We start from the raw sequence: 72,089 nt of genomic DNA, 5'->3' as shown, positions 1-72,089 counted from the left end.
ATTCAAATTTCATGCAGATGCAGCAAATTATGCCAAACTCATTAGCATACCAACAAATTTATTTTCAACAGAAATGTTGCTAAAATGATAAGAACAGAATTGCTGTTGTCAACTATGTGATGTATACTTTCCAGAAGGTGAGGTGGAAATCAAACAGAAAATGCTTGAAAATTTTGAGAAATGTACTTACAAAAGGAATTAGAAGACACTGGGGGGCACATGCATCAAACATTTTATGGTCGCAAATGGGCCGATTCCCAGAATTGGCCCATTTGCACCAGTAAAATGCAATTTGCGATGCATCAAAAAAAATGCATTGGGGGGCGTGGTTTGGGGGCCGATGGTGGAGGCGGCGTGAGCAGCTAGCTCCGTCCCTGACCCCGCCAATAATCCTGAAAACTGCCTGGGCTACATCTGTGGTGACAGCAAGGAGCGTCGGAACGACTAGGGGCACTCTTCTGTTCAACGGTGTGGACTCCGCTGGCTCCGGGGTGCCCCTGAATCGAAGTTTGTTGTCGGGGGAGCTAACGGAGGAGCAGTAAAATGGCGGCGGCACTCAGCTGGGGAGACTGAGCTGGACCGACCCGCACACCCTGCGGCATTGCTGGTGCCTGGACCGGTAGCGCCGAGGAGTTGCAAGGCACAGCCTACTGTCCCGCTGACTTTAACGAAGCTCCGGATGGTGACAGCGGCTGGCAGACAGACGTGGGTGACGAGCTGGCGCGGTGGGCAGCAACTCTAAAATGGCACCCGGACAAAGTGCTGAATGGGTCGCGCAGCAGTAGTAATGGAGCTGGATGGTGGTGACCTCGGCGGACTGGGAAGGAGGTGACACCCGTGGCATTGACAGCGGCTCTTGCACGCAGAGGCGCCGATGGTGGATCACTGGTTGTGGAGGAGCTGAGACATCGAAGGGCTTGAGGCGGACGGTGCTCGCCCATTGAGGAGCCGGCTGTGAGGCTCTGCGATCCGGCAAATGTGGTACAGCGGAGGGAGTGCTGCGGAGCGGCGGGACAGACAGATAGTCGTGTGGCAGACGGAGGGCTCTTCCAGGGGCCTCTGGTGAGTGGGGCGGTGCGGGCCTGATCTCGCTGCTGCGGAGGTGGGGGCGGGGCAGGCCTGGAGTGCTGCGCAGCCGGGGGTCGTGGGTGTTCGACCGATAGCTTTAAAGGTGGAGAGCGACCACAGCGCAACTTGGTAGTGGAACACACCGGACTATTATTTGGGGAGCGGCACTGGGAGTTCGAAATTACGAGAGTTGCTGAGTGCTTGCCTAATGGTTTGGAGGCATTAAGGGGGATATTATGTGACTTGAACTAGGAGAGGAGTGGCAGCTGGAGGAGAGCAGGCTTGCGAGTGATGGGCTGGGGCCTGCATTGACGCCACGGAAGGGGAGGCTGAACCGGCGGGCCTTGGGGCACCCTACCAGTAGATGAGGATTGCGGCGAGGAAACAGACGGTGTCCATAGCTGTGAATGTGATCTAAGCGGTGCTGAGGACAAATGATGAGATAAGCTGTGGGGTGTGTGGACCCACTTGGTAGCACATGACTCTAAAGTTCACCTGAGCAGACATTGCTGGAGGTGTTGTTGCACAGGAGGGGGTGGATCTGGAGGCGGTGGACCTCCCATTCCCGTACGATGAAACCCAAAAGTAAGAATGCTGAAGCTGTGGAGCCGGGAGACGCCCGTGCAGAGGGGGATGATACCGAGGGCACGCTCTCTGAGCGGAGGCTGAACAAACGACTGGATCAAATCTTGGACGCCATAGAGGCGACGAAGGATTCCCTACATCAGGACATAACGCAAGTCGTGACAGGGCTGGGGCTCCTGAGGGCGGACCACTCAAAGTTGGCTGACAGGGTTAAAGAAACGGAATCGGTCATTCAAGACTTGAAACCAGCGGTGACAACAGTAGAACGCAAGCTGGAGGATGCACTGAGGCGCCTGGAGACGCTGGAGAAAAAGGCCGAGGATGCTGAAAGTCGCAATCGACGAAATAATGTGCGGGTGGTAGGTTTGCCTGAAAAAATAGAGGGAACGGATATGGTAGCCTATCTGGAGAACTGGTTCAAAACTCATGTCGCCCCGGAGGGTCTCTCCTCCTTCTTCACGCTCGAGAGGGCACATAGGGTTCCAGCCAAACCACCTTTACCGGGCCGCCCTGTGGTAAATAAAGTATTACCGTGTCATCATTTCTATACTTGAACAAAAGGTCATTAAATGAGAGGCAGAGTCCGTGGTGTCCGATTCAAAAGGGCTTTATTTCAATAACTCGAGTTAAGGGAGAATCGGTTCCATCACCACTAAGGTTCAGGAAGGGTCTTCTGAACTTTATTCACAGAGTACAATATTTATACATTCGATTGTATAGAGAAGGAGGAGCGCTCCAGGCAGAGCAAGAGAAAGAGAGAGATAAGAGCATGTGGGCGTGAATGAGGGCGTACATGTGGGCGTTCACTTGAGGAGTCATAGGTGAGTCATAGGTGGGTGGATGCATGAAGGGGGTCGCATGGCCAGCTGGAACCTTTACCCTACTTGTGTTCGCAACTTGGTCATGACGTGCAATTTGACGTGTAACTGGGGGAAGCTGACTTTCGGTCTAGTAGAGAGGCCTTCAGTGTCAGGACGACCTGCACGTCTGGTATTATCTGATATCTTAGGTCCGGGGATGTATTATCTTAAGCAAAGGTCGCTCAAGCAAAGGTTGCTCATCACCAAGAGCCGGTGCGGGCATATATTTCATATATTACTTCGTTCATTGCGTGGGGGCCGTGGGCTTTCTATGGATGCGAGCACTGCAAATCACTTAAACGGAGACAGAAAAGCTAGGCCCTATCTCTGCAGACGGGTTCTGTTTACCTTCTTCACCAGGCAGGAATGTGATTCTGTAGAGCAAGCAGATAACTGTTTTGCAAAATATTGTCTTGGCACCCCGGGCTGGGCCCCTCTCGGCTTAGCCAAAAGTATGCGAGAGGTCAGGGATACGGAGCTGCAGCCCTCAGAGTGTCTGGAGGCATGAAACCTTAATTCGGGTCCTGGCTCAGGCTGAGCCACAAAATGGGTTCATCTCGATATATTAAACATGCATAATGCAAACACATGCAAACACATGGGCCTCAGTGCAGAATTAACGTTTCTTTCATGGAAGACTTGGTAACTGACATCCTAATGTGAGACGTAAATGCAGAGGCGTCATTATTCAGACATGAGAGGGAAAATGCATGGATGACATGCAAGTACACTAAACGTTGGGTACACGCAGGGGACACATTGGCCATGTAAAATTTCTATTTCCTCATTCCCTCCTTGTCCCCTACTGTACCCTTCAGGATACATCTATGTTCATGATACTGTATATATGATCATACAGCATCATTTGTTCATCTTTGACCTTTTGTATACGTGGATGGGGAACACAGGCAGTGGCACACAGGCCGCAAATCGCCGGGCCACACTGCAGACAGAGACAGCAGCCGAATATCATAAGCAGTATCATTCCTAGGAACGACAACACTTTCCATCCCCATGCCGATATTACACTCCAGAGCCAACTGGACCAAGTCCATGTGCCTGGGTCTTGATGTATCTCAGGAGCAATTTTGTGGAGCCTTGTTATTGCTGCGTACACAGATGGCGCGTTATTAGGTATGAAAACGCAACAACTGGAGCCGATCACTCTACAAGCCCCGCCCCTATCTGCCAGGATGACGTCAAGAACAAGACGGTTCTGAAGAACAACAAGTCTCATGGCAGACTGTTCCTGGGTCAAGTTAGCCAGGGCAGATGCAGTCTCATTCACTACTGCTTCTAGAGTTCTTGTTAACCTGCGTATGAGTTTACTGTTTTGGACGGGACCTATGAAGAAAAAGAATCCTCTATTAAAATCTGTATATTGCTCCCAAGCTGTCTCAGTCTGATCAATCACTGGGGAATCGGTCTCCCTCCTGTGTCTAACATGCTCTAATCGTGAATCTCGATGATAATGGGATGGGGCCAGAAAGACGGGTGGCAGCAGGAACGCTATATAACACGTCCCACTCCAGTCTAAGGGCAGATGTACATAGGCTGTCTGACCGCAAATGAAATAGGTATGGCGAGATGCTTTGAAAGAAGACTTTCCTTTATCATTAAACTCGACTACAGCATTACACTCGCTGTGTCCCATATGTACTGATCCTTTCTTTCTAACGCACAAATCACCTTTTACTGGTAGGACTGTAATAAACGGCGGACCCGCATTTTGCATGGGCTGAACATTCAGAATCATAAAGCTGAGGGAAGCATTTCCTTGCTCGTACTCTTCATTTTCTAGATCGGTCCCCTTCCTTTGGGGAAGACCGTCTTCGTCTGGAAAACATGCCTCATTCATAACTTTATTCAAGTTTCCCCATATCCAGTCACCCTTGTAAACTGTGGACTTTCTGTCTAGTGATGACATTAAAGCAAACCATGCTCCGCACGAACCATTGTGGGAGTACGGAAAAGGGACGAGGGGCAGAACTCCTTTCGTTTTCTGATAAGGTGGCAGTCGGCCACATACCCAGCAATCTGTTGCATTGCTGGTCTGATGAGAACGGTGCAACATTCGAATGAAAGTATTGTTGCGCAGGGCTAGTCGATATGACAGTTCATGGGGTGGCAGATCACTAAATGTATGCTCTACAGTGTCATTAATGGAAAAGTGTATATGTGAGGCAATAGGAGGAAAGAAAACATGTAGTATTAAGCTGATACAGATTATAATGATGCACAAAAGAGATAGAAAAATCAGAGTTACTATACATCTACTGCGTAATATCTTGCAGTATTTTTCTTTCATATTGCTCTTTTTACTGTTATGGCTGTTATGGTCTACGATCGTATACATGTCAGGAACCTGTCTAACCGATTCACCACCTAGTGGACTTAAACAATTAAACGCTGTCTGACTTTCTAGATCGTAATTTGGACTTGTACTCTTGCTGTGAAGTCTTTTCTAGCAAAGGGGGCTCAAAGTCTGTACTGTCTTTTGTCTTTATCAAAGTTCCAGAATCTCCAAATTACTTTTTACAATGGTGGGCATGGAGCCATCCTTTTCTTCCTTCGACCTTGATGGCTGCCCTCGTGGTCAGTAACACTAATTTCGGCGTCTTCCAACGCGGCTCAAGGGGGCTTGATCGATCAAAATTCCTCACGAAGACAAAGTCGCCAGGGACTATGGCGTGCTCCTTGACTTGAGTGTTGGCAGGGAAGGCTGCGGCAACCTGTGAACGACAAGAGAGTAGTGCAGACATCAAGGAAGCCAGGTAATCTGTCAGCATGTTACTGTCAACATCAGTTATTTTCTTAGGCATGGGCGTACCCCACATATTTGGCGGTCTACCGAAAACCACTTCATACGGAGATAGGCCTGTTCTGGAATGGGCTACCATACGCATGTAAAAGAGGGCAACCGGCAAGGCTACCATCCAATCCACGCCTTTTTCTGCACAGATCTTTGCTAATTTCGTCTTTATTGTCTGATTATGCCTTTCTACAAGGCCTGCTGCTTCAGGGTGTCGTACACAATGAACCTTCCAATTATATCCTAACAGAAGGAACACTTGTTTCATTAATTCAGAAGAAAAAGGCTGACCATTGTCAGAGTACACGACACGGGGTAATCCATATCTGGGGAAGAACTCTCGTACCAATTGCCTGGCTGTTGTCACAGCAGTATAATCTGGGACTGGATACGCTTCTGTCCATCTAGATAGTGCACACACAACTACCAAGACATACTTGTAACCTCTACATCTGTCCATTTGGATATAATCCATCTGGAGGACCTCAAAAGGATGGTCAGGAGGATGAAATCCGCCTTGTTCCACCGGAATGCCTTTACCTGGATTGAACTGGCAACAGATCATACAAGTTCTAACTTTTTGTTCCGCTGCTGCATGTAGGTGCTTATTAAACCAGATATTCTGTAAGCTGTCTAACATTGCCTTCCCTCCTAAGTGTGCTGGACTATGTGCTGTGTTTATGATCACTTGTACCATGGAATCTGGAAGAAATCATGTAGCTTTTCCCTTAGTCATCCAACCTTGGCCAGTCTGGACCCCTCCTTGTTCAGTCCATTTCTTTATTTCATCTGAAGTGGCATGTGTCTGTATGTCAAGTACATCTTGAGAATGATCCCTGACTGTCATACTTTTTGTCAGTAATGATACCTCTGTCTTTGTCGTGTCTGTTGGTGTCTGGGCTGTAAGTTTAGCAGTTCGGTCTGCCAGGTCATTACCCTGGGAAATGGTATCTGTAACTTTCGTGTGTGCTTTGCATTTCAGGATAGCTATGGCTGTAGGTAAATGTATTGCTTCTAACAGAGCCTGAATAAGCGGGCCGTGCTGAATTTTGGCCCCATGGGAGGTCAAGAAACCTCTCTCCCTCCACAGGACTCCGAAATCATGAACTACACCGAATGCATATTGTGAATCTGTATAAATGTTCACTTTGAAGTGCTTAGCTCTCATGCAGGCTTGTGTCAGAGCGATGAGCTCTGCTGCTTGTGCTGACAGTATGTCTATTCTTTGTGTCTCTATGACTTCAGTAGCAGTGGTCACGGCATATGCTGCCACTAACTCTCCTGCACTCGTTCTCATGCATGATCCGTCCACATAGAGTACTAGGTCAGGGTCTGTGAGTGCAATGTCTGTCAGGTCTTGTCTTGGTTTCGTCACTATATTCATTACTTCCACACAGTCATGTGGTGCGGTGTCTACTGTACTTGAGGGCAAAAGTGTAGCAGGGTTCAGAATGTTACATCGTCTGATTTCTATGTGTGACTGAAATAACGTCAGTTCATATCCTGTCAGTCTCGCTACGGTCAAGTGTTGTGTCTGTGTCCTGTTCAAGAGAACTTCCACTGCATGCGGTACCTGTACTGTCAGGGGGTGTCCCAGCACTATAGAGTCACTTTGTCTTATGGCTAGGGCTGTTGCTGCAACTGATTTCAGGCATGCAGGCAGAGCCTGGGCCACTGGGTCAAGTGAACTAGAAAAATAAGCACAAGGCTTGTGCTTTCCTGCTTGATCTTGTGTGAGTACAGATAATGCTGTTCCATCTCGTTCAGTCACGAAAAGCATAAAGGGTTTGCTGTAACAAGGAGTCGCTAAAACTGGCGCTTGACATAAGGCTCTTTTTAATTCTTCAAATGCCAGGGTATGTTCCTGTGTCCAAGGGAGGACAGTCGAAGACGCTGCCTCCTGTGTTGTCAACTGTATGAGTGGTTTGGCTAGATAGGCATACTGGGGAATCCATTGTCTGCAGTATGAAGTGAGGCCAATGAAGGCCCGTACTTCCTTCTGTGTCTTTGGCTGTGAAAGGTTAGCAATTAACTGAATACGTTCTTGTGTCAGCTGTCTACCCCTCTTGGACAGCAAGTGTCCAAGGTACACCACTTGCTGTGCACAGAATTGTAACTTTGAAGGGGACACTTTGTGCCCCTTGTCTGCCAGGAAGTGTAAAACTGTCAGTGATGCATGTTCGCAGTCTGTTTCTGATCGTGCTGTAATTAGGATGTCGTCTACGTACTGGAGCAGTGCAGTGTTGGTAGGCATATTAATACTGTCCAGCTGTCTTTTCAATGCTTAACTGTAAATGCTAGGACTCTCTGTAAAACCTTGTGGTGCTCTCGTAAATTTAAAACTGCGTCCATTTAAACTGAATCCGAAGAGATACTGGCTGTCTGGATGTATTGGAACGCTAAAGAAAGCATTCTTCAAGTCAATGACCGTAAAGAACGTTGCTTCGTAATCAATAGCAGTCAGTAATGAAGAAATGTCTGGGACTACTGGGTACTGTGGAACTACACATTTGTTCAATTCTCGAAGGTCAACAACTAGTCTGTAAACTGGTGGTGCATTAGAGTCTGTTCGTTTAAGGATAGGAATAACAGGCGAGTTACATACATTCGAGTCTGTCTCCACTACCACCCCTTGTGCAATGAGTTCGTCAATAATTTTCAATAAGGCCACTACGGCATCATGTGGTAACTTGTATTGTCGTATACGTGGTAGTACTACTCCTGCTTTGAGTGTGACACGGTGTGGTGTTATGTCCATGTAACCTACGTCAGTCGGACCTTGTGCCCATAGGTGCTGTGGTACATTCTGGAGTCTGTGGTCAAAATCTGTCAACACATAATGTCCCTTAAAATCGCGTAAGAACAATCGCACTCCTTCCGGAGAACAACATATAACTGCTCCTATTTCTTTTAATGTCTTTATACCAAGTAAGTTTTCTGGACATGATTTAGTAAGTAGCAAGTCTGTGGTACGTGACAATGGACCAACTCCTAGGGAGACTGGTTTCGATACTTCATTAACAATAGGCTTTCCTGAAAATCCCAGGGAAACATTCTGTGAGCCCGAGAGGGGTGCCCCTGGAACCTCGTCATGACTGATGGTAGTTCTGCTCGCCCCTGTGTCAATCAGAAATTTTCTGTCTTGTCCCAATACACGACTATGTACATAAGGACCCTCTTGATCTACAGGAACCTCAATAAGGGGCAAGCCAACTTCCCTCTCAAGGCTGTTTCATGAGTACGATTGGTATTCTGGATAGTCTGACTGTGTGTACTGATACATTTGTTGTGTGGCATGAACGGGCGGTGGTGGGGGTGGAAAATTCGCTACTGTCTGTTGTGTGCTCTGTGGGGTGCTATTTTGCCTTGGAACGTGTGGTCGCTCTTTTGTCTTGCCTGTAGCTATATTGTGTTTCAGGACAGCACATTCATTTACATAGTGACCGGGTTGCTTGCAATAATTACAGTTCCCTTTGACAGGTGTCGTGGCATTTTTGCCATTTTTGTTCGTGTTTGCCGGTACCGTTTGGGCAACCAGCACTTTCATTTTTGTCTCTTTCATGCGTCTCTTTTCCTGATCCTGCTCTTCTCTAATCCTGTTCTGGTGATATTGTAGCATTTGCAACATTTGCGAAGGGCTGTTTGCTTGCCAAGTACTCTCAACCTTCAGTACTCTATTCTTGATCTGGGGTAAGGAATTCTCTACTAGTTTGCTCACGAAAAGATGTGGATATGACTCACTACTGGGCTTAAGGCCACTATTAATAGCAAAGCATTTTTCAAATCTAGAATAGAAATCACTTGTGTCCTCGTCTGGTTCATGTTTGCAGGCTGAAATAGCATCCCAGTCTTCCTTTTTAGTAGTCAATAGTCTCGGCAAAACCTGTATTAGGAGTTCAGGTAGTTCTCTAGCTTTGTCCCCAAGACCAACCCCCGGAAGCCTGGCTTTATCCTCTGTTTCCAATTCTGTCCAACTTATCTTTTTCTCTCCCACCTCCCAGTCTTTTTCCTTAAGTTTTTCATAAATACCTGCAGGCAACAGTACTTTCAATAGTTTCAGAATGTCAGCATACGTATAATCTCTGATGCGGAGAATGTCTTTTAATTCTCGGTGAAACCCCCCCGGATCTTTATCATGGCAGGGCAACATCTTTTTCATTTCCAGTATTTCTAATTTCGTTAAGGGGGTGTAAACATACACTCGTTGAAGTTCACCTGTTGCATTTTTAACGGGATGTACCTCTCGTAGGGGGTTCTGTCTGTCTATGTATAGGTGCTTTCTGTCGTGGTGTGGGGCGGGAAGCATGCATGTGGTCAGAGAATTTAAGTACTTATGTCGTTGATCCAGGATCACATTAATTAAGTCAGTACCTAGGCCTGTCCATCTTTCTAGAAGTATGTCGTCCAGTTATTTATACAATGGACCGGGATCAGAATATCGATGCTCATACAACGTTATTAAATGTTGGACCATGTAAATACCGGCCAAACGCTGTTCGTTCGGCAGAAGGCTCAAGAAAGTCTGAGCCACTATATCATTGCTATATATATTAGAATTGGACACCCACTGGGTGGCTGACCGGGCCAATTCCTTTTCGTGTGGGGTGTGAGATCGCTCGCTCTCTATCCGTCGTTTCAGTGCTTTTTCAGTAGCCTGGAATAGATTTTCAAGGGAATATCTTTCTTTTATAGCCGATCCCTGTTTACGGTAATCGAGGCACTTGGGCCTGTCAAACTGTTGTGCCTTACCTACATAATTCATTTTGTCCTTCGCCTCGTTTTCTGACTCTTCCGATGATGACTCACCCTTCTCGTCAGACTCTACTCTGTGTATCGCTAATATTTCCTTTCGTATTTTCATCGTCATGCTATCTGTCTGTCCCTGTTTATCATGCCGACCGGCATCTATGTTATCACTCCATTCTATCAAACCATGCTTTACATCTCCGTCTCCTTGGTCTTGTTCCCTGATCAGGCAGTTAATCATAAAACGTAGGATGTAGTTCTTGACCCCCACCTTTCTGTGTTCCATGGCCTCTTCTATAGACTCGGGTCCCTGCCCCGTCCTGATGAAACGGTATATTTTATCTAGGTGTTCTTACATGTCTGGTAGTGTGACCAAATAGTCGACGGCTTGTCTTAATCTTAGTGAAAACACGAGCATTGAACCCTTTCCTGGTTCTGGATCGTAAATACAGCGTGAGATTGCTACATCTACTGTAAACTTATATGGCGTTGACGTTCGCGTTGGCGTTGGCATTGGCGTTGGCGTTAGCGGTGGTATTGGCATTGGACCCCCTACGGCCCCTGGCCCTACGTCGTCTTTCACGACCTGGTGGAACTGTTGGAGCTGAGCCGCTGATGGGGGCGGAGGGAAATCTGCGTTTACATAGTCCGGTGCGGACTCTTCTAGATAGGAGGAAATAAAAGCTTCGGAGGCTGTTGGCTTTTTTCTACGTACTCTAAAGGGTACAGGTGGTGGCGTTCGCGACCTACAGGGTGTTTCTGAGGGGGTCACTTTAGCTAGTTCTTCTGAGCGGACGGGATAAATACCAGTAACAACAGCATTTCTTTCTCTATCAGCCTGTTCTGCCTTGACCCGTTCCCCCTCTTCCCGCAGTTCTTTTTCTTTGGCTTTTTCCGCTGCTTGTTTACTTCTCTCTGCTTGGTGGAATTCTTTCTCTGCTCTCCTATGTGACTCTTTACGCCATAACTCAATGGCATCTTTCTGAGAGGGTCTTGCTTTCTTTTTCCATAGCGCTTCCTCTACTTTCATAATGCATTCAGAATCCCATGTTCCCGAAATTGGCCATCTGTACTTTTCCTCTAAATCCTTCGTGTAATCTACCCATAAGTCTAAAAACAATATGGCGTCTAGCCCGTGCTTATTATACATGTAATGACCAGGTGTGTCTCTAGGCGGGATGTTAACGGACTCTTCGAGTATGCCTTTCCTAGTCCCTATCTGACGTAATTTCGAAAACAGTGGCATGTTGAAACCAACTTAACGAAAACACAATAAACACAAAAATACTCTGACTGAAACAATCATTCACACTACAACACTAAAACATTAAAACAGATAACAGTCTAACCTGATACATGGAGAAAAACATGTACTTGAAAACAGTTAACTTTGTGCACTGGAATACAGTACAACCATACCGGTCTCGTAAAGAGACACGTCTTTACCGTGCCCACCGAAATGGACCCGTCTTTACCGTGCCCGTATGAACGGACACGTCTTTACCGTGCCCACCGAAATGGACCCGTCTTTACCGAGCTCAAATAAATGAACCTGTCTTGTACTTTATGCGTTCCCAATAGAGGTACTCACCAGGAAGCAGAACTTGAAGGCCTCGGAAACTTGATACTGCCTGCGCATGCACCACGGAACAGGTGGACCTTCGGAAACCTCGGACCTTGCTCTCTCACGGGTTGGGCTCTGGTTGGGATGATCCGCGATCCTCACCGCCTCGTGTGGATGCCTGGTCGCAGTCCGTCTCCTCCATGGGCCTGAGGGAGTGAGCAGGAAGTCCCGCTGGCGTGCACTTTGAAGTCCGTCACGGCTGTAGAAGGGGGCAAGGGCTGGACCTACACTTCCGGCGCGTGGGGAAGGGGATTTGTCCCTATTCGGGCACCAGATTTATGTGGTAAATAAAGTATTACCGTGTCATAATTTCTATACTTGAACAAAAGGTCATTAAATGAGAGGCAGAGTCCGTGGTGTCCGATTCAAAAGGGCTTTATTTCAATAACTCGAGTTAAGGGAGAATCGGTTCTATCACCACTAAGGTTCAGGAAGGGTCTTCTGAACTTTATTCACAGAGTACAATATTTATACATTCGATTGTATAGAGAAGGAGGAGCGCTCCAGGCAGAGCAAGAGAAAGAGAGAGATAAGAGCATGTGGGCGTGAATGAGGGCGTACATGTGGGCGTTCACTTGAGGAGTCATAGGTGAGTCATAGGTGGGTGGATGCATGAAGGGGGTCGCATGGCCAGCTGGAACCTTTATCCTACTTGTGTGCGCAACTTGGTCATGACGTGCAATTTGACGTGTAACTGGGGGAAGCTGACTTTCGGTCTAGTAGAAAGGCCTTCAGTGTCAGGACGATCTGCACGTCTGGTATTATCTGATATCTTAGGTCCGGGGATGTATTATCTGAAGCAAAGGTCGCTCAAGCAAAGGTTGCTCATCACCAAGAGCCGGTGTGGGCATATATTTCATATATTTCTTCGTTCATTGCGTGGGGGCCGTGGGCTTTCTATGGATGCGAGCACTGCAAATCACTTAAACGGAGACAGAAAAGCTAGGCCCTATCTCTGCAGACGGGTTCTGTTTACCTTCTTCACCAGGCAGGAATGTGATTCTGTAGAGCAAGCAGATAACTGTTTTGCAAAATATTGTCTTGGCACCCCGGGCTGGGCCCCTCTCGGCTTAGCCAAAAGTATGCGAGAGGTCAGGGATACGGAGCTGCAGCCCTCAGAGTGTCTGGAGGCATGAAACCTTAATTCGGGTCCTGGCTCAGGCTGAGCCACAAAATGGGTTCATCTCGATATATTAAACGTGCATAATGCAAACACATGCAAACACATGGGCCTCAGTGCAGAATTAACGTTTCTTTCATGGAAGACTTGGTAACTGACATCCTAATGTGAGACGTAAATGCAGAGGCTTCATTATTCAGACCTGAGAGGGAAAATGCATGGATGACATGCAAGTACACTTAACGTTGGGTACACGCAGGGGACACATTGGCCATGTAAAATTTCTATTTCCTCAGCCCTCCCCGAATTGTAGTGGCCGGAGTCCTACATTACAAAGATAGGGATCTGCTAATTCAGAACGCACGCTCAACAGGGCCTTTCAAAGTGGAGAACGGCACTGTCACGATTTTCCCGGACTATACCCAGGAGATACAAAGGCGTAGGGCCACGTTCGTAACTGTTAAAAAGGAGCTAAGGGATGAGGGGATTCAATATTCACTGCTGTTCCCAGCCACATTGAGAGTGATCCTGGATGGCTCGACGCAATTTTTCTTGACCCCCGAAGAAGCCTGGTCCTGGCTCAAATCGTACAGGGCAGGCACAGATAGAAGGGGTAGGGGAGACAGCGAACAACCTGGACCGCCGGGGATGCGCCAGTCACAGCGTCTCCGCAAAAAAAAACAGGCTACGGCAGGCTTCACAGCTCACACAGTTGGCAGCTGACAAAAAGGGGGCTATGGCGGCAACTGCGGCGATAATTGGGTCACAGAAGGAGGACTCCACTAGGGGGACGGACTCCGAGGAGGGCAAGAGACATTCGGTCACAGAACTTTCGGACGACAACAGCATCAAGGGTCCGGAGGTGACACCTAGAACAGCTGATGATTTGTAGATTGCTTCAAGCTTCGGGGGGGTCATTACGTCATTACTGGAAGACTACACCTGACAGTGCTGGAGTACCTGGTGACATTTGTGAATATTATGGATGTGCCTTCTTGTTGTAGGGGGTTGAGGGGCTGAGGGCTGGGACAAGGGCTGCCACCTGTCGGGCTGGACCACCTTCCCATTGCCCTTAAGGCAGCCTTTAGTAACTACTGCAGGGTAGTACTGTGTGATTTGTTGGGGTAGTTTGGATGGGGACTGATAATGTGTTAGTGGGTCCTGTTCTGGGGGGAGGATTAGAGGTGTTCCTTTAGGTGTTCAGTGTTGGGGTTTTAGTAGCTCTGGTGTGGGCTGGCAAAATGTGAAGGAGGAGGCACTGTGGGACTGTTGCATTGGGGACATTACCTGAGGTGAAATGTATTACATGGAACGTACGTGTATTGCATACTATGTCAAGGCGCCACACGGTGCATGCGTATTTGGTGAGGAGGGGGGTCCAGATAGCGTTGCTTCAGAAGACCCATCTTAACAAACAGGAGTGTGCTGCGTTGCAGAAGCGGTGGCGGGGCCAGGTGTTTGGGACTACCTACTCTGTATTCGCCAGGGGGGTTTTGGTATGGGTGAGAGCGGGGATTCCGTTCCAGGCCATAAACAGTGTTATAGACTCGGAAGGTAGATATGTGGCGGTAGAGGGAAGGTTGTATGGAAGAGATCTGGTGCTATGCAGTATTTATGCCCCGAACACAGATCAGCCCCGATTCTTTGACATAATTTCGGGGACATTGGCATGTTTTTTGGCGGGACCGGTGATAGTGGGGGCAGATTTTAACTAGATCACTGATGTAACATTAGACAGGTCACACCCACCACAGGTTGATTCCCAGGTCCGCAAGATTGCGAAGAAGAGGGCGGATAGGCAAGGCAGATGGGAGTTAACTGACATTTGGAGGGAGCACCACCCTGAGGATAGGGATTATTCCCTTTTCTCCGTGCTTCATGAGCTACATGTTAGAATTGAAACTGTCTTGTGTAGTCGCTCATTGGCACCTCTAGCAACACAATCTGAGTATTTGGCTACAACCGTTTCAGATCATAATCTGCAGTTGGTGTCCTTCTAATGGCAGCGGGTGAGGACAGCGATCCCCACTTGGCAGTTACGGCCAGACACTTTGGAGGATCAGATTTCTAGCTCCAAAATCCAGGATGGCATAGAACGTTACTTCATGGCAAATAGGGAAACAACCTCTACTAGAGGAATAGAATGGAACACATTTAAGGTGGTGGTGAGAGGATTATGCATAAGTAAACACTCAGGGGAACGGACAGTAGTACTGGCTGAGGTTAAGAAAGCAGAGGACGCACTGCGAGAGTTAGAGAAGCAGAGACTGGAACAGAGGGAATTGCAGGAACGGCTTTTAGCGGCTAAGGAATTAGTGGCGACTGAAATGGAGAGATTGCGCAGTTACGACTATAGACAGTATATGGTGAAGGTGCATGCAGAGGGGGACAAGGTGGGCACGCTTCTGGCGAGACTGGTGAACCTGTTGCCAGGAGGGTGCCCGGTTTTGAGTGTGCGCATGGAATCGGGGGAGATGACCTATTCTCGATCTGCGATCCTGTCGGCGCTTCCTGCGTTACTACACGACACTCTATCAGAGTCATCTGGAGGCGGACACGCTGGAGATTGAGGGCTGCCTGGCGGGGATTCAGCTCCCGCAGTTAGATGTAGAGGATGCTGAGACTCTGGGTCAGGCTATTACCTTGGCGGAGGTCAGGGGAGCAATCAAACAAATGGCTAGAAACAAGACCCCGGGGGTGGATGGGCTCCCTATAGAATTTTACGTAAAGTACATTGATATCCTGACGCCCCATTTAACGGAGGTTTATTACGAAGCGGTGGAGCTGGGCCACCTGCCAGAGTCCATGAGGGAGGCGCTGATCGTCCCCTTGTTGAAACCTGGGAGAGAGGGTAGTGATGTGACCTCTTATAGACCACTGTCTATGCTGACGGTGGACTATAAAATATTGAGTCGCATACTGGCCACAAGGCTGTTGCCCCACAAGACTGCTCTGGTCCATGAGGACCAGCAGGGTTTATTCCGACTAGGAATACCTCGATCAATATCCGCCACCTTATAAGAGTACTGGGGAGCGACCTGGATATAGATATGACGCCAGCTGTGTTGTCCGTAGATATAGAAAAGGCATTTGACAGCCTGGAATGGGAGTACCTTGATAGGGTGTTGGAGAAATTTGGCTTAGGACAGCAATTTAGACGTTGGGCGGAGGTCTTGTACTCCTTAGCAACTACTAGGGTGCGACTAGGTACGGTAATATCGTCAGATTACCCGGTGCAGAGAGGAACGAGACAGGGGTGCTCGCTTTCACCCCTGCTGTTCGCGCTAGCAATTGAATCTTTGGCAGCTCACGCGAGGATGGGGATAGCGTACAGTGGCTTGATGTGTGGTGGGACTTCGCACTACATATCATTGTATGCTGATGATTTGCTGTTGTTCTTGGAAGATGCGACGGTGGCACTTGGAGGGGCGATGAACATGTTATCGGATTTTGGGAAGCTGTCGGGCCTTAGAGTGAATTGGACTAAAACATGCATTTTCCCTCTGAGGGCGGATATGCCACAGCCGCAAATGGCCGCTGATCTGATATGGGAACGATCGTGCTTCACCTATCTGGGTGTTCGGATCTACCATGAGGCGGACGACATGTTGGAGGGGAATGTAGGACGCTGTATAAGAGCTCTGAAGGGCTGCATGGCGTTTTGGGCGACTGTGCCGCTATCGGTGGTGGGGAGAGTAGCGCTGCTCAAGATGGTAGCTTTACCTCGCTTGCTTTTCTACTTCCGTATGCTGCCGATATCTGTGCCTCCACGTTTTTTTCGAGAATTGCGGACGCTTACCATTGAATTTTTACGGGAGACGGCGAGTGGCACTGGATACGTTTTGAGGCCGAAATCGGAAGGGGGGCTAACGTTTCCTAACTTCGAACTGTACTATCTGGCAGCACAGCTGCAGATCCTTACACAGAATTCAGGGGCCCAGACCAGACTCGTGGGACGGATATGCAGAGGCATGTCCTCTCGTATACTGTCATGCAGCAGCAGCTTGTGGTGCGGGACTTGACCCTAGAGGAGAAGACCCTGAGGTTGTGCTGGAATAAAAGCCAGAATAGGGCAGGAGTAGCACATCCGTATGCGCCTGAAATACATCTGGGCATGCTGACGGCGTTGCCACATGGCGGAGACTGGTCCCAGCTCCTGGAATGGGAGGAGATGGGGTTTCAGATGGTAGGCGACCTGTATGCTGAAGGCAAGCTGTTACCCTTTAGGGTGGTGCAGGACCACGTTGACCTCCCTGATGGGAGTTTCCTCTTGCTCATGGCTGTGACGACAGCGATGCGGAAACATTGGAAGACGGGGCAGTCGGAACCACGTACCACGATGGCTTGTCAATATGTAGTAATGGCGGCGGGCACATTCAAGGCAGTCACTTGCCTACACTCTCGAATGTTACACGAAGGTTTAGATCCACTGACGGTTCTCAAACAGAAATGGGAGACGAGTGTGGGGAAGCCCATCCCGGACACAACGTGGGGTCATATCTTGAGGAGAACCTGGAATGGATGCATAAATGCTCGGTTTCAGCAAGTGCACTTTTTTATAGTGCACAGAGCTTACCTTACCCCGGGGAAAATCCGAAAATATTTCCACGTACAGGATGCAGCATGTCCTAGATGCCTGTCGCCTGCAGTGGAATTGGATCACATGATGTGGGATTGTCCGAAATTAGGGCTTTATTGGTCTGAAGTAGGGGCGCTTCTCAACGAAGTTACAGATAGGCAAGTGGAATATGACATGGCGACTTGTCTGTTGCTCTGGTTTCCTCACATGAAAACGACCAAAATTACCAGTAACTTCATTGACTTAGGTCTCATCTTGGCCCGGAGGGAGATAACTTAGCATTGGAAATCGAAGGAGGGTCCCTCTAGTAGACGTTGGGCGAGTGAACTGCTTAAATGGGCCAGCAGTGAAGGAACGGTGAGACTTCGTCAGGTAGCCCGTATGGCTAATAAGAAGAGTCTAGAGATGGCACGTGCATGGGAGGAAATAGTACGAACGTTGGAAAACAGTCTGGCACCAGTGGAGGACTAAAGAGAGAGGGTTCTGACAGAGGTTCCATGGGATACATGGGAGAATGAGATTTGATCCTACAGGTTCCTTCATGTTAAGAGTTAAGATACAGGAAGGCCCACACCAGTAGCGGTTAGGGGGGAAGACAGGGGCTGGTAATTGGGGATCCTACTGTTGATATAGGAGGGTACTGACCTCTATGAACGACTTGTGTGGATCATGGGATGGTACGATTGTTCAAGCCTTTCTCCACCAAGGGGGTGGTAGTTAGAGTTAGTTCGCAGGTTATGCTTAATCTGGGGGCAATAGGGTTGGAGCTAGGACGATTAACCACTTTAGCAGTACCTACCAGTAAACACTATTTGAAATGTAGGATAGGTTATCTGTTGGGGGTTTAGGGGACGGGGAAATAAAGTAAAGCAGATACTAGAACATCCTGCCGAGCAGTTGTCGTTGTTTCTATGGGGATCCACCAAATTTGGTGCTATCCCGCTATCGCCGCCCGGCCTCCGGGATGTGGGTTAAATGGCTGTGTAATGCTAGTATCATGATATATGCAGGACATCTATTTCTGAATGGTGGGACGATTAGAACATGCGACTGTATATTTTATAAATCTGCAATAAAAACTAAGTTTATAAAAAAAAAATCAAACAAAATGCATTCGCAAATTAGGTATTCGCAATTTATTGTGATTACCTAAATTGCAAATGTATTTAGGGAAATGCAAATTGAGATTCACTAAATACAATGCAGTATGCATTCGCAAATTGCGTTTTCGCAATTCGAAATCGCAAATTAACACCAACTTCCAGGTGATAGTAATTTGCCATTCCTTTCAAAAATGCATTTTTTAAAGTGCATTGTGGTGCCCTAAGGGCATTTGTATGCACCACAAGTGCATATTTACCATTTTTTGGAGGTGCATCAGGGTAGCCTTTTGGCCCCCTTTCATCCTTCAAATCGGATGCGCAATTTGCGAGGACCTATTTTGTACTGGCAAATTGTGCATGCAATCCCATTCATTCCTATGGGCCAAAAGCCCATAGGAATGAATGGGAAGCCATTCCTTATTTGCGATTCGCAATTAAGGAATATGTCGGAATCGCTAATAATTTAACGAAACCAACATGCATAGGCAATTGCGATTTCTTAATAGTGATTCCTTAATAATCGCTGTTAAGGAATCGCAATAGCCTAACTTGATGCATGTGCCCCTATGTGAACCTGCATGAAAAATGCTGTATTTTGTTGCTTAACTAGAAGCTGCCTCTGGCTGTTTTTTGGGGGCAGAAGTACTAACACGAGAGACAACTCTTCCTGAACCTTTAAATGGAATTTTTTTCTACAAGACAGAGATGTCAGAGATGGGCCAGTGGATTGCGTTTGCTGCATGAAAGAGGTTTTGTACAATGGAAAGAAATGGAAGAAATTATATAACCTATCTTTTGCTCTACAAAAAACGTATCATGGACCCCCTGGTCTCCCTTTTACAAAGTCAAATGTTTTGGAAGAAAATTACATTTTATCATAATGTTGTAGGCTGCACTGATAGACTGAAACGATAAATTTGCATGCAATGACCACAAATGGATATGTTGAAAATCAAATAATTCGTTTTTGAACTGCACCTGTGCTGAGAGAGCTCCCAGGTGTAGGCACTCTATGTCACCAGGCAGAGTAACACTCTTCCTGGTTGAGGAGCACCATGAGAGGGTCTCTTTAAATCCCTAGAGATCCCCCCATTTCCCTGTAATCTAGGGGTAACTGCCTGGGAGTGTTAGTGAAGTGGTGAGTGGTGATGGTTGTGTGGAACAGAGGTACTTAACCTTTTGAATTCTCTGAATCCCCTACTGAAGCCAGGGACCTCGGCCCAATCAATTTCTATGATTTGAACCTCAAACTAATATACAGAAATACAGAAACTATACATCAAACAGATATACAAATTATGAAATATGTTCTTTAGTTGACAAACAAACCAATGTATACAAATTAATGTTTTATTTTTAATGGGATATGTGGAGCTTTTCAAAAACGTGTTCTTTTCGTAAAAGACGGAGCAAATATGCAAGATTTTAGAATATCCTTTTGAGCCCAGTTTAGAATTTGGTCTTCCTTTCTGCAAACCCTCGGTCTGCCCACCTCATTTAGAGACAGATGGATCTGAAGTATTCTGTCGATGGAGCCCATGTTGGCTTTGTCAGCAGAATATTTCCACCAACTTCCAAATGGAGCAGGAGGCGTCAGATGAAGGAACTTACACATCTACTGTATTTATTGTGGACAATGTAATGTCTTACTTTCCTATTTGTCAACACTTAGAAAACTTTGCATTGATGGACAGGAACAAAACATTAATGACCCCCGACATTATGGGAAAAATCTCCCAGGGTGTATCAGTTATTCGATTTTTGTTATTAAGAAACCAACTCCCGCTTTGGGAGTTTTTTGGGGGGAAAATAAAATGTCAAATGTTTGGTGGATAGCCCTCAAAACCAACAGCGGCCGCCCACCAAACTCTCAGTACATGGGAGGGTTGTACAGAGATGACCCCGGGGCCACCAACCCTCTATAAATTAGACTGGCGGAGTACCGTTGAGGTGGTGGAGGTAGTGTCCTCCGCATCCCAATGGAAACTAATCCATCCACCAAATGCCCTTTTTTTGCTCCTAATACATATTTTGTCTGCATATAGCTGTGCCCAAATAGATGCCATCAATCATCCAAACTAGATTCTGTTTACTGTATATTTTTTAACCTCTAAGTTCAAATCCCTTCACTTTTGCATAGGATTTGAAGATTTTCAATTTTCTTTTTCAAGCCAATAATATCAACACATTTTAGCCTCTGATTTCACATTCCTTCATTTTCAAATTTTTAATTTTGCATATGTAAAACTGAGGGGCATATTACCAACAAATAGCGATATTTATCGCTAAAGAGGCTTAGCGACGATTTTTTTATCGCTGCCTATCGCTGGATATGTTAGCGGAGAAAACATGCTATTAGCAACGTATTCTCCATTGTGCTAAAATATCCAGCGATAGTGGCGAAATGCGTGAATATCGCTGAGAATACAGCAATATTCACGCATTAGCGACAAAATGCTCTTAGCCAAGTTATCCACCTCCCATTGGATAACATGGCTAAGAACTGGTCTGGGCAGGTGTTAGTATTTGGAGATATTCACGCTTAGCGCGAATATTTCCAACGCTACGCCTGCCTTGCTAATAGGCGACCACGACGTTAGTGACTGCTTTCAGTCGCTAACTGGTTGGGTATGCCCACTTTGCATGTCATTAGCGATAAACATCACTGACATGCAAAGCGGGCCCCAAACCGCTCGCTATCGCCTAAAAGCTGTCGCTAACATCAGTTAGCGACAGCTTGCTAAAGGGCGATAGAATTATCTCCGCTTAACGGCCGCTAAATCGGCGATAATTGCCTATCACCCCCCTTGGTAATATGCCCCTAAATTTTCTAAATACTCATGGACACCCTTAGTAGGCATCACGGTCCTTAAGGGTCTGCAGACCGCAGGTTAAGAAATGCTGTCTTTGATACGTGTTAGTAGAAGTGTGGGCCTGAATTTGTATTCTTCCTGCACAGTGATTTCTCCACCTTAAATGTTTGCTGCCTTGTAGCATTTCAGGTTGGCTCACAGGAAAGTGACTCTTCAATGCAATCCAACTCAAACTCTTAAGGAAGGGGTCCTTTTGTATAGCTGCTCCTTCATCTTCTGCTTGAAATAAATCTCATTATAAGGAGCTGTTTTTGTATGTCTGGCTTCGGTGCCAGACAAATCTTCCAGCACCATCATCTTTGGATCCAAAAACATAAGGTATTTTTACCAACTGGAATCATCTCCCTTATAGTTTAAAAACTGCTGCCTCTATCTCAGCTTTTAGGAAGTAATTAAAAATTTGACGGCTTATTTATGAGACCCTTGTGGCACTTGTATGCCTCCAATCGGTCACTTTGTTGATGCACTGACGGCCTAAATAATGTGCCACATTGTGCCATATTTAAAAAAGTGACGCATCTAGGCAGACACATGACTTTCCTAACCACTGCGCTACATTATTTCTACGTTAGGTTCAATGTATGCAGGGTGGGCATTCCCCCTCAAAAAAGGCTTGTAGAAGTGGTGTAGTGAAATATATCAGATTTCACTGCACCACTTCTAGGACGCCTCACAGCAGGCCTAAGGGTGACACAGGCTCTTTCACATGGGGCTTGCTCCATGTGAAAGGGCACATTGCTGGAGTTGCGTCTGTTTTCAGACACACCCCAGCAATGTATCACTTTTGCACCTACAGATAAAACAGGATTCCTGGTGTAACTGTAAATCCTTGGGTCATGGAGCGCTGTACAGTAAATACGGCGCATCCAAGTTGTTGCAAGGAGGGTGCACTGAAAAATGTTGCATCGCTGGTTTCTCCCCATGATGCAACACTTTTCATAAATGGGTTCCAGAGTAGCGTGCTACTCACCGGAAAAAATCGCTCCAACAGCCCATCAGGGATAACAAGCGCTATATCAATAATAATCCACATTTGTAAAACGCGAACAATCACCCGTAAGGGTCTACAGGCGCTGGGGGCCGTCAGGAAGATTAAGCAATCTATTGCCCAGAGTCACATGGTGCTGGGCTAATCTTCCGCGGGTTCCGGGGATCGAACCGTGATCCCCAGATCTCAGCATCAGTTGCCCTGGCCGCAGCGCCACACCTCTCCCTCCCTGCAAGCCTTTTTCCCTATTCTATCCCGCGGCTATCCTTCTGAATACAAATAACTGACTAACCTATCCACCACTCAAATTACTTTCATATTTCACTATACTAATTCAACACTAGTCCTTTATGGGTTCAGGAGTAGCGTGCTACTCACTGAAAAAGCGCTTTAACACCTCGTCAGGGATAGTAAGCACTATATACATTCAATTACAATCCAATAAATGAGGCCCTTGGCTTTTTTCCCAGTTACCGCTAATTGAAGTCCCTTTCACTCTGCTCTCAAAGCTCCAAAACGTTTACGGACATTCATTGCGCTATATAATTTATCTCATTCATTCATTCATTCATTCCTTCATGGAACTTTACCAGTTGTGTAAGGTGAAATGATTCTATTTCCCTCTTTTTCCTTGAAATCCATTTATTTTGCGGTTTCCAGAACTATTAGCCATCTGAATGCATTCTTTATTTGCTCCATTTAATGTTTCTACCATGCTATTAGTTTTGGAGATGATGGAACATACATTTCTATGAGTGATGATTTACAAAATAGGAACTCTTCCATCTCTTTTAGTGTCAGCTGGAGACCATAGTCCATTAGTGTCAAAGTTTGGAAACCCTCTCCCCTGAAAAGCTCAGTAGAAAGTTGACGATACCCCTTGTGTTGAAGTTACTTGATACATACAATATCAAGAACCCTTTAATATAATTCGGAAAACACAAAAATACCCTGTGAACTGCCGCACTCGACTTGTATGGTTTGTAATATGTCTAGAGCTATTTTTTTTCGATTTATGCTGAAGGGAGCTTTCAACATATCATGGGAAGGGTTTTCAGTTTTCATATTTTGTTACTGTGGGAACATTCCACACAATACCAGCATACCAGCTGCTCAACATTTAAATCTAATTCTGGCTACTAAATATCCTTTTCAGTGTACTAGTGAGACTGGGAACGTCACCAGACCTGGTCCCATGGCTCCTTGGCACAAGCTACCTGCCCCAAAGACACGTTTCTCTTTGCAATAGTGTTCTGGTCCAGCAGCACCTTATTCGCTCCAGCATCTCAGATGCCTTTGAAACATTGTCCATCCTCAATAGACAGTCTGTACATTTAGGTTACCTTGACATGCTCCAGACAAGCACAATCTACATAGGCCTATTTAAGTCCTACCTAGCATCGAAACATTGATGGACAATCAGGGGGATATGGCTTTAATTGTGTGATTGAGGCCTTAATATTTTTTACTGGTAGAAATAGATCCATTCATGTAGGGTACCTCCTCTTGCTTGGAACCCTGACAATTCCTACTGCTTTGAGAATTGTTCTGGGGCTCCTCTTTGTATGTTCCTGCCTACCTATTTGGCTCCTCATTCTGCCACTTCTCGTGCATCCAGTTTGCAAACCCTTCTAAGGTTGTTTAGCGTTTTATGACCCTAGTGTAATGTTCCCGATTCATGCCCTTATATAGGTATAATTCACATTACCCTTATATAGGCATAGAAATTATACCCATATTTAGACATAGCCCATGCAGTCCAAATGCAGGCATGGCTACTTTCACCAGTTCCAAAAAGCCACAAAAATTTCTTGGAAAACTCGGCTTCAGCAGTCAGGGACATCCCCTTTCTTGGATATTGATTTGTCCTAGAAATCATGGCGTTTTCAAAGAACTACCATTCCCTTGGGGTGCTTTAGTGACGTTATTATGTCCGACTTTACGTAAAACCACACACCTTCAAGGTATAAATATGCCCACACTTGCCCTAGCAAACACACAGTGGTTTGGAGAAGTTTGACTATCTACTTACCCGATGCAGCTCGCTACAGCAAGTGCCGAAGGAAGCCGACCCTCCAGCTGACGCACTGACAGAGAAGCTGGCCTTTCTCTCGCTGAGAATCCATCTCCGGTGTTTCCAAGCTCCCCTTGCAGGGTGTTGGTAAATCGAGTCCGGAGACAGAGATACCAGACCTCCTTCATTCTAAAACCAAGGTACGGAGCTGATTGGACCCTAAGAGAAATCTTGGATAGATTCTTGGCAAAGAATCTAAACACATACTTACTTCTTCCTTCGTACTAGACTTAGGTTAGGTACATCGGGGTAGGCGTATTTTAGAAGCACCAGTTGAGTACTATTAGTATTTGTTATTTATGTATGTATTGTATGGCTTGGAAACCATATCATGCTTTTACAATGTTATTTTATAATACACTTCTTGCTGTACGCATTATACTTTACTGTCAGGATCACACTCCGCAGAATCCGTATGTAGAAGAAATGCTCCACCTCCGGACCCTCCAAACACCCTGAATGGATATCACAGGGTGTTCAGGTGATACGGTGAGGGAAAAACCCCAAAAGGGGAAAAAAAACAAAAGAAAGATAGAAGGGAAGGGTCAGCGGGGGAATAGAAGCTGTAATAGAAATACACAAGCATTAATAATATTCTTAATGCTACTCTCATTCAATTCTCGCTAAAGGAAACATAACCTAGTTTCACCTATAATAAATCACCTTTCTGCCCCTTCACACAGCAGTGTCTTCATATGTCCCTCCTGCCCCTGCACAACAGAAGAAGCACAAACATCAAAACAAGGTAATGGCAACCTGACCTTCTATAGTACTGACACTCCTCTAGATACCTACCCACACCAGTAGTAGGTTACTCTTAAAGGAAACCCTTCCTAGAAAGGCTGAGACTTCAATGAGCAGTTCCCAGTGACATATAAAAGGATATTCAAACAGTAAAGTAATCCCCATCCAAACAGCAATCCTCCGCTGCTAGAATGTATGCAAAAACAAGTTCCAGAATCTATAGTCTCCAAGTATAAACCAAACACGGTATGTTGTAGTTGAAGGCACTACCAACATCCGCTTAGGTATTTGTAATCCATTGTAACACAAGCCACGAACACTTTCCTTCGTGCCGGCATTGCGGAGGCCTCCCCCCCGACAATCCGTCACTGGACGAGAATGCTGCAACCCCCCTCCGGAGGTAGCTGACCACAGTACGTTATGTAAAACAAACGATGGAAACCACTCGCAGCCGCGAGGGTCTCAGAATCTTTAGCCGACAGCAGTGTACGTCGGAAACAAAACGAACACAAACATTAGCGCATTAGCGCGAACACATTACCCGGCAGGATTCCTTCCCTCGGGTTAAGTGAACCAGCGTTTCTGAAGCTGCACGCAAGATGACAAACAGGAAACGGGATAGCTCTCCGGAACTCAAACAAAATCGCGAGGACTGTTTCCTGGCCCTGCCCCGCTTTATCCAGGCGCAGCAAAGGAGCATGGGACCAGTAGTTCTTGGCCCGTAATTCATGGGAAGTGTATTTCTAGGTAGGCGCATCATGGCCTAAATCCTGACATTTACAGCCAGTGTTACGATTGTAGCAGTTCATTTCTTCTGCATGAGAATGAAGACTGTTCAATAAATACTTTTATTGAAAACGCCCGTCTCTCTATTTCTCTGCACCTCTGATGAAATGAAGCATGCACGATTGACTGACAAAAATATCTATCTATTGTTTCCACGACTCTGAAGATACGTTTTATCTTGGGGAAACAAAGTTGTCATGTTTATACTGTTGTCAGAAACTAATCCCTTCTTGTTTATTCAAGAAAGTTTCTAGTGACCTCTGAGCTAGCTGGCACTCACAATTAAGTCTAATACATTCAATAGAGACCTAGTCGACTTAAGTCCTACGTCACATCTATAGGATATATTATTCCAATGCGCAGAGCCTATTGGGAATATAGGAACTACACTACACTAAGAAGCCACTGCTAAGACCATGGGGTCTTCTACAAGTGAGTAAAATAATATCTTATTACTGTATCTGCGTGGCCCCCCTCCCTGAGCCTGAGCCTTATTGCCCCATGGCTCGGGCCACATGTCATTATAAAGGGGAGGGGGTCAAGTAGCCCTGCTCTTCAGGCCTTATTAGGCCCCAGGGGGCTCATTATTCAGGGAGCAATCCATAATAAAAGGTGAGAGGGGCTGTGTGACCGAGCCCATTATGGTCCCGGGGAGACCATCCCCAGGGTCGGCCTTAATCATGGGTGGGTGCCCCAGCAACACCAGGGGCACCCCCCAAGCAGTAAGTTGGGGGAGCTGTGGTCCCAGCCGACTCTCCATATATTGCAGGGGCTGGCATTTCTCCCACCCTGAGGAAGCAGCAGTTTTTTTGCATGCTCCCTCCGGGTGGGAGTAATATCAGTTCTGTTTTCCTGCACGCAGGAGCGCAGGAGGGAAACAGTAGTCGGCTCCCACCTGGGAGGACCGTGTTTAAATCTCCCACTGACTGCGAGCAGGCATGTCTTCCCTGCCTGCACTGCTGCAGGCAGGGAAGACAGGTCTGTGGCCACCTGGCGGGAGTTTTAAAAATGCTCCCGCTAGGTAGGAGCAAACATATGTTTCCCTGCCCGCGCTAGTGCGGGCAGGAAAAATACTCTGTCCAGGGGTGGGCTTCCTGGAACAGAGTAATCGAGCTGGCCCTAGGGGAATCGGGTCCTAAGAGCCTTTTCTGGTGTGCATCCCCCCTTTTAACTTCTGTTTAGCCCCGGGGAATGGGGTCTCCACTGAACTTCTAAAGCTTAAAGGAGGGCAGTCCACCTCTCCTTCATTCAAATATCGGCCCAGGGGTATGGGTTTCCCAGGGCCTCTTAGAGGATTAGGGAGGAGCGCCATGCATCCCCCTCCCTTTTACAAACATGTCCCCCTGGGGGATGGGATCCCGGGGACTTTTTTAGGGTCAGGGAGGAGGGCGGCACAGCTCGTGTCTCCTTCATTAAAATATTGATCCCTTGGATGGGGTTCCTGGGGCCTCTTAGAGGCTTGGGAAGGGGGGCCATTTGCCTAACTGCCTCAACATTACCTTTGCACAACTTCCACCCTCCTAGACCCTGACCACACTGAGGTGTATTTTTTTACCACACTTTAAAAAAAAACACAGATTTGTGGATACTCTGAACCCCACTACCAGGTCAAGGGGGTCAGGGTATCCCTACCCTTCCCCTTAAGTCTTTTCGGCTGAGTCCTGAGTTCTAAGATGGCTGCTACCACATCCTTGTTGATGTGTTGGCAGCCAATCAGACCTCAGCAGGAGATCTTTCTGGTCTGTGGAGCCTTCACAGCGTGAAATGTACAAAATTTTTGAGCATTAATTGCTTAAAAACTACTGAATTAATTTGCACCAAATCATAACAAGAATTTGCAATGCAATAGGTCTTCTCACAAATACTCGATTTTAAGCTATTAGCATTGTAAATTACACTGCTTTTCATTTAAAATAATAGGCATTGTCATTTACAGCACCTATAGCTTAAACTTGCGTAAATTCGAGACCTATTGCATTGCAAATGCTTGTTTCCTGATTTACATGGGCTGTGTGCCACAACAGTGGCCGGCATGAAGTTTCTAATGTGCTTTTGAGTTTTAATACATGTTCAGGTCAAGCCTAGAGTCCGCATGCATGTGCTGCAGTGTGAGGCATTCCGCATTCGGAATGAGGCGCTTGGCCACGCCCACCACTTTGAATTGGTTCTTTCCTGTGCCTTTCTAACTCCTCTTTTGTGCGGTGAATTTTGCCATTTGTCCCTACTTTGGGTGTCTTTGTCATGCCCATAGTGACTGGCCCTTTTACATGGATCATTTCTCTTCAGGCATTTCATACTTGCGGCGCACACTCTTGCACCATGGGGCAGATTTATGAGGCGCTTGCGCCTCCTTGCGCCGCAGTTGCGTCACTTAATGTGACGCAACGGCGGCGCAAACAATGCGCCCGATTTACAACGTGACGCATCTAGGAGATGCGTCACGTTGGAAATCCCTGCGCCATGAGGAGGCGTTCCTGCGCAGGGGGGCGTTCCTGTGCAGGAACGCCTCCTAAAAGTGGCTGAGTGAAATCTATGAGATTTCACTCACTCACTTTCTACGTCAATTCCTTACGCCTGCTTGAAGCAGGCGTAAGGGTGACGCACCATGCATTACAGAGGTGGCTCCTGTGCATTGCAGGAGTCATGTCGCACTTGCGACATGACTCCTGCAATGCGCCGCCCGTACGCCGAGAGATGCGTCACGCATCTTCACTAACTTGCTCCATGGTGCGCCGCATCATAAATGCGGCGCACCATGGGTGGCGGAGCAGAGGCGCACTGTGGCGCTTGTTAACTGGCGCATCCCTGGGGATGCGCCAGTTAACATAAATCTGCCCCCATGTGTTTTGGGAGGGCTTGTGTTTGCAGTCGCTGTGTGCCTGTTTGGGCAGAGAGTTCCCGAAAAGACCGGCGCAGCCCCTCTCACCCACGACACACCTCGCAATCCACCAACACACCATCCCTCCCCGACGGCCCTGCTCGTTGGCGCTTTTCTTTGATCCCCAAAACGGCAATCTTTCTTGTTGTTCCTCTGCGTAGTCTCCACGCTCGTGTTCCATCCAAAAACGCATGTTTTATTTACATTAAGCAGCATTGCTTGTTTTATCGTGGTACGATAACAGACTGAGATAGCCTTGTGGAGATTCTTGTTTTAAAGAATGTGGTACTGAGGAGGGCGGAAAAGTACCTGGGATGACTTTGACAAAATGAAAGTCACAAAAACATATACACATTGATTACATCTCGCCGACGTAAGTGCTCTGGAACTTCTCAGGAAATGCTGTTCCATTGAAGAGCACTCCCTCCTATGGTAATGCAACCTGTGAAATGTGCCTGTCTCGCGTTTCCTGGTACCGAGCTCGCCTTCCCCGTGTGCCATATAAATTACATACCGGGGCAGTCGTTGAGCCAACATGGAGCTTCCTGACCTGCGCGGTTCACATTCACACCTCTCATGTGCTAGTGAGGTGACAGACTCCCTCGACTGGCAACACGGCGGACCGCCTAGAAATGGCCTGTACTGTCGTGGACCAGGGTCAGCGGACTCAATAATTCTCGCCTCGGTGCCTTCTCTAACCAGGGATCACACTCGGCAACTCTGGGCAGTAGCTTGCCTCATCTCCACAACGTCCCCCCACATACGTCGGGGATGCCTGGTTTCACCTTGGAGATACCCAGGAGGGAACATCTCACAGGGAAAGCCAGGACGGGTTCCCCAGCGGTCTACAGCGCGGAGATACCCCATGTGGGGTGATTCAGGCGCTGTACAAGACATCATTACATTTACTACATTACCCATGGCCCTGCTGGTGGAGGGCATGGTTCAGGCTCTGTGTGACTACTATCAAAGGTGCAATCTCTTAGCTTTAGTTAGTTGTATTGGTGCCCTCTGCTGACCTCTTCACCCTCTACTCTGACTGGAACAGCCCATGAAAATGTACGGTATTTCTGTACGAGCAGATGCGTCATCGGAACAGCTCAGACAGTACTAGTTCTAATAAATATGCACCTTTAAAAATATTTTTTTTCTGCTAAAAACACTTCATTTACTAATTTATGAATGTATTATTTGTGTACTCTTTCTACAGCGTGAACTTGACCCATGGACTTTACATAAGCACCAGATAACATTACATGAGGTCGGATTCATGTTTTTTAGGTACAGAGAGATTAACTGATTTGTTTAGGATTGCGGGACGTTGAAATAAAGCCACAACTCGAATGTGACCACGTCACCCTCCCCCCGTTTAAAGGTCGGCAGCTCTATCCGTTAGTCCACGTCTTCTCAACCTTTCCGTGCTGAAATGTTTGTTTGCGATGTGTTTTAGCTGTGCAGACCTCCTCTTAGGCTGAGGACAAAAATAAAGACGTCAGCATACATAGGCACAAGACACGATACATGAGCCATAACCCTCTGCCGTCCTCCCTCCTGGGCACTGCCAGAGGTCCTAAAAGATCACAGCTACGGATCCCAGGTTTGAATGGGTAGGTTCCTCATGGACACGGAATTGTCTCCACCCAAGCCGACGCTGAAGGGCAGGAGAAGAGTGAAGACTTGATATATCAGGGAATAGCATAAGCACACTGGGTATTTTGTCATAAAGGTTACCTCTGAATGGCCGTGTGAGGATGCGGCTCTGGAGTAATCAGTGCTACTAAAAAGGGGCATGAGATGTTTTAACAGCCAGGGCTAAATAGTGCAGACCGGCGCATTAAAGGTGTTTATCCAGATGCTCAATATATGCAAGTGCTAAAGGCGCTCCAAAGCATGACAAAACGTAAAGAAAGAAACTTTGGGGTCCTTTAGGATGGCGGGCGGTGGCACCACCGCGGTGGTGGCGGGGCGGAAAAACAGCTTTTTCCGCCGCGAGCTGCGGAACTCACATCCGCAACATTAGGATAGGTAAACACAGGTCATTTCCCGTCCGCCGTGGCGCGCCGCCATCAAACAGCGCCCGCCAGCGCGGCGGCGGGAGCCAATCGAAAGCCTCCGCAGCGCCCAATGACGTCCGGCCCGTCCGACAAATTAGGATGGGCCAAACAAGCAGACGCACCGCAGCGGGGACACCGCACAGCTGAAGCAGGCGGAAAGTCGACAGCGGAGCACGAACGCCGACACCCAATATGAACCCCATGGACCCAGCCCTCCACATACATCCGGTCATGTACCTGCTGCAAAAAAATTGGAAAGGTTTCAGCGCTACGTTGCTACAGCACAGCACACGAGCCTACCTGCTCGTCGGATTGTCCATCAGCCTGCCTGCCAGTGAGCGTCCAGGGACCCAGGTGCTTCTTCTGCCCCACGGAACCGGGGATTCAGTGCCTCCTTCACCGCGCCTGCTGCCTGCTGTCTCCTCCCCCCGCTGCAACCCTCCACCACCGGGTCTGCAGCTGAGCAGGGGGAGTAGAGACTACAACTCCCAGCAGCCTCCGCGACACGAGCGGAAGTCGCGTAGAGGCTTGGCGCCCGGAGGCGCTGCTTAAGGGGCTGGCCTTGCTGGGGAGCGGGCGTCGGTTTCAGCGCTACGTTGCTACAGCACAGCACACGAGCCTACCTGCTCGTCGGATTGTCCATCAGCCTGCCTGCCAGTGAGCGTCCAGGGACCCAGGTGCTTCTTCTGCCCCACGGAACCGGGGATTCAGTGCCTCCTTCACCGCGCCTGCTGCCTGCTGTCTCCTCCCCCCGCCGCAACCCTCCACCACCGGGTCTGCAGCTGAGCAGGGGGAGTAGAGACTACAACTCCCAGCAGCCTCCGCGACACGAGCGGAAGTCGCGTAGAGGCTTGGCGCCCGGAGGCGCTGCTTAAGGGGCTGGCCTTGCTGGGGAGCGGGCGTCGGTTTCAGCGCTACGTTGCTACAGCACAGCACACGAGCCTACCTGCTCGTCGGATTGTCCATCAGCCTGCCTGCCAGTGAGCGTCCAGGGACCCAGGTGCTTCTTCTGCCCCACGGAACCGGGGATTCAGTGCCTCCTTCACCGCGCCTGCTGCCTGCTGTCTCCTCCCCCCGCTGCAACCCTCCACCACCGGGTCTGCAGCTGAGCAGGGGGAGTAGAGACTACAACTGCCAGCAGCCTCCGCGACACGAGCGGAAGTCGCGTAGAGGCTTGGCGCCCGGAGGCGCTGCTTAAGGGGCTGGCCTTGCTGGGGAGCGGGCGTTGGTTTCAGCGCTACGTTGCTACAGCACAGCACACGAGCCTACCTGCTCGTCGGATTGTCCATCAGCCTGCCTGCCAGTGAGCGTCCAGGGACCCAGGTGCTTCTTCTGCCCCACGGAACCGGGGATTCAGTGCCTCCTTCACCGCGCCTGCTGCCTGCTGTCTCCTCCCCCCGCTGCAACCCTCCACCACCGGGTCTGCAGCTGAGCAGGGGGAGTAGAGACTACAACTCCCAGCAGCCTCCGCGACACGAGCGGAAGTCGCGTAGAGGCTTGGCGCCCGGAGGCGCTGCTTAAGGGGCTGGCCTTGCTGGGGAGCGGGCGTCGGTTTCAGCGCTACGTTGCTACAGCACAGCACACGAGCCTACCTGCTCGTCGGATTGTCCATCAGCCTGCCTGCCAGTGAGCGTCCAGGGACCCAGGTGCTTCTTCTGCCCCACGGAACCGGGGATTCAGTGCCTCCTTCACCGCGCCTGCTGCCTGCTGTCTCCTCCCCCCGCTGCAACCCTCCACCACCGGGTCTGCAGCTGAGCAGGGGGAGTAGAGACTACAACTCCCAGCAGCCTCCGCGACACGAGCGGAAGTCGCGTAGAGGCTTGGCGCCCGGAGGCGCTGCTTAAGGGGCTGGCCTTGCTGGGGAGCGGGCGTCGGTTTCAGCGCTACGTTGCTACAGCACAGCACACGAGCCTACCTGCTCGTCGGATTGTCCATCAGCCTGCCTGCCAGTGAGCGTCCAGGGACCCAGGTGCTTCTTCTGCCCCACGGAACCGGGGATTCAGTGCCTCCTTCACCGCGCCTGCTGCCTGCTGTCTCCTCCCCCCGCTGCAACCCTCCACCACCGGGTCTGCAGCTGAGCAGGGGGAGTAGAGACTACAACTCCCAGCAGCCTCCGCGACACGAGCGGAAGTCGCGTAGAGGCTTGGCGCCCGGAGGCGCTGCTTAAGGGGCTGGCCTTGCTGGGGAGCGGGCGTCGGTTTCAGCGCTACGTTGCTACAGCACAGCACACGAGCCTACCTGCTCGTCGGATTGTCCATCAGCCTGCCTGCCAGTGAGCGTCCAGGGACCCAGGTGCTTCTTCTGCCCCACGGAACCGGGGATTCAGTGCCTCCTTCACCGCGCCTGCTGCCTGCTGTCTCCTCCCCCCGCTGCAACCCTCCACCACCGGGTCTGCAGCTGAGCAGGGGGAGTAGAGACTACAACTCCCAGCAGCCTCCGCGACACAAGCGGAAGTCGCGTAGAGGCTTGGCGCCCGGAGGCGCTGCTTAAGGGGCTGGCCTTGCTGGGGAGCGGGCGTCGGTTTCAGCGCTACGTTGCTACAGCACAGCACACGAGCCTACCTGCTCGTCGGATTGTCCATCAGCCTGCCTGCCAGTGAGCGTCCAGGGACCCAGGTGCTTCTTCTGCCCCACGGAACCGGGGATTCAGTGCCTCCTTCACCGCGCCTGCTGCCTGCTGTCTCCTCCCCCCGCTGCAACCCTCCACCACCGGGTCTGCAGCTGAGCAGGGGCAGTAGAGACTACAACTCCCAGCAGCCTCCGCGACACGAGCGGAAGTCGCGTAGAGGCTTGGCGTCCGGAGGCGCTGCTTAAGGGGCTGGTCTTCCCGCGTCGCGGGACCGCACGCGGGGCCGTGCCCGGGGCTAAGCCCGGGCAAAGGGCGGGCCCTCTGTGGCCCTCAGAGGCCTGAGGAGACTGGGCTGGGCATTACCCCCTGGCCAAATTATCACCATCATCTATAAGGTATTTAAGGGGGGGCGTGGCTTGAGCGCCGATGGCGATGGTCGCCTGAGAGCTCGGCTCCGGGACTGAGCCCGGAATTATCCTGAATATCGGAGGCTGAGGGGCACCCCAGACCCCGCATTCGGTTAAGCGAGGCGACGACACCCTCCCGAGGGCCCTGGTGGAGTTTGGACGGAGGTGGCTTTGAAGAAATGCCGAAGTTTGCGGAGTGGCGGAGTGCGACCCAATATGGCGCCCGGACCCCTTTGTCTCCTTGATCGAACCTGCGGAGTTGAGGAGGTCTCGCGGGTGTCGCCCGGCACCCGGCTTCACCAGCCTCAGTTGTTTTAGACATTAGACATTGGCTGGTCCGGACCCTCTACAGCGGGACCATACTCGATTAGACGACCGGGCGGGTGCCCATGCGCTAGAGGGCGCCGGGCACGGGTGCACTCAATTCTAGGCAGTGGTCGACACCGCGACTCCGCAACTGGCTGCGAGTTCCTGGCCGCCCCAATTACATGGATGGCGCGACGCTCGGGCGCCACAGGACAACCGGGGGAGTTGGTGGCCCTTGCCCCGGAGCTATAGTGGGTGAACGGACCTGCCCGACTCGGGGACGGGTATCTCCGCCCCCTTATCGGTGCCCTCGGACGCCGTGGCGGTGGCGTGAGTCGAAACGGCGGAGTCTCCACGGGCTCTGGAGAAGGAGATCGCCCATTCCGGACTGGAGGGCGAAATCCCGGGACAATCGTGCTGGACACTTGCACACGGAGGCGACTACTCCGGGACCTTTGCGGAGAGCCCCTGACAGCATGGGGAAACCTAGAGGAGCCAAGGGATCCAGCCAGGCCACCTCGGACTCTGAGGCCCAGGACAAGGAAGAACATGGAGATCCTACAAGACCTGGTGGCGCACCACTCCAACAACAATTCGACCGTGTACTGGAAGCCATAGAGGCAACTCGGTCGGCCCTACAACAGGACATTGCCCAGGTGGCGACTGGCCTGGGCCTCCTTAGGGCAGACCATGGTAAGCTCTCGGACCGGGTCAAGGAGATGGAGAGCAAGGTGGGGACTATAGAACCGGCGCAGAGAACCCTGGCTGCGACGATAAAGGATGCCATGTCCCGAATCGAGACCCTCGAACGGAGGGCGGAGGATGCGGAAGGCCGAAACAGGAGGAATAACATTCGGGTAGTGGGCCTGCCGGAAAAGGTCGAGGAAGGCGATATGGTGCGCTACCTGGAGACATGGCTCCGAGACACGGTGGTCCCGGAGGGCCTGTCCTCCTTTTACACTCTAGAACGGGCCCACAGAGTTCCAGCGCGACCCCCACAGCAGGGACGAGCCCCGAGGCCGGTGGTGGCGCGGTTGCTACATTTCCGGGACAGAGACCTGATCCTAAATGCCGCCAGACACAATGGCCCGTTCCAGGTTGCAAACAGCCAGGTGAATATCTTCCCTGACTATACCTATGAGACGCAGCGCAAGCGGTTCTCCTTCCTGGCGGTTAAGCGTGAACTCAGGAGTGAAGGCATCCAATATTCACTCCTATTTCCCGCGAGGCTCCGAGTCATTGTCGACGACAAAACCCAGTTCTTCGACACCCCGGAGGAGGCCTGTGACTGGCTCGAACTGTACCGAACAGGGAAGGATGGTTATAACGCCTCGACCCATCAGGCGGAGGAGCCGGAACAAAGGAGGCGATCTAAAAGGGTCAGGAACCGCCGCGGCCGCACAGGAGGACCCTCGACAGCGGAGACATCATCTGAGCGGCGGGGAGTGTTGGAAGTTCTGTCGGAACTGTCAGGAGCAAGGGGCGAAGACGTCGAGGAGGAGGAAGAAAACCCGGGTGCTCAGGGGGCACCATCGGACTCGGAAGACTCAGTGGCAGACAGTACCCACACACCGGTGATCACACCGAAATCGGTGGAGGACCTTCTGGACGGACAGGGGTAATGGGATCGATTGCCTTGTTTTGGGTGGGGGCCCGACAGGGGGGAGGCGGCTGCCGTCCTCTATTGCTGACAATGGGAGAGGGAGGGTCGGGAGGCTTCTACTCTTGCCCCGAAAGATTTTGACACGGGGGGGCTTATGATAGTCCTAGCAGCCTGGGCGACGAGGGCCCACTGCCTCCGCTCAGCCCGCACCTGGCCCATAAGGCCTTCCTACGGTGGCGACCGTAGGACTAGCGGGGTTTTTGGGGTTGTTCTCCGTAGAAGTTTGGATGGGATCTAGATGGTGCAGTTTGGGTCCTGTTCTGGGGTGGTTGGGAGGGGGTTTTGTTTGGTTTTGGGGGGTTTGGTTCTGGTTGGGGAAAATGGCCGCCGACAGCGCTGGGAGGAATGATGGTTTTTCTTTGTGGGGACCCGGACGGAGGGACTGTGCAAGAACACTTTGGGACAATGGCTGATGTTGCTAACTTGAAATGTATTACTTGGAACGTGAGGGGGCTTCACACTATGTCTAGGCGTCACAAGGTCCACGCTTATTTAGTGCGTAGGGGAGTGCAAATGGCGCTGCTGCAGGAAACGCATCTGAACAAGGCAGAAGGGGCGGCGCTTCAGCGTAGGTGGCGAGGGCAGGTCTTCTCCACGGCGTTCTCTGCTTATGCCAGGGGGGCGCTTATATGGATCAGGGCAGGAGTCCCCTTCCGGGTCACGAGGACAGTGTTGGACCCGGAGGGGCGCTTCGTGGCCATATCAGGCACGTTAGGAGGGAGGGACTTGAATGTTTGTTGTGTGTATGCCCCTAATATGGATCAGACTGCCTTCCTTTCCGGGTTATCGGGCTCGTTGGCCCACTTTTTCACCGGTCCCCTCCTGCTGGGGGGAGACTTTAACTCCGTGGTAGATGTAGATATGGACCGCTCGCATCCCCCGCTCCCCGACTCCCCGGTCCGGCGGACGGCTAAGGGCCGTCAAGATTGGCAGACCCGCTGGGGTTTGACGGACATCTGGAGGGCGCATCACCCCGCGTCTAGAGACTATTCGTACTTTTCGAGCCTCCATGAGCTGCATGTCAGACTGGATGGCTTCCTTGGTTCGTCCGAATTAGTCTCGGCAGCGGTCCGATCGGAGTATTTGTCGCGGACCATTTCAGACCATAACCCCCTCCTACTGGACATTCGCTGGTTCCCTGGGACGCCAGCGGTACCCACCTGGAAGATGCGCCCCGAGATCCTCGAGGACAGTGTCTTCAGGGCAGACCTAGGGGAAAAAATCACGGATTATTTTGCGGCCAACGGCGGTTCCGCGAGTACTAGGGCGTTCGAATGGGACGCTTTCAAGGTGGTGGTGAGGGGGTACTGTATCTCTAAGAGGGTGGGCATGCGGCGTGTTATCCTGGCTGATTTAGACGCAGCGGACCGAACGCTTCGCGAGCTCGAAATTAGCCGACCCGGACACCCGGAATTGCAAACACGAACGGTAGAGGCGAGGGAGAAGGTGGCGGTGGAGGTAGAACGGCTCCGCTGTTTCGATTACAAGGCCTACACGGTCCGATCTATAGCGGAGGGCGACAGATCGAGCGCATTACTGGCGTGGTTGGCCAGCCCTACGCGCCAGTCCCAACCGACGACTGGGATGCGTGGGGCGGATGGGACCGAGGTGTGCACCCAACCGGAGATTCTTACTTGCTTCCGGCATTATTACGAGTGTTTATATCGCAGTCGCTCCGCGCGTGACCCGGACCGGCTTGATGACTATCTTCGCCCGCTGGAACTCCGCACAGTGGAACGAGAAGTGGCAGACGCCCTGGGATCTGACATAGGCTTGGGGGAGATCCGCGGGGCCATCAAACGGATGGCGAGGAACAAGACCCCGGGCCTGGATGGCCTGCCGGTGGAGTTCTATGCAGCTTATGCTGACCTCCTGGCCCCTCGTTTAATGGTGGTCTACAGGGAGGCGAAGAGGCTGGGTCGCCTCCCCGGCTCGATGTGTGAGGCGTTGGTGGTTCCTCTCCTCAAGCCAGGCCGAGATTCGTCTGACCCGGGGTCCTACCGTCCCCTCTCAATGTTGACGGTGGACTACAAAATATTGAGCAGCATCTTGGCCTCGAGGCTGTTGGGACACATGGGCTCCCTAGTGCACGAGGACCAAGCCGGTTTCATCCCACGGCGAAATACGACCATGAACATCCGACGGTTGTTTCGCTTGCTTGGGGAACCGTTCGTGGATGCCCCGTCCCCGGTAGTCTTGTCGGTGGACCTGGAGAAGGCGTTTGATAGCCTGGAGTGGGACTATTTAGACGCGGTATTGCGGAAATTCGGCCTTGGGGAGGGATTTATTAAATGGACAGCGGTTCTTTACGCTTCTGCTTCAGCCAGGGTTAGATCGGGCCCTTTGATTTCATCGCGATATCCGGTGGAGCGTGGCACGCGGCAGGGGTGCTCCTTATCCCCGCTTCTTTTTGCACTAGCGGTGGAGCCACTAGCGATGCATCTTCGCTCGGGAGCCCACTATACGGGCTTATGGACAGCGGCGGGCCCGCATTACGTTTCGCTCTATGCGGACGACCTGTTGCTCTTCCTGGAAGATCCGATCAACGCATTACGGGGAGCGGAATCAGCGCTAACGGAGTTCGGGGAAGTCTCAGGCCTGCGAGTGAACTGGTCTAAGACCTGCCTATTCCCGATGCGTAGGGGTGTCCCCGCTCCGGCGCTAAGTAGAGAGATCAGATGGGAACCCGACTGCTTTAAATACCTTGGGGTATTTGTGTACCACGACCAACCCGACCTCCTAGACGGAAACATCGCCCGTTGCATACGAGCACTCCGAGGCAGCATGGATTTTTGGGCCACGCTGCCGCTCTCTGTGGCAGGGCGCATTGCCCTGCTCAAAATGGTGGCGCTCCCCCGACTATTGTATTACTTTCGGACTTTGCCGATCTGGGTCCTGCCGGCTACGTTTCGCCGCTTGCGTTCTATGGTGATCGGGTTCCTTTGGGGCACGGGCCGGCGGCGGGTGGCCCTCAATACCCTGATGAGGCCGAAGGACGAAGGGGGGCTCGCGGTGCCGGACTTTGAGAAGTACTATCTGGCGGCGCAGCTCCAGACATACACCCAGGAGATAGCCAGGGAGTTCAGAGGCCCGGAAGACGGTAGAGGGACGGGTATAGCCAGACACGTCCTCTCCTTTATCGCGCTGCGGCAGCGTTTAGTCCTTCGGGACCTGTCGATGGAGGAGCGGACTATCCGACTCTGTTGGAATCGGGCTCATAACAGGGGTCACCTGCGGACCCCATATGCACCTGAAATACCATTGGGGATGCTGACGGCCCTCCCCCATGGAGGAGACTGGTCGCGTCTGGCGGACTGGGAGGAGTCGGGTTTACAGCTCGTCGGAGACCTGTATGAGGACGGAGTGCTCCTGTCCTTTCAGGGTCTCATTGACCGCTTTGGGATTCCCCGGGGCGACTTTCTGCTGCACTCGGCCATTGTGCGAGTGATCCAGGCGTACTGGCAAAACGGACTAGAGGAACCTCAGTTGTCTCAGGTGTGCCAGTATGTAATGATGTCGGCGGGAACAGTGAAGGCGGTCACTTGCCTTTACGGCAGGCTGATTACCGAGGGGTTGGTCCCTCTCACCACACTGAAATCCCGCTGGGAAGAGGACATCGGTAAGGAGATCCCGGAAACGACCTGGTCCCAGCTGGTGAGGCGAGCATGGAAGGGTACACGTTGTGCCCGTTTCCAACTGGTCCACTACTATGTTCTCCATAGGGCGTACCTGACCCCGGTTAAGATCAGGCGTTATTTTGCCACAGCCTCGGCGGAATGCCCTAGGTGCCCGGCTCAGGAGGCGGACCTCCTACACATGCTATGGGCCTGTCCCGGACTAACGTCCTACTGGCAGGAGGTGGCGGCGACTTTAGAAGAGGTGACGGGGAGGCACTTATCGTTCGATGCGGCGGTAGCGCTACTGCACTGGTTCCCCCATACCCCCCGGAATAAAATCACCAGTAAATTTATAGACCTGGGGCTCCTACTGGCTAAGCGAGAGGTGACCAGGAACTGGAAGGCACGTGCTGGTCCTACGGGCAGCAGATGGCACGGTGAACCTTTGAAATGGGCGGCGGGTGAGAGTGCGCTGCGATATCAGTTGGCTTGGAGGCAAAACAATGAGAAGGCGCAGGAGGCCGCGTTAGAATGGGAAACGCTGGTGCAGGCCCTCAGGGATTATTGTACCCCCAGCGACTCCGAAAGCGAAGAAGCAACTAGACCCGAGTCCCATTAGACACTAGCATTAACAGCACTATTTCCTTCCCCGTGGGTCAAACAGTGGATCCTACAGTGATAAACTCCCTGGCGCTGATGGTGGGGGGGGGGGGGGGGGTTTCATAATGCCTGGTAGTTGGGGGGGGGGGTATCTTTTTGGGGGTTGGGGTTTGTTTAGAAAAGCAGATGACGGACAGTGTGTTATCCGGACCAGCTTCAGCATCCTACTGACCCCAGCTACATTCACCGCCCAACCCCAAGGACACGGGCCGCTTGGCTGTATAGCAATACTATGGAAAGGGGTCGGTGGGCTATATCTTGTAAGAGTTGGCTATAATATGATGCTGGTCGTTACTGTATTGTTGTACTGATTCCTGCAATAAAAATATATTTAAAAAAAAAAAAAATCTATAAGGTATTTAAATTTGTGCCTAATTTTCTTTACATATATGGCACCTATGGAGCCCAAGGTGAACACCAAGAATTCGGTAAAAAAGACGCCTATCCATACTCGTTCTGTCACAAGGAACACTGCGTCTGTAAAAACGCCGCTACCAACTTTAACTGCAATTGATCGCATGTTACAACAGACTATTGTGGTGGTAGCGAACGCTATTGAAAACACTGAAAGACGTTTATCCTTACCACCTAGTGCCTGTCTAATTCAGCATATACCACAACCCAATGATTGCAGCGTAAACAACATTAATAATATCAATGTGACTTCACTATCTAACGATTCCATTTTAATGCAATCCTACACGGGTCTTCCTGGGGCCGAGCCAACGCACGTGGGAAAAGATCCTAATGTTCCTGCATTATTTCAAGATAGGGAAAGTCGTCTGTCTACAACGCCAAATTTACAGATTGATGTTACATTACCTGAGGTACCGGGTCCTAGTAGTAATGTGTCCAACTCCAGCGCAGTTTTGATTTCCTGTGATAATGAAGATCTTATCCCTATAACAAATTCACTCATCAATAGCTGTGCAGATAGCACGCCTGATTATGGCTCTGCCCACCGTACATCTAGACGCACACGCAAAAGAAAATTAGTGATCCCGAGTAGGATGTGCACGAAACAAAAGGGTAGGAAAAAGAAGGCAACTCTGTCATTACCTAGGCAGTCTAATAGAGGAGAGTCACTATCCATACAGCCAAGTTTAGATCCTGGGCTAAGAGTGAATACTAACCCTACCACATTTAATGAGGAATCTCTAACGCACAAAATAATAGATGCTATAAAGTTTCTTATTTCCCCCCTAACTGACAAACTTGATCAGATTTGTAAAAGGGTGGAAAATTTGGAGAAACTAGGTCTAGCTAAATTAGACATTCTTGAACATCTGGGCACACAAGTTATTTCAACCATCTCGCACGCATCTCATACAAACAAGGATAATGTGATTTTAACTAACACATCTAACACGCAGGTTCCCCCTGCAAGAAATGTCGTCCCCACGGCAACTACTGCCAAGTCCAGTAACCTGCATACTCCTACTATAAGCAATACGATAAGTGGGCCATCTGAGGCTAGAGGTAGAGAGGCAATGGGCTATACCTCAGTAAACGGTAATTCACTAGCACATAGCCAATATAATAACATCATTCCTGCAGTGATCAACCTCCCGCCAGAAAGTAGACCATATGTGGCCATCCTTGCCAATGTCCCGAAACTTAAACCCTCCCAATATGAAAACAATGAGACTCTCAAAAATAAAATGTTATACTGGCTTGCCCACAATTGTGGATTTCCCTTAAGAGGGGCAAGTGAGATTCTTTCAACTCAACGGGTAGGGTGGGTGGGCCCCAGCAAAAAGGAAATAAGCGGGGACTGTGTAATTATAAACTATAAAACCACAGAATGGGCAAGAGATTCCATCTTGAATGCACCGATCCCATCGGATACTGAATACAATATTACTCTGTTCCCATTGGACTACTTCTATAGGAATCAGGTGGGATTTAAAGTCCCAGTGCAGAACTTCAAACACCCTAGAGTAATAAATATGCCACACCCACCTGTACAACAGGCACCAGTGCAACCAGTCAGGCACTCAATGTTTCCCCATGGCCAAAGTATCCAATATGTACCACAGCAACCACCGAACCTATTTAGAATATTAAATCCAAACTATCTTAATAATTCTAATGTTCCTGTGTTAGGTACTAGTGCTTATGGCCAATATGCAGTCCCAACATCTAACAGGTTCCAGATATTTAATTCACTAGATGAAAACGATTGACTGGGGGATAACTCCGTTGCTGGACCACCGGTAACTGAAGAACTTAGATTGATGGATGTCAACACGGTTAAGGAATCCCCAATAGACACTGCTGCAGTGAATTTTGATGATCCACCCCTTATAGATGCAATTATTTGTAATGGTGAGAATGAACTGGAAAATCAGATAACGCCATCAATCACATCCGTTACTAACTCACCATACGTAGCTGCAGAGGAGAACTTGAGGGTCATCACGTGGAACATAGCTGGGTTAGCCTCTAAGGTCAACACCCCCATGTGGGCTGATTTTATCAAACAGGGGTATGACATCATTTGCCTGCAAGAAACCTGGGACAGAGAAGATGTACACGTTGAGGGATATACATCTTTTAGTGTGAAGGCTGTGGCTTCCCAGGCTGGTAGCCAAAGGTGGTCTTGTGACATTGATATCTACTGTACTGACCGAATTTCGTGTTAGCAATCACTTTGTACTGGGTGAACACGCTTCTGTACTGCGCATGGCCCACAGCAGATGTAGAGACCTAATAGTAGTGAACTATTACAATAATATTGTGGGGTGTAAACGGGGATTGATTATCCCCGAAATTGAGCAGGCCATTGATATGACTTTATCAGGTACAATAAAACCAGCTGCAATCTTGTGGGCTGGAGATTTTAATATTAAAACCTGCAACTATGCACTCAAGGGGGCTTGTGGCCACAGGGAGGAGTACACGGGAAGGGAAACTAATGTATATAATCATTTCCCGCATAATAATTATGGTGGTGCTTTGAATAAACTACTAGCCAAATATGACCTGGACCTCTTAGAATGCAACAAGAACGCAAATAATGACAAGTGTCCGACATTTCATGGGAGAAGCAGTCGGTCTTTCATCGACCATATTATGATATCCTGCTCTGTAGTATATACTAATGTCTGGGTAATTGAACAAACTGTCAGTGATCATAATAGTGTAACCGTGGAACTACTGGGCTGGGGAACCAAAAGGAACACCTATGGCCAACCAATCCAGGACATCGCGGCAGAATGACCTAATGGGATGAGGGTGAAATGGATAAAAGTTGACCCCAACCAATTTGTAGCTAATGTGATCACAAATTGTTGCAGAGATGTGGAATATTGTTTGTCCTTTAATCCATGCACACGAACCTTGCTATCCAACTTCCTAAATATAACAAAAGAGATTGAGAAATCCTTGACACACAAAGCCCGAAAAGTAAGGAAGGTCAAGGCGGTGTGGTTTGACGACAACTGTGCACAATCACTAAAAAGGCTGAAAATTTCACTTGATGCTATCCCAAGAGATGCCAGCAAGATCAGGGAAGAGCGTCACCATTATAAAATCGCACTCTCCACTAGGAAGAAGGAATTACAGGACGAGGCATGGGCTGAATTAGACCTGGCTGCTGACACTAAAGACCACAAACTTTTTTAGGACACTGTAAACAGCCCATTCCTGAAGAATGATAACATTCCCGAGTTAACTTCACATGTCAGTTGTCGGGCCTGGATAGCACACTTTACAGGGATTTTTAATTCCGAATTTACCCCTGGTTTTATTTCTGATTTTAATCCCAATGTTTTAATTGATATTTTAACCTATTTTAAATGGGAGAAAATATTGTTTTCTGTGACATTAAGCGAGGTGATTGTGGCAATTGAGAAGAGTAAGGGGGGGAAAGCCCCGGGACCGGACGGGGTCCCTGTGGACTTTTATAAATCTGAGATTAACCTATGGGCCCCCATCCTGACTCGCTATTTTAATGCTGCTATTGAAGATGAGTTGCCAATTTCATGTGGTCAATCACTCATTGTGCCACTTTTTAAAAAGGGTTCTAGGGCAGAAGCACGTAACTACCGCCCAATATCACTTTTGGACTCGTCTTTAAAAATTTTGAGTCGTGTACTCCTGGCAAGACTAGAGTCCTGGGTTGAAGATAATAACATTCTCTCACCTATTCAATACGGGTTCCGAAGGGGTCTAGGGACTATGGAGCAGTGCGTGAACCTGGAACTTATTATCGGCAAGTACACGAAGGCCAAGGAAGGGAATTTGTTTATGTGCTTTGCCGATTTAAGTTCCGCATTTGACTTGGTGGAACATGCACTGCTCTGGCCCACACTATTGGCCATGGGCGCCCCGCTAGAAATCATTCACCTCTTGGCTAGAATGTATAGTAGCCTCTCAAGTAAGGTTAGATTTGGAACAGATGGTGAATGTACCCCCTTTTTTAAAATTGGCAGAGGGATACGACAAGGGTGCGTGCTAGCCCCTCTTTTATTTTCCCTTTTTATTAATCAGGTTGACCAATTTTTACAAGAATCCCACGCTGATGCCCCTATTATTAATGGAAAGCAAATACCCATCCTTTTATACGCGGACGACGCAGTCCTGATTTCTAGGACCGCGAATGGGTTACAAAAGCTAATCGACAAATTTTATATTTTTATTCATGGCAGGATGCTTAAAATTAACAAGGGGAAAACAATGACTATGACTTGTGGGAAGAAAACGAAGAAAAATAAAACATTTTTTTTAGATGGGGATAAACTCGAGGCTGTGCAATATTTCTGTTACCTAGGTATCATATTCTCCAGAGATGGGAGATGGGTAAATGAACAATCTAATGTTGATTTAAAAATGACCAGAAATGTAAACTGTATTTTCAGATTTGCCTCAAAATTAGGGGGTCGTAGAATCCGAGAGATGATCTCCATTTACAATTCCAGGTGTATGTCCTCTGCCCTATATGGAGCAGGGATATGGGGATACAACCGCCAGATTGCCCTGTCTATCCAGCAGGAGGAAAACAAGTACCTAAAACGACTATTATGCCTCCCTGCTTCGGCTTCAAATGAGATCACACATAGAGAGTTAGGCATAAATCATGTTATAGATTTGATTGCATTGCGCCTAAGCATGGGCGGAAAATCCGTTCCGCTCGCGGATTTTGCGGATTTTCGGGAAATCCGCAATCCGCGAGATTTGCGAATTTCCCGCAAAATCCGCAAATCCGCGAGCAGCGGATTTTGCTCGCACTGCTCGCACTGTTCGCGTGAGTTCGCGCCCCGCGAATAAGTGCAAAATTGCAGAAAGACGATTTTAGCAAAACTGAAAGTAACTACTTACCAGGTTCAAAAGTTCAGGCTCATCATTAGTAGCCATTTCCTGTAGTGCTTCCTGAGGGGCCCCTCCAGAGTTCAGTTGCCAGTTGAAACTATTATGTGACCCTGCTCTGAACCTCAGAATAGTTACACATATGCCACAAAGGTCCTGAATTACAGCTAAGGGAGACAAGCAGGAGCCAGGCTGGAAGTTAAAATCCATTAATCAGCCCCTAATTCATTATTGTCAGTTGGGGCAGGGCAGGTGTTGTAACTAATTTTGCAACAATGAAAGCACTTAGCAAGTGCAAAAGATCACTAATCAGGGCGCACTAAGGAAGCAGGTGCCAGCTAAAAAAATATTCTGTGACACATTAATCAGCCCCAAATTAATTCAGGTCACTTGAGGCAGGGAAGGTGTGCTTTGCTTTGCCGAAAATAATGTACACTGGACAACCAGAGGGTGTGGTGATGAAACAGAGGGTGGCATGGGTGGGCCAGAGGGTGGCATGAGTAGTCAGAGAGTGGCAGTGGTGACAGAGAGTGGCAGTGATGAAGAAGAGTGTCCCAAACAGGCTGGACACGTAGAAACAACAAGTTCGCGAAACTTGCGACCCGACAGGTAAGTTCGCAATTTGCGAAAGTGTACAAAACCCTCGCGAACTGGCAGAAACACGGGCGAACACAAAAAAAAAAAAAATCCGCAAATTCGCGGGAATTCGCGGATTTTGCGGATTGCGAATCCGCAAATCCGCAAAATTCGCGAACGCGAGATCCGCAAAATTCGCTCATGCTTAATTGCGCCCCCTGTCCCTGTGGCGGTCCATATGGGCCAAAGAAGAAACCAGGTTTACCCAGGAAGTAATTATGGATTGTATTAAACTAGATTGTCACTCGAAAATCCCCTGGCTAAAACATATTCAATCTTGGTATAAGACCCTTTTTGGCCAGGATATTTTTAAAGACTTATTAACAGAATCAATTTTAACAAAGCGCGATCTTAAATCCATTTATTTGGACCACGTAAAAGGGATTAGAGTGGCGAAGTATGCCACACAAAGTACGTTCAAATTATACATGGAATACAATCTTCCCCCCTATCTCACATTTGTCAGTATCAATTCCCATCGCTTTGTTCTAGCCCGTTTTAGGCTGGGAATAGTTCACCATCTAGTGGCATTTCCCACTGTGCCCATGCGATGGGAAATCCAAACAGAGCACCTGCCATTTTCTACTCTTTTGTAATTTTTATACTGGTTTTAGGAAGTTTTACTTGAAACAATTATTTTTAAATTATAACATGTGCAATACAAGAGCCGCAATGCAACTGATGTTTTATTTGGGTTCCCCGGATGTGTGTTATCGTGTGGCCACTTATATCCTAAAATGTATGTGGCAAAGAAAATCTATAATAATATGACTTTTTTCCTACCCCCGTATATCCTCCTGTCCGTTATATTTCAAGAAGTATTTGGTCTTTTTTCACTAGCGTTTTTGCACTAGCGTTTTTGCACAAATCCCTGTTGCAAACTAACTGCTGCTATATCGTCTATAGTGATAAAATATTCTACTGCACTTTATATTTATTTGATATGCCAATAGCACTTTGTACACAGTAGGTCTTCCAAATTTTAGCACTTTACATCTGCACTCTTTTTTTTGTACTTACCTACTGTATAATAATTGTTGCTAGAGTGATTAAATTTAAATGTTACATTTTAAAGTGGAATTTGCCTTTTTGCACTAGAGTTTTTGCACAAGTGTTTTTGCACAGATATCTATTGCAAACAAAATTGCTGCCATAATGACTATATTGACAAAATAATCCTTTGCACTTTATATTTATAGTTATTGACATGTTAATAGCAATAGCACTTTATGTATATAATAGGTCCTTTGAATTTTTGTACTTTACATCTGCATTTCTTTTACATTTACCAACTGTATAATATTTTGCTGCTGGAATATATAGAGTAACTAATCCTAACTCAGCTCCCTAATGTGATACCGTTGTACTACAATTGAACCAAAAAAGTGCGGTATGGATATTGTTGTTATTTTAAATGTTTTATTATTTAATTCACATAAATATGAATCTGAAACTGTATTTATGTGTTGCTATATGGTTGTACTTGTACAAACCGAATAAAGCATTTTGAAATTGAATTGGAAAGGGTGGTGTCAAGCTGGTAGTGTCACAATTTGAGGAACCTCTCTGTCTATCCACAAATACGAAAAAATCAAGTTACCTGCACCACGAGCAAAAGGAATTGCAGGAGGGAAGGTAGACTGTGGGCGCCTCGTCATTTGACATCTTCACAACTCTATTCAGGTATCTATTCGCTATTAAAAACACAGGAGCTTGGTGAGGGTGCCCAAGTAATTAATCGCATCACCCTCATTGCCACCCATTTCATCTATTATTTCATTAATTGTCCTGCTTCACAGTCTACCTTCACTCCTGCAATTCCTTTTGCTCGTGGTGCAGGTAACTTGCTTTTTTCGTATTTGTGGATAGACAGAGAGGTTCCTCAAATTGTGACACTACCAGCTTGACACCACCCTTTCCAATTTTTTTCACAGTGAAAATTGTACCAAGTCCCTGTCCTGAGGAGAACCTTTAATTATTGTGGTTCCAAACGCGTTGACCCCCAGCCTGTGACAAGAAAGAAGGGTGTAGCTAGGGATCAATTCACTCCACTGTTGTGGGCCCTTGCGTGCAACCAGACTAAACATCTAGTCACAGGTCTTGTGAGACAGGCAGGCAGTTGTTTTCCACCTCTAATTCCGCCTGTCCACTGGTATTCTAGTTAAAGGACTGGTCTTTTCATTACATGACTAATGTTTTTTTATCACAATTGATTTGGAATGTATGTATTGTATTTTAAGTTGCACTTTGGTGTCATGTAATTGTTTGAATATCTAGTATTTACGTTTGTATATTTTGTATTCCTTGTGCACACAATTGTTTGTTTTTGCCTTTGACTTGACTGTTTCTGACAGTGTTTTCCTTTTGATGACATGCTTTTATGAACTTTGAAACTTGATTATGAATTAAAATAAATGTTTTGATAAACAAATGGCTTGGTCACGCAGAACTCATGGCTGTGTGGTTTCTAATTTGAATTTAAAGTATCCTGGCTAGCCACTTTGTTCTGTTTAGCAACAATGCCAACTAGGCCATAGCAAACACCATGTGGCAATCAGGCTACACATTATCGTCGGATGAGTGGGCCTCAAACATCATGGATGCATGCAAAGTACACAGACATGGTGTGACACTCATCAAATGGACACTGCAGCTCGGCACAATATGGACTCCCCACACCATCACAGAGCAGAGAGACCATGTGGACACATAAAATCTGTCAAGGACTGAGGACTGCATGCATGGGCAGAACAGTAAGGCCATGGTGGCGCAATGCCTCATACAGGCACACATCAAAGTCGCCACTCACATCACATGACACAGCATGGCAACACACGCACATCACATGTGTCACCGCTGGCACCGGCCCTGTACACATGCATCCACTCCCAGACAAACTCTCCCTCCCCAGATACTCACCTTCTCTGTCTTGCTGCTGATGCCCCTTCAGACGTGCATCCAGGTCTGGATTGGTCACTGCCAGTATGCGTGCCATCAGCGGAGTCATGGTGCGACGTTCCAAACGTCCTGTGCATGGTACCATACCCAAGGTCATCTCTGCCACTTGCTTAGCCAGTCGGCTGATGTCGTCCCACCTCTTGTGACAGTGTGTGTGTCATCTGTTTGATACCCTCAGGGCTCGCACCTTTGCTGCAATGGCCCTCCACACGCCTTACGTTGGTGTACCTTGAGCTGCAGGCATGAGAGTAAAGAAGGGCAAAACAACATTTACAGAATGTAAGATGTCAGCATCTATCATTACAGCAGCCAGACACACACTCTGGACTCACAGTAACCTCCCTCCCTCCAGAACTGGGCGTAACCTCTGCATGGCATAAATATTAGTGTATGCATGCACACATTGTGGTCCCTAGTCTCCATGATATGCACACAAAGGCATAATGCCTCAACACAAATGCATCGACAGCAGTGTGTAAATCGGAAATTGCACAGGGCACCAATGGGGTATATCCACTAATGAGTGTGAAGCAACTGTAGCATGTAAGTTGGCTGATGTTCAAGGTTTGACTATGCTGCCACTGAACCCACTCTGTGGCTCACACTGACTCTGACTACAGGGGCACCCTTAAATTTCCTCACAAGCGTTCACTGTCCTGGCATCTAAAAGGCTAACAACCGTTGGTTCTGTATGGGCGGCAATGTAACACCCCCCACTCACACATACGAGTACAGTCCTAGGAAAGACTCACATTGCAACACACACACTACCTCGAGCAGGAAACAGCCTGTCTGTCAGTGTAAGTCATCATCCCACATCCCCAAGCATGTACTGCAGCATCACGACTACACGTCTGACACCACCCTGCCCTGCAGCTCCTTTCATGGTGACTTACCACAACATTGGGACCACCAAACAGCCGTGGGTACTGTGCCAGCACCCCGTCCACAAGGACATCCAGCTCCTCACTCGTGAATGGACTGGCACGGATCTTCTCTGTTCTTGACATCACTGTGGATATGGCAGACCTGTGGCGGAAGTGAGTTGTGAGGGGTCCCAGGCAGCAGGCTCTTGGAGCAGCAGGACAGGGTCTCAGGCAGCAGGACAGGGTCCCAGGCAGCAGGACAGGGTCTCAGGCAGCAGGACAGGGTCTCAGGCAGCAGGACAGGGTCTCATGCAGCAGGACAGGGTCTCAGGCAGCAGGACAGGGTCCCAGGCAGCAGGACAGGGTCCCAGGCATCAGGACAGGGTCTCAGGCAGCAGGACAGGGTCTCAGGCAGCAGGAGATAGTCACAGGCAGCAGGCTCTTGGAGCAGTGGGAATGTGAGGCTCACTCCCACAGATTTATAGCCCCCTGTGGTTGTTAGGAAGCTTGAAAGCAGCTTCAATTGGTTGTCCGGGTCTGCCTCATTCAAAAGCATCCAATGACCGCCTCCGCGGTAGCGGAGCACACCTCCTGCGACTTTCAAATCTGCATCATGCCAACGCCATCATCGATGCCATTGGCTGGATGCAATGCTCCACGCCAGTCACGCTCCGCGGGCGCCCGGAGTGCGCTTCCGCGATGGTGCATCATTTAGAAGTATCCAATGACCGCTTCTGCGGTAGCGGAGCACACCTCCCGCGACTTTCAAATCTGCATCATGCCAACGCCATCATCGATGCCATTGGCTGGATGCAATGCTCCACGGCGGTGATGCACCGCCGGGGCCCGGCGGTAGGTACCGCGAATCATGCTGCAGAGCATGCCAGCGCCATATTCACATGTCCATATGCCAATGGCTAACACACTCCTGAAGGGGGTGGTGCTGGGGTCACACCGCCGGGGCCCAGCGGTAGGTACCACGAATCATGCTGCGGAGCATGCCAGCGCCATATTCACATGTCCATATGCGAATGGCTAACACACTCCTGAAGGGGGTGGTGCTGGGGTCACACCGCCGGGGCCCGGCGGTAGGTACCGCGAATCATGCTGCGGAACATCCCAGTGCCATATTCACATGTCCATATGCCAATGGCTAACACACTCCTGAAGGGGGTAGTGATGGGGTCACACCGCCGGGGACCGGTGGTAGGTACCGCCATGTTCGTACACATTGCTGTGTATTACAATCAGGGCCACTGTATCAGCACCCTGCAGCAACATGGTGAAGGGCACATCATTGTACACATGATGCCACACAGCCATGTCATCCACAGGTGGACGCACGTTCAGTGTGAGACACTTTGGCCTGTTGTTCATCCATATTAGTGTGAAATTTGATGGCTGATGATGATTGACAGACTCCAGCTGGTGTAAATGGTGTAGTGACGTGTAATGTGTTGTGGCTCATTTCAGACCTTCACCTGGATGTTGTCACTGCATTGTATCGGACAAGACTTCTGCTTTCAAAACTGCTCATGCACATAACCGGATGTGTCCCTACTACTGTGATCATTGTGTTGATGAATGTGTTCCGACGTCACATGATGCTTTGAGGTGTGGCAGGTACACCAGATGGGTATGATAGACATGGCGAATCACAATAAATTGGCGGGTTTTGCTGCACCTTGTATGCACATGTGAATTGTTCTTCCATTATTTCAACTTCCACTGTCCCAGATGTGTTTGTGGCACTTGTGTATTGTCACTGGAGAGGCGTGCCCTCTGTGTGTAACTATTGGCCAGCCAAGTCACCTGAAGTGCCATGCATCTCTCTGGTACTCCTTTGTTTCACGTTACATCATGTATGCTGTGTGCAATGCTCATCACATGTTGCTTGTCACTGACATTTTCATTTCACTCCTTGACTAGGAGGAGGCCGAATCTACTCCGTCACCTGACAGTGCTGCAGGGCATGGAGGATGAGGCAATCATCAGAAAATTCAGGCTGGACAGACCAACACTGAAGATCCTGTGTGATCTATTGGAGCTTGAAATCAAACGAGAGAGCAAGGGATATTGTCACTCGGAAGTGAAAAGAGATACCTCCTATTCCCCTGATAGGAATATTTATGTAAACAAAAGAAGGAGTATCCCCTACGTCAGGTTTTTTTTAGAAAAACTTACGGAGGGTGAGTTGTTTGGCAAAAAAAGGAAAAAATCAACCTTTTTGTTAGGAAACCCCTCACTCACCACCTAGTGGTGACTTGCTTCATCATCGGGGTCCACCCTGGTGACCTAGCGTCACCAGGATGTGCTTCGACACCTGTGTTACAGTGGAGCAGGTTGTGACTGTATGTGCAAAAAAAGGTGTTAAAAATTGTCCTGGTTTAACTTAAAATCAATTTTATTATAAAGTAATCAGAACAATGTTAAAAATCACTGGCGAGATACTGCTTGGTGAGTTACGGCCAAGGTATCTCTATATGTGTCTGAGTGGCTTGGTCGACATGTTTCTACCATCAGGGCAGTAGCCCGGTATTCTTCAGGACCAAAAACAGGTGGATGGGAGGTGTGTGCCCCCTAAAAGGTACACCCTATCCTGATCCCCTGTAAACCAACTGGAAAAATGACCAGTGGTAGATGTGCTCTTTAAAAATAAAAAGAGCCGTCTGGTTGCAAAAAAGGGAAAGAGACCTGTAGGGAAAAGCAAAAAAGTACTGATTTCAGTAGAATTTCTATACTTTCCTGTAACGTCGTGAAGTGTCTCTGTGATATGACTAATCATGCCAAGGGACGTGCCCTCCGAGTGATCAAGTATTGTGTTCAATTCGGGTGGTTGGCAGGGAAGTATTATCCGAGTATGCACTCTTATCAATAGGTGCTCGTGTTTGCCATGCAGTACATATTTGTTACCTTTATAAAGATACACGGGCATGCACTTCATTTCAAATGCATGCATACCTGATTTATCATTCGTCTCATTCAACCACTTATTGTCTTTTGTGCCCAGTGAATTTCTATGGGCGTCTCTAGATAGGTGTGGCAGGTTGTGGCGTGTCCTCGTATATACAATTATACTTAGTTGTGCCAAAAATTATAGATAATAACAAACAGGACACACAAACATATAACATGTAGTGGCGTGTCCTCGTATATACAATTATACTTAGTTGTGCCAAAAATTATAGATAATAACAAACAGGACACACGAACATATAACATGTAGGAGTGCGCGTAGATTCCATGGTTCGAACAGGGGGCTTACTTGTTATAAGCCTCTAGATTACTTCAACGGGCAGGGGGTAGGTTCTTCTAACCGCCAAACCAAGTTCTGAAATGGCGCGAAAGATAATAGCGGGGTGAGTAAGTCGAGCGAAGTGCTCGGTAGGAATCAAAATAATCACAGGTTTTGGGTTCCATCTCTGTTTGGAAAGACGAGGGGCATTTACTTACAGTTAGCGGGAGAAATAAACGGCCATTCACCTACTCCTATCCTCCTCTGCTCGGCTAGTGGTGCCGTGCGGGAGTTCTTCCGTTAAATGAGATTACTCTTCCGGGAAAGGCGTGGTGCCGTGCGCCGGAGGGGGAGGAGTTACAGGGCGGGACCTGGTGACGCGGTAAACGCGAATGTTTGTAAACAAAATGCGTGTCGGTTGCTATACATCGCTAGAGATGGTTTTGGGATTAGGGTCACTAGATACTATTGATTAGTGGACATCAGTATATTGTTATTAATCCCAGGAGAGAAGTGCTTAGAATTATAAAGTGCATGAAAAAAGGGGTATGATTAGGACCCACTGATGGCGGGTGGAGCTAGCTGTGGGAAACCACCTTAATTTATGCAGGTTTTAGATCGTGATGTGGACGTCATTATATATTAATCCCAAGAGACAAGTGCGTGGGATCTTAATGCACTATGGAAAGAGGATATGAATTGGCCCCATTTATAGTGCGAGACCTGGTGACGCGGTAAACGCGTATGTTGGTAAACAAAACGCGTGCCGGTTGTTATACATCGTTAGAGAAGGTTTTGGGATTAGGGTCACTAGATACTGTTGATTAGTGGACATTAGTATATTGTTATTAATCCCAGGAGAGAGGTGCTTAGAATTATAAAGCGCATGAAAAAGGGGGTATGATTAGGACCCACTGATAGCGGGTGGAGCTAGATGTGGGAAACCACCTTTAATTTATGCAGGTTTTAGATCGTGATGTGGGCGTCATTATATATTAATCCCAAGAGACAAGTGCGTGGGATCATAATGCACTTTGGAAAGAAGGTATGACTTGGCCCCACTTATAGTGGGTGAAGCTAGAAGTAGGAACACAACTGCAGTTGTGCAGGTTCTCATCGTGTGATGCAGGAACAGAGTTCATGGGTCATTTGAGCACATTGGCCCATGGAATGTTATCATTGAGTCCAACTTTATGCGTGGAAAGTCTATAAATCCACCTCTGCTCTTTCTCATAGAGGCGTGACTGTATGTTGGGACCCTGCTGTATTTGCTCAATAACAGTCCACCTCATGTCGTTTGGGGTATGCCCCATTGCCAGAAAATGGTCCGTGAGTCTTGTGTTGTTTTTCTTGCATCTGATTGTGCTACGATGTTCAGATATCCGTTGCTTCACTTTGCGGGTGGTCATTCCAATGTATGGTATATCACAGGAACATTTGATCAAGTATACAACATTTTGGCTATTGCAGTTTGTGTGTGCCCTCTGTTCCCAAGTTTTGCCTTCCTCAAGGTTCAATGTTTTAGTGTTGGTAGTCAAATGGCAGACACTGCAATCCCCACATCTTGAATGTCCTGTGACACGGGGGAGCCCCCATATTTCCGTGATTGTGGGGTTAGTAATGGTCAAGGTGGGTTTAGGTCTAGTGTTCACCAGAGTGTCTTTTAGACTGCGTGCCTTTTTGTAAGAAAACAGAGGTTTTTCCCATTTGTAGTTTCCTGTATGGAGTATGGACCAGTGTTTCTTTATACTTTTGCTCACCTGATTGGATATAGCATTGTATGTCGTGACACATGCTAGTGGAACCTCATCCTCGTTTTTGGTTGTGTCTTCCAATAGAGCTTGTCGAGGCTGGTTACGAGCTCTTTTCTGGCATTTGTTAGTAATTTTCTTGGGATAGCCACGTGAGGAAAGTTTTTGTGTTAGGTCATCTGCCTGGCTCTTGTAATCGGACAATTTACTGCAATTCCTTCTGAGGCGGAGATACTGTCCATAGGGAAGGTTTTCCCGTAGGGGGCGAGGATGGAAACTCTCGTATCTAAGCAAGTTGTTCTTTGCCGTTGGTTTGAAATGTGTTTTAGTTATTAGATTCTCATTTTCCCTTTGTATTTCGATGTCCAAGAAGACCATCTTGTTTCTGTCTATGCAGTGGGTGAACCGTAGATTCCTGTCACGGGTGTTCAGCCAAGTTATGAATTCCATAAGAGTTTCTTCTGAGCCTTGCCATATGGAGAAGACGTCATCTATGTATCGTCGCCAAAATTTTATGTGGCTGCCAAATGGGTTATCCTCTGCCAGGATGTATTTCAGTTCGAAGTCATATACGTAGAGCCCCGCCACACTAGGGGCAAAAACACTGCCCATAGATGTACCCCCTATTTGTAGGTACAGGGTGCCCTCATATTCAAAGTAGTTCCTTTTAAGGGCCAGGGTGGCACATTGCAAGACGAACTGTTTTGGTGTGTGGTAGTTCCAGGTGGTGTTTCCCAGGGTTCTTTCCAACACATTGATGGTGGCGTCTTGTGGGATGTTCGTATAAAGGCTTTCGATGTCAAAGCTGAGGAGAATGTAGTCTTGTTCCATTTTGATGTCCTCCAAAATTCTCAATAAGCTTTTGGTGTCACGTAAGTACGTGGATGTTCCCTGTACAACAGGTTTCAGGAAGAAGTCACTGAATCTTGATAATGGTTCAAGAAGTGAGCCGATGCCTGACACAATGGGTCTGCCTGGTGGGGGGATCTTGCCCTTGTGCATTTTAGGCACCACATAGAAGTAAGGAATCTTATTGTCGGTTTTGCTCAGATAATCTGCTTCTTGTTTTGAGATGTTACCTCGGGCTTCAGCTGTTTCCACCATGTTGGTGATTTCAATTCTCAGATCTTCAGTAGGATCTCTGGGCAGTATTTTATAGTTTTTTGTGTCGCCTAGTAGGCGTCTGCATTCTGCATCGTAGTCAACCCTATTCATCACTACAAGTCCTCCGCCTTTATCTGCCGGTTTTATGATTATGGTTTCATCATTTTTCAGGTCAGATATGGCTTTATTTTCAGCTCTGGTGTTGTTATGGAATTGGCCTTTTGCTTCCAATTTTTCCACATCATTGAATACTGCCTGTTCAAAAGTGATAATCTCGACTGGAACCGAGTGTGGTGGAGGTATGAAGGTTGACCGTAACCTGAGACCTGTTTCATTGGGGGTGTCTGTTGGGTCGTCACTTGTGTTATCATTGGTAGGGTTCTTTTCGAAGAAGGCTTTTAATTTGAGTTTGCGGAAAAAGGAAGCTAACTCGCAATGTAACTTGAACTTATCTAGGGATGCAGTAGGTACAAACCCTAGTCCCTTATTAAGCACATTTGATTCTGTGATGGTTAGTGTGCGTGATGATAAGTTCGTGACTAGCTCCTCGCATTGCTGGGGCCGGCCTTGTTCGCTCCTGATTTGCTCCTGGTGATGCTGCCCGTGTTGTCCTCTTCCTCCCAGTGGACGTTGTTCCCCCTTCTGTTGCGTCCCCTTCCGCGCCTGCCTCTGTTGTGAAAAGGAGGACGGAATTGGTTCTGTGGAAAGGGGAATTGCTGGAAGGGTGGTTGCCATCCATACATTTGGAAATGTGGTGGTATTTGGTATGGGTTTGGTGGTGGTTGTTGGTAGGGGTTCTGGAGGGGATGGTTGTATTGGGGCCATTGGTTGTTCCCTCTGTGTCCACCTCTCTGTCCCCTTCTCGGGGTCCCATTACTGGATCCAGTGCTGCTATTTGAGCTGGAGGTGTTACTCGCGGCGTCAGAGTCTTGGTCTTGTGGGCCCGATATTTTATAGTCCGGGTCTGAATAAGGGTAGACCTTCACAAATGAAAATTTTTTCAGATCTTTTTGGAATTTCAATGTTTTTTGTTGTAGTAGGTTGTCTTTGTATTCATTAACTTCCTTATTTAAGTCATCCAATTTTTGCTTGTAGCCTTTGATGCTGGCTTTTATTTGAGTTTCTGTTACTTGAATCTCTATCTGGATTTTCTCAGACAGACGTATGGCAGTTTTTAGGATCAATATAATCCAGTCATGCGTGCAGTGCCACGCAATTAGGGCTCATCCAGAAAGATGCGTGGTGCGTTGGTAACCAACAGGCCCTTAGGAGCTATATTATTGGTAACATACTCTTTCATGATTGTACCATGTAGTATGGTTCTGATCCGGAAGCGGAACCGGATCAGAACCATACTACATGGTACAATCATGAAAGAGTATGTTACCAATAATATAGCTCCTAAGGGCCTGTTGGTTACCAACGCACCACGCATCTTTCTGGATGATCCAGAATTTAGAAAAGACTGGGCCCTAATTGCGTGGCACTGCACGCATGACTGGATTATATTGATCCTAAAAACTGCCATACGTCTGTCTGAGAAAATCCAGATAGAGATTCAAGTAACAGAAACTCAAATAAAAGCCAGCATCAAAGGCTACAAGCAAAAATTGGATGACTTAAATAAGGAAGTTAATGAATACAAAGACAACCTACTACAACAAAAAACATTGAAATTCCAAAAAGATCTGAAAAAATTTTCATTTGTGAAGGTCTACCCTTATTCAGACCCGGACTATAAAATATCGGGCCCACAAGACCAAGACTCTGACGCCGCGAGTAACACCTCCAGCTCAAATAGCAGCACTGGATCCAGTAATGGGACCCCGAGAAGGGGACAGAGAGGTGGACACAGAGGGAACAACCAATGGCCCCAATACAACCATCCCCTCCAGAACCCCTACCAACAACCACCACCAAACCCATACCAAATACCACCACATTTCCAAATGTATGGATGGCAACCACCCTTCCAGCAATTCCCCTTTCCACAGAACCAATTCCGTCCTCCTTTTCACAACAGAGGCAGGCGCGGAAGGGGACGCAACAGAAGGGGGAACAACGTCCACTGGGAGGAAGAGGACAACACGGGCAGCATCACCAGGAGCAAATCAGGAGCGAACAAGGCCGGCCCCAGCAATGCGAGGAGCTAGTCACGAACTTATCATCACGCACACTAACCATCACAGAATCAAATGTGCTTAATAAGGGACTAGGGTTTGTACCTACTGCATCCCTAGATAAGTTCAAGTTACATTGCGAGTTAGCTTCCTTTTTCCGCAAACTCAAATTAAAAGCCTTCTTCGAAAAGAACCCTACCAATGATAACACAAGTGACGACCCAACAGACACCCCCAATGAAACAGGTCTCAGGTTACGGTCAACCTTCATACCTCCACCACACTCGGTTCCAGTCGAGATTATCACTTTTGAACAGGCAGTATTCAATGATGTGGAAAAATTGGAAGCAAAAGGCCAATTCCATAACAACACCAGAGCTGAAAATAAAGCCATATCTGACCTGAAAAATGATGAAACCATAATCATAAAACCGGCAGATAAAGGCGGAGGACTTGTAGTGATGAATAGGGTTGACTACGATGCAGAATGCAGACGCCTACTAGGCGACACAAAAAACTATAAAATACTGCCCAGAGATCCTACTGAAGATCTGAGAATTGAAATCACCAACATGGTGGAAACAGCTGAAGCCCGAGGTAACATCTCAAAACAAGAAGCAGATTATCTGAGCAAAACCGACAATAAGATTCCTTACTTCTATGTGGTGCCTAAAATGCACAAGGGCAAGATCCCCCCACCAGGCAGACCCATTGTGTCAGGCATCGGCTCACTTCTTGAACCATTATCAAGATTCAGTGACTTCTTCCTGAAACCTGTTGTACAGGGAACATCCACGTACTTACGTGACACCAAAAGCTTATTGAGAATTTTGGAGGACATCAAAATGGAACAAGACTACATTCTCCTCAGCTTTGACATCGAAAGCCTTTATACGAACATCCCACAAGACGCCACCATCAATGTGTTGGAAAGAACCCTGGGAAACACCACCTGGAACTACCACACACCAAAACAGTTCGTCTTGCAATGTGCCACCCTGGCCCTTAAAAGGAACTACTTTGAATATGAGGGCACCCTGTACCTACAAATAGGGGGTACATCTATGGGCAGTGTTTTTGCCCCTAGTGTGGCGGGGCTCTACGTATATGACTTCGAACTGAAATACATCCTGGCAGAGGATAACCCATTTGGCAGCCACATAAAATTTTGGCGACGATACATAGATGACGTCTTCTCCATATGGCAAGGCTCAGAAGAAACTCTTATGGAATTCATAACTTGGCTGAACACCCGTGACAGGAATCTACGGTTCACCCACTGCATAGACAGAAACAAGATGGTCTTCTTGGACATCGAAATACAAAGGGAAAATGAGAATCTAATAACTAAAACACATTTCAAACCAACGGCAAAGAACAACTTGCTTAGATACGAGAGTTTCCATCCTCGCCCCCTACGGGAAAACCTTCCCTATGGACAGTATCTCCGCCTCAGAAGGAATTGCAGTAAATTGTCCGATTACAAGAGCCAGGCAGATGACCTAACACAAAAACTTTCCTCACGTGGCTATCCCAAGAAAATTACTAACAAATGCCAGAAAAGAGCTCGTAACCAGCCTCGACAAGCTCTATTGGAAGACACAACCAAAAACGAGGATGAGGTTCCACTAGCATGTGTCACGACATACAATGCTATATCCAATCAGGTGAGCAAAAGTATAAAGAAACACTGGTCCATACTCCATACAGGAAACTACAAATGGGAAAAACCTCTGTTTTCTTACAAAAAGGCACGCAGTCTAAAAGACACTCTGGTGAACACTAGACCTAAACCCACCTTGACCATTACTAACCCCACAATCACGGAAATATGGGGGCTCCCCCGTGTCACAGGACATTCAAGATGTGGGGATTGCAGTGTCTGCCATTTGACTACCAACACTAAAACATTGAACCTTGAGGAAGGCAAAACTTGGGAACAGAGGGCACACACAAACTGCAATAGCCAAAATGTTGTATACTTGATCAAATGTTCCTGTGATATACCATACATTGGAATGACCACCCGCAAAGTGAAGCAACGGATATCTGAACATCGTAGCACAATCAGATGCAAGAAAAACAACACAAGACTCACGGACCATTTTCTGGCAATGGGGCATACCCCAAACGACATGAGGTGGACTGTTATTGAGCAAATACAGCAGGGTCCCAACATACAGTCACGCCTCTATGAGAAAGAGCAGAGGTGGATTTATAGACTTTCCACGCATAAAGTTGGACTCAATGATAACATTCCATGGGCCAATGTGCTCAAATGACCCATGAACTCTGTTCCTGCATCACACGATGAGAACCTGCACAACTGCAGTTGTGTTCCTACTTCTAGCTTCACCCACTATAAGTGGGGCCAAGTCATACCTTCTTTCCAAAGTGCATTATGATCCCACGCACTTGTCTCTTGGGATTAATATATAATGACGCCCACATCACGATCTAAAACCTGCATAAATTAAAGGTGGTTTCCCACATCTAGCTCCACCCGCTATCAGTGGGTCCTAATCATACCCCCTTTTTCATGCGCTTTATAATTCTAAGCACCTCTCTCCTGGGATTAATAACAATATACTAATGTCCACTAATCAACAGTATCTAGTGACCCTAATCCCAAAACCTTCTCTAACGATGTATAACAACCGGCACGCGTTTTGTTTACCAACATACGCGTTTACCGCGTCACCAGGTCTCGCACTATAAATGGGGCCAATTCATATCCTCTTTCCATAGTGCATTAAGATCCCACGCACTTGTCTCTTGGGATTAATATATAATGACGTCCACATCACGATCTAAAACCTGCATAAATTAAGGTGGTTTCCCACAGATAGCTCCACCCGCCATCAGTGGGTCCTAATCATACCCCTTTTTTCATGCACTTTATAATTCTAAGCACTTCTCTCCTGGGATTAATAACAATATACTGATGTCCACTAATCAATAGTATCTAGTGACCCTAATCCCAAAACCATCTCTAGCGATGTATAGCAACCGACACGCATTTTGTTTACAAACATTCGCGTTGACCGCGTCACCAGGTCCCGCCCTGTAACTCCTCCCCCTCCGGCGCACGGCACCACGCCTTTCCCGGAAGAGTAATCTCATTTAACGGAAGAACTCCCGCACGGCACCACTAGCCGAGCAGAGGAGGATAGGAGTAGGTGAATGGCCGTTTATTTCTCCCGCTAACTGTAAGTAAATGCCCCTCGTCTTTCCAAACAGAGATGGAACCCAAAACCTGTGATTATTTTGATTCCTACCGAGCACTTCGCTCGACTTACTCACCCCGCTATTATCTTTCGCGCCATTTCAGAACTTGGTTTGGCGGTTAGAAGAACCTACCCCCTGCCCGTTGAAGTAATCTAGAGGCTTATAACAAGTAAGCCCCCTGTTCGAACCATGGAATCTACGCGCACTCCTACATGTTATATGTTCGTGTGTCCTGTTTGTTATTATCTATAATTTTTGGCACAACTAAGTATAATTGTATATACGAGGACACGCCACTACATGTTATATGTTTGTGTGTCCTGTTTGTTATTATCTATAATTTTTGGCACAACTAAGTATAATTGTATATACGAGGACACGCCACAACCTGCCACACCTATCTAGAGACGCCCATAGAAATTCACTGGGCACAAAAGACAATAAGTGGTTGAATGAGACGAATGATAAATCAGGTATGCATGCATTTGAAATGAAGTGCATGCCCGTGTATCTTTATAAAGGTAACAAATATGTACTGCATGGCAAACACGAGCACCTATTGATAAGAGTGCATACTCGGATAATACTTCCCTGCCAACCACCCGAATTGAACACAATACTTGATCACTCGGAGGGCACGTCCCTTGGCATGATTAGTCATATCACAGAGACACTTCACGACGTTACAGGAAAGTATAGAAATTCTACTGAAATCAGTACTTTTTTGCTTTTCCCTACAGGTCTCTTTCCCTTTTTTGCAACCAGACGGCTCTTTTTATTTTTAAAGAGCACATCTACCACTGGTCATTTTTCCAGTTGGTTTACAGGGGATCAGGATAGGGTGTACCTTTTAGGGGGCACACACCTCCCATCCACCTGTTTTTGGTCCTGAAGAATACCGGGCTACTGCCCTGATGGTAGAAACATGTCGACCAAGCCACTCAGACACATATAGAGATACCTTGGCCGTAACTCACCAAGCAGTATCTCGCCAGTGATTTTTAACATTGTTCTGATTACTTTATAATAAAATTGATTTTAAGTTAAACCAGGACAATTTTTAACACCTTTTTTTGCACATACAGTCACAACCTGCTCCACTGTAACACAGGTGTCGAAGCACATCCTGGTGACGCTAGGTCACCAGGGTGGACCCCGATGATGAAGCAAGTCACCACTAGGTGGTGAGTGAGGGGTTTCCTAACAAAAAGGTTGATTTTTTCCTTTTTTTGCCAAACAACTCACCCTCCGTAAGTTTTTCTAAAAAAAGCCTGACGTAGGGGATACTCCTTCTTTTGATCTATTGGAGCCCCACCTGCAGCCTTGCCGTCACTATCCTACGGCATTCACACCCACCTACAAGGTGATGGCGGCACTCCACTTTTTTGCGACTGGTTCATTCCAGGAGACCGTGGCCAATGCTGGGGGGATGTCGCAGCCCATGTTCAGCATGGTGCTGAGAGATGTTCTTGCCGCTATGATGCAATATCGCAATCAATACATACATTTCCCCAAGGGACGTGAATTGGCTACTGTGAAGGGTGACTTCTATGCCCTTGGGGGCATCCCACATGTGGTTGGTGCCATCGATTGCACACATGTAGCTCTGTTGCCACCTCATGCGACAGAGCACATTTATCATAATCGCAAGCACTACCACTCCATGAATGTGCAGGTGGTGTGCCTTGCAGACATGACAATTTCACATTTCACTTGTGTGTGCTAAGTTTCCCGGTTCGGCCCATGATTCGTACATCATGAGGAACAGCATGGTGCCACGGATGATGGAGAATCTGCATCCCGAACGTGCCTGGATTGTGGGTGAGTTTCACTACTGCAATGGCGTGCTGTGTGTGACTTGCTGCACTCTGGCTGTACAACATTGCAATGTGTGTTTTCCGTTCACAGGTGACTCAGCATATCCCAGTCGCCCATGGCTGTTGAGCCCACTACGGAATCCCCAGACACCAGCAGACATCCGCTACAATGATGCCCATGGCAGGACCCGATAGGTGATCGAACGGACTTTCGGACTGCTTAAGTCAAGGTTCCGGTGCCTTGACAGGACCGGCATATTCGCCTGGGAAGGTGTGCCAGATCTTCGTGGCATGCTGTATGCTGCACAACCTGGCCATCCACTGGTGCTCCTGGATGATGGTGATGACCCAAGGCCACAACCTGCTCAGGGACCAGAATCCAGTGATGAGGACAGTGGAGAGGAGGAAGGAGTTGATCAGCGCCAACAGCTCATCGACCACTACTTCACTTGAAGGTGGGTGACTAGGTACAATGTGAACATTGTCTGATGTTGTTGTTCTTGTTATGAATGGCTATGCGTGGCAGTAACCAATGGCCACATGTACTGTCACCCATGTGTGTAGTTTGTGAAATGGAAGTTCAGTGCCGAGATGTATATAGGACTGTATTTGTGCACATGTGCTAGACATTGTGTAATATGGCTGTGAAGTTTAGGTTATTTTGTGTGCTGTGATCTGTGTGTTCAGAAAAGGGGGTGGTGGGGGTGGTGATGAACAGAGTGTCTGAATTAAGCAGACCACTCTTACCCAGTCCAAAGATCAGGGCTTGATCCATCACCGTTATTTATCTCACTGCACCATCCCAGCTCAGAACCTGGCTATATGCAAATCAGTCTGTCCCTGGCCCAGTGCATCATGGGAACAGGGCAGACTAAACTACCAAGCTAATTCTTCACCAGAAAGGAGACAAGCTACCGGGGACCGGTTTCTGGCATTTCAGCCTTCTTCTGCCCGCCTTGCTTGAATCCTGATGGTGCAGTGAGAAAGGGACTCATGTCTGAGTATACCCTGCCACACCTGTAGTGGCCAAAAACGATTCAGAAAAGGGGGTGGTGACGAACAGAGTGTCTGAATTAAGCAGACCACTCTTACCCAGTCCAAAGATCAGGGCTTGATCCATCACCGTTATTTATCTCACTGCACCATCCCAGCTCAGAACCTGGCTATATGCAAATCAGTCTGTCCCTGGCCCAGTGCATCATGGGAACAGGGCAGACTAAACTACCAAGCCAATTCTTCGCCAGAAAGGAGACAAGCTACCGGGGACCGGTTTCTGGCATTTCAGCCTTCTTCCGCTGCTTGCTTGAATCCTGATGGTGCAGTGAGAAAGGGACTCATGTCTGAGTATACCCTTCCACACCTGTAGTGGCCAAAAACGATTCAGAAAAGGGGGTGGTGATGAACAGAGTGTCTGAATTAAGCAGACCACTCTTACCCAGTCCAAAGATCAGGGCTTGATCCATCACCGTTATTTATCTCACTGCACCATCCCAGCTCAGAACCTGGCTATATGCAAATCAGTCTGTCCCTGGCCCAGTGCATCATGGGAACAGGGCAGACTAAACTACCAAGCCAATTCTTCACCAGAAAGGAGACAAGCTACCGGGGACCGGTTTCTGGCATTTCAGCCTTCTTCGGCTGTGTGTTGCCACAATGACACCAGTGACTGTTGTTCTATTGTGTCTCCCTAGGTGCTACAGAGGGTTCCTGATCTGCATACTGTACATCATTGGTACACATCATAGAGATCTGCAACTATGTAAATACTGCACTATAAAAATCACTACACAAAATCTTGTGCATCAGGTATTTTATTTTTGGAGTGTACATGTGATTGGTGCGGTGATATTTACAGGAAGGTGTGGAATGAGCACTGAGTTGACAGTCCAGTTCAATGAGTTGTAAGAGTAGAGACCACATGGATGTGGTGACCCAGTCCAACAGTGAGGTGCCATTGCCAGGGCAATGTGGGGAAGGATAGTCCAAACTGTGAATGCAGTTGGGAAGAGGGTTGTCTTCACGGCTGGCTCCGTGACTGGCGTGTGGTAGGTGCATTGCCTCCAGAGACTCCCAGGCTCTTCTTAGGACGCCCCCTAGATCTTTTTTGTGGGGCGGGCCTGCTGATTGGCCAGCGACGTCAGGGGACTCGTACCTCTCTGTTGGCGCAGGGGAGGATGGAGCAGTGTCATCCTGCGGCACAACAGGAGGGGACGGAGGTGGTGGTTGGGATACAGGCCTGTCCCTCTGCAACGCCACTTGCTGGCCCATGAGGTCCACCATCTGTCCCAGACGGTTATCGATGGACCTCATCAGCAGGATGAGCTCCCTCATGAATTCATCTGACCGGCCACTTTGTCCCTGGACCTCTTGGTAGGCCTCCACAACTCTGGTAAAGTGGTCCAGGGATGGTGTCCACTCCTCCCGAGGTCTCGTGGTGACCCTGGCCCTCCCACTTGTTCTGCCGCAACAGACCTCTTCCCTCGCCACTGGGGGACCACGCACTCTCTCCCTGCCCTCCACAGCTGTTGGTGTGGGTTGGTCGTCCCTGGGGACAGGGAGGTTGCTGCAGGTGGTACTGGTTGTCCTGGTGGTGTTGGTGGCAGTGGCGGTGGTGGCTGTGGTGGTTGCGGTGGTAGAGGCAGTGGCTGCAGGGGTCTGCTGCATTGTAGTGGCAGCAGAGGTGGTGGTGGGGAGGATGGGGTCATGGGACCTCTGGGTCTGTGGCACACGTGATGGGCCGGCCAGGAGCTCATCATACAAACTGTCCTGGGAGTCCACTTCTGAGAGTCCATGGGCCGGGGGTGGAGACTGGCTCTGCTGGTCGTTGGTGTTGTCCTCAGCAGTGAATTCTTCGTCACCTGTGGAGTAGATGGGGAGTGGTCAGTGTTAGTGTCATCTGTGTATCATCATCTGTCTGTACTCTACTTACATGTGCAGTCATCAGTTGTAGTGATAATGGCAACACCGTCTAACATTTAATAGTGCTGGGGGACATCATGGAGTCATACATATTGATTGTCAATGCTTTGGGTTAGATTGTTGTAGGTTTACTGGATGCAGGTCACACACACACACTTCATGCTGATTTACTGTAGATACGTACCTGTTAAGTCACTGTGCAGGAGGCGATGGCTGACACATGCTGCTGGGTGGGGTAGGCCTCCATGATGCTGGGGTGTGGAACAGGGGGGATGGTGGGAGTAGTAGTGCAGGCCTCCCTCCCTTCCACGCACTCCCAGTGAAGATGGCTACCAACCTGTGAGTCTATTAGTTAAACAGTGCATTGGCTGACACATGCTGCTGGGTGGGGGAGGCCTCCATGATGCTGGGGTGTGGAACAGGGGGGATGCTGGGAGTAGTAGTGTAGGCCTCCCTCCCTTCCACACACTCCCAGTGAAGATGGCTACCAACCTGTGAGTCTGTTAGTTAAACAGTGCATTGGCTGACACATGCTGCTGGGTGGGGGAGGCCTCAATGATGCTGGGGTGTGGAACAGGGGGGATGCTGGGAGTAGTAGTGCAGGCCTCCCTCCCTTCCACACACTCCCAGTGAAGATGGCTACCAACCTGTGAGTCTGTTAGTTAAACAGTGCATTGGCTGACACATGCTGCTGGGTGGGGGAGGCCTCAATGATGCTGGGGTGTGGAACAGGGGGGATGCTGGGAGTAGTAGTGCAGGCCTCCCTCCCTTCCACACACTCCCAGTGAAGATGGCTACCAACCTGTAAGTCTTTTTGTCTAACAGTGCAATGGCTGACACATGCTGCTGGGTGGGGGAGGCCTCCATGATGCCGGGGTGTGGTACAGGGGGGATGCTGGGAGTTGTGATACAACCCTCCCACCCGAAAACAGTGCTCCAATACAAGATGGATACCAACCTGTAAGTCTGTTTGTCTAACAGTGCAATGGCTGACACATGCTGCTGGGTGGGGGAGGCCTCCATGATGCTGGGGTGGGGTACAGGGGGGATGCTGGGAATTGTGATACAACCCTCCCACCCGAAAACAATGCTCCAGTACAAGATGGATACCAACCTGAAAGTCTGTTTGTCTAACAGTGCAATGGCTGACACATGCTGCTGGGCGGGGGAGGCCTCCGTGATGCTGGGGTGTGGTACAGGGGGGATGCTGGGAGTAGTAGTGCAGGCCTCCCTCCCTTCCACACACTCCCAGTGAAGATGGCTACCTACCTGTGAGTCTGTTAGTTAAACAGTGCATTGGCTGACACATGCTGCTGGGTGTGGGAGGCCTCCATGATGCTGGGGTGTGGAACAAGGGGGATGGTGGGAGTGGTAGTGCAGGCCTCCCACCCGTAAACAGTGCTCCAATACAAGATGGCTACCAACCTGTAAGTCTGTTTTTCTAACAGTGCAATGGCTGACACATGCTGCTGGGTGGGGGAGGCCTCTATGATGCTGAGGTGTGGTACAGGGGGGATGCTGGGAGTTGTGATACAACCCTCCCACCCGAAAACAATACTCCAATACAAGATGGCTACCAACATGTAAGTCTGTTTGTCAAACAGTGCAATGGCTGACACATGCTCCTGGGTGGGGGAGGCCTCCATACTGCTCAGCTTTGATACAGGGGGTATGGTGTGAGTTGTTGTACAGACCTCCCTTGCCCATACAGGCCTCCTAAGCAGGGTGGCTGGCTACATGTTGGGTGGGGGTGGACATTAAAATGGTGTTTGGGTATTGCAAGGAGGTACTTGTCATTGTGGCGTAGGACATTTGTCTGTACTTACCAGCCTCCGCTCCCCCGGCTACTCCTGTGGGACTCTCAGATAGAAGGATGGCAAACACCTTATCCTCCCATGGTGTGAATGTCTTTTGTGGGACGGGAGGGCCACTGCTAGTCACGTTTGCCAGCGTCCAGTTCTTGCTCCTCTTCTCCTTGACAACCCTCTTGAGATCATTCCACCGCTTCTGGATCTCCTTCTTGGATCTTGGGGTGGCCCCTACTGCATTCACCCTTTGGACTATCCTTTCCCACATTTGTGTCCTGGTGGCTAATGGTGTCTGTTGGACCAGGCTACCAAATAGTTGTGGCTCTACTCTTACAATCTCGTTGACCATGACTGTCAACTCACTCTCGGTGAATTTGGGCATTTTTTTGCTGTCATGGTATGGGGGAGTTGAGGTGTTTGTGGGTGCAGGGGTGTGTGGGTGGAGGGGTGTGGTGAAGATGTGTGTGGGGTGTTGTGTGGTGGGGGTTTGTTTGTGATGGTGTGATGGTGGTTGTGGCGGTGGTTGGTGGATGGGTGTGCTGTGCTCTTTTGCCTCTCCTGTCAGATGTGGTGTATGGCCTTGTCTTCTGGAGTGATGCAAAGGATTGTGGTCAGTGCAGGGGGTGGCTTTATACTCAGCTGTGTGGGTGTGTCCAATAGGATTTAGGTGGTCAGGTGTGTTGTGGGAGTGGTTCTGTGTATTATTTTTGTAATTTATGTTTCTGTGTATGTGTGTTGTATGTTTTGGGTGCAGGGCTACTTTGTTTATGCAGTGTTAGGCATCACTGAGGTCTTTTCACATCGTCCGCCATGTTTATCATGTTCGTCCGCAGCGGTGGCTTTGCTGCTGCTTGGCCGCCATTTCTCGGATTCACTCCTGGGTGTGTCCGCGGCGGTCGGTGTGGGCGGTTGCGGCTGGAACACCCTCGGAGTTATCCTAATTTCCCGTGCGGTGTCTCCGATGGACCTGTGGACGGTTTTGTGTTATCCGCTGCTTTTCCGGCCGCCGCAGTCGGAGTTTTGCCATCACCGCACGCGTCGGTCGGTTTTATTTTGGCATCTACCGCCGCGGTCGGTATTTCGTGGCGGGTGATCCTAATTCGCATGCCGGTTTTTCCGCGGTCATGGCTGGCGGTTGATTTCCGCCTCCATGGTGGTCGGGGTGGTTTTCCCCACGCTATCCTAATGGGCCCCTAGTGTTTATTTGATTTATTGAGGGCAGATCCCCAAAACACTTTGTGTCTATGCGTGGGCACCAACTGGAAGCAAACTATATCAGAGCCAGCTGTAATATAAATTAAAATTGAAAAGAAACAGGCATGTTAAAAACAAAGGAAAGGAGCACAAATAAACTGAAAAGAAAAATAAAGAAAAAATGTGCATTCATAATTCATAAGAGCAGTGTAAAGCTGAAGTCATCTGTCCAATAACTAAAACCGCAGACCCCTAGCAGAACCAAAGCAGCAGCAGAGTGAAGTTTATCACCAAACGCATGAGTAACCTGATGAGAACAACAAAATGTTCGCCATGCTTCATGATACGAAATCACAGCCTTTTAAATTTAAAGACTACCCTCCAACATTAAAACATCAGGATAGAAGTTGCTTGCCAAAACTTTCGACAACAAGCTGGCTCCGTGGAGCCGATGGGGGAGGGAAACCGAAAGCGCACGATGCGCGTGCTGTCAGCCTCCGGGGACAGGAGATGTGCACGTGTAGAGAGTGCAAATCTCCTGTTCGCGTGTGCCACCGCCTGTTTCCCTTCGGGACAGAAAGCGGCAGCAATAGAGCCTCACTAGTGAAGCAGGACATGCGCTGCATTCGCACGCGAGACCTAAAAAGCACTCTTTCTGGACCAAGATCTACCTTTCTGCCAAATTTAGGCTGTAGCAGAGTACAGTTCCTATTGAAAAATGTATAGAGAAAACGTGTTTTGGGATCCTCTTTTTTCTTAGTCCCCGTGTGACGGATCCCCTGAAACCTTCCAGTACAGAACTGAGGTAAGAAAAGAAATCAGAGGGAAAGTTTAATGTAAATTTATCAGAGGGCGCCAAAGATATAAGCAAAACGCTTTTCTTATGGGAACAAGATCCTGACTATAATTACTGAGTGGCGAGTGGGCTATAATCTAAATCTATAAGAATATATATATTTATGTGTTTATAATTTTTTTAACTTTCTTAATATATTTTTATATATTGTAATCCTAAATGTACGCTTCTCTACTTTCCCTTTACTTATGCCTGGTATTTACCCATACCTCCCATTACCTCTGCCCACCCCTAAACCCAAAAATTACCCTTGCCGCCCCCTTTACCTCTACCCACCCCGAAACGTATTTGTGCTTCCCTTTTCCTATACAAAGCCCTAAACCCTATGGGCCAGATGTACTAACCCAGGGACCCTTTCCTGCCCTCAAAAAATGAAACTGAAGAGTTGAATTTGTATTTTTTATATGCATCCCATTTTTGGGCTTCATTTAAAAAAAACTAAAAACTGCTTTATTTAAAAGTGGTCCCAGGCATGGTGGTCTGCGGACCCCAGCAGGCCACCATCCCTGGGAGTGCCAGCCATTTCCAATGGGGTCACAAATCGTGAATATGCATGAGTCATGCAATTTGCGACCCCCATTGGGAATCGCAAACAGTGTCTCAGACACTGTTGTGCATCCCATTTGCGAGTTGCAAATTGCGAGTCGCAAATGCGATGCAATTTGCGACTCGCAAATTGGTCAGTCGTACATCTTGCCCTATAAGCTCTCTTAGCTCCCTTTATCATTATCCACCCTAAGCCCTAAAATCACCCTTGCCTTCCTTTACTTCGATCCACAACTTTACCACCTTTTTTGTAAATAACATAAAAAATTATGTTATTGAAAAAAAAATACCTGTGTTGTCAGGGCACAAGTCGTAAAAAAAGAAGTGGGGGGACGCTGTCATCCGAAGTGACGTCACGACAGGAAGTGACGTCACAAAAGGGGCCGAGCTCCTCGTCCCAGAGAGGCCAAAGAGTGAAGTCCAGCTGTTTGGCAGGTGGGACGGCGTCCCACTGGTAAAATAAGTGGGGGGACGTCATCCACCTGCGTGGTACCCCAACTTGAGCCCTGTGTGTGGTAAATGATCTCTGGTAGAGGTAAAGACCTGTGTGGTAAAAACTGTGTGGTAAATGTTATGTGTGATGGAGATTGCATTCTAATGCTATCACACAAATGCTATAACTTATGCCTATCATGGCCTGTAAGACAAAGTTGAGCTTGAAAGTGCCTATGCGGAAGTTTAGCAGAGAAGGTGAGAATCTGGTGACTCAGTGGACTAATGCGTCCACCATAGGGCCCTGTGTTCAGTCTCATGGTCACATGTTCGAATCCAGGCAGGTCTCTTTAGCTTATCATCCATCTGAGGTCGATAAAATGAGTGCCATTGGGTAATAATAAACATTTGTTATTCAGCACCAAGATACCTATGGTTAAACGTGCGCTATAGGAATACACGTTATGTTAAGACGATGCCCCCAAAAGTATGGGATAGAAGGTGCACTCTAGAGATTTCCACTCAACTCTGCCATCAACCAGGTATTCATTCACCCATTATACCAGATTTTGGATTGGTGATAGGAAGGGCCTACCCCACGACTCAAAGCACTGTGCTTGTGTCTTTTTTTGTGACTAACCAACTTTTGCACGTGAAAGTTGATTGGCGCTACTGTTCCTGGTGCTGTGCGCCTAGAAGTGCCACTATGAGTCGCGCAGGCTCCCATGCAAACATAAAGACCACTTGGGTCTGGTCTGGACCATGTAAAACAGTCACAAATAGGAATTAACGGGAAAAGGAAACATGCTGCAAGAAGCACCAGACATTCATCCTTCAAGGTGAGGATGCAGGTGGCGTGAGAGAGGACGAAATGTAGAAGGAAGAAAAAGAGGGTAGTGAACGAGAGCAGTCAGTAGGAGAGGCAATAAGAGGAAGGGAGACGAGGGACAGTGGGAAGGGATTGTCAGAGAGGTCGATATAAGGGGACAATGGAAGCAGGGAGATAGCAAGGCCTGGTTAGAGAAGTGAAAGAGAACAGCGAGGAAGGGAAAGCAGAACAGGCAATAAGAGTAGTGTAAAGAGGGAGATAAATGGCTGGTGCGCGAGTAAACACGTAAGAGCGGAAGGGAAGGTAGCGGAGGCGAAGGGGAAAGCAGAGAGGGCAGCACGGAAGAAAAGCAGCTCGCATTTAAT

The sequence above is a fragment of the Lissotriton vulgaris genome, chromosome 5 (genome assembly GCF_964263255.1).
Source record: "Lissotriton vulgaris chromosome 5, aLisVul1.2, whole genome shotgun sequence".
Classification (NCBI taxonomy): Eukaryota; Metazoa; Chordata; class Amphibia; order Caudata; family Salamandridae; genus Lissotriton; species Lissotriton vulgaris.
The sequence above is the reverse complement of the archived record's forward strand: the minus strand, read 5'-3'. Positions refer to the sequence as shown.